Source organism: Lissotriton vulgaris, chromosome 11 (assembly GCF_964263255.1).
Source record: "Lissotriton vulgaris chromosome 11, aLisVul1.2, whole genome shotgun sequence".
Classification (NCBI taxonomy): Eukaryota; Metazoa; Chordata; class Amphibia; order Caudata; family Salamandridae; genus Lissotriton; species Lissotriton vulgaris.
In genome coordinates this window covers 447,958,738-448,030,826 of record NC_141699.1, presented here as the reverse complement: position 1 = coordinate 448,030,826, position 72,089 = coordinate 447,958,738, and positions in this window count along the sequence as shown.

Here is a 72,089-nt window from a genome sequence, read left to right as displayed (position 1 = left end):
ATTGCTTGTGCTCGCACCGCTGAATGTGTTCTGAAGCATCATGTGTCTTTCCTTGCATACACCGCTGAATGTAGGTTCTGCATCATGTGTTTTCTTGTGCTCGCACCTCTGAATGTGTTTGGATACATCATGTGTTCTCTTTCCCTACACCGCTGAATGTTAATGCATCATGTGTAATGTTCCTATGCTTATACCCCTAGATGTTGGTGATTCCTAGGTGGTTGCTTTTCTCCTAGTACAGGTATTGCTAGTTGAGGTCTTTTGTTCCCTGCGCAATAGTTGCCTAAGGTGGTTAGGTTGCGTAGGAGGTTCTTATGCTTTACCAGTAATTACTGGTTATGTGCTAATTTGTGCTACATGTTCTATTTTGGTTCTAAAAGTATTCTATGTGCTAATTGCTATTCCTAAAAAGTGATGATTCCTGACCGTGGTCCAGGTGGCCCTGTCTTGTAAATATCCCCCCTGTAAATTCTGCCCGTGCCTGTTGGCACAGTGTAACCAAATGTATGTTTTATCTAATGTGTTTCTGATATAATACAAAGGCTATTTTTGTATAACCTTGTGTGGAGTTTCCTTTGTGGTGGGCCTTGGGTGTTGTTACTGGGTGCGCGCGCAAACACTTAACCTACATAGCCTCCAAGTTTAGCCTTGACTGCTCGCGCCACGTTACCTAGAGGGCGAGTAGGGGTTATCTTGGTGTGTGACTCCCTTGCCCTGACCCTTAGAAAGGGCGATCCCTGACTGACCTCGACGCGAGTCTTGGCCGGCCAGGGTCCCGTTTCTAACATTGGTGGCAGGCGGTGAGGATCCGGATTTGTGTTTGCGTTGTACTGCAGTGGCAACAGGCCACACTTCAAAGCTCTGCATTTTAGATAATTACATGTTGGGGATTATTGTCCTTTGAAGTTCTAGTATTTCTTTTTCCAAAGAGTGTCCAGTACATTTGTCCCCTGCCCTGCTCCCAGAGTTTGGTACCTGTGTCACGTGTGGTCAGGTTGAGAAATCAGGGGTGGTAAAAACTGCCTTACCGGTCCGAGGGGAGGGTGTGCGAGGATGAATGGTGTGTTGCCTGGACAGATTAGTGTGAGTTCGCTTTAGTAGAGAGCTTGCTGAAATACTTTGAACCGTGTGCTCTTGCTTCAGCTCTGACAGTTAAGTCCCCTGTGTTGCACGTGTCTGTGAGCATCCTGTCAAGATGGAATCTCCTTTTAACCTCTGTGGTCTGTTTAAGTACAGTATGCATGAGTTGGTACGGTTATGTAAGGAGAGAGACATCCCAGTGAGTGAGTCAGACACCCAGTCCAAGCTTAGGGATAACATGATCCTGTGGCAGAAGAGTGACTGGGAGCGTGAGCACAGTGAGAGGGAGAGGGCCTGGACCGCACACCATGAGGGTGGTGGGTCTGAGGGGAGCCCTGAAGAGTCTGATGTGGAGAGTGAGGATGACAGTGGATGGGCGCCAGCAGAGAGCGAGTACCCCCTAGATAGGGAGTCCCTTGCTGGGTCCAGTGTCAGATGTAGCACCCCATCCCTTTCCCTGTCCCCAGAGGAGTGGGTGGATAGGAGAGAAGAGAGGGAGCACCAGTTGGCCATGGAGAAGCTCCGGTTAGAGCATGCCAGAGAGATGGCGCAGCTGGGTGTGAATGAGCGGACTGCAGAGGCTGAGAGGGCCTTGGCCAGGGAGAAGGTAGCCCTAGAGGGTAGGTTATCCCCTGACCGCAGTCATAGTTTTCTGGATTCCCCAGGGAGGGTTGGATCCAGTGGTGGCAGCAAGAGAGAGTTTGGTGCGGGAAGTGCCATGCCCCGTTTCCAAAGAGTGGTACCTTGTTCCCGAGAGGACACATACAGGTTGAAGTTCAGGAGCAGTAGGAGACTGCCTCACCAGGATTGGGCGGATTATGTGGATGATTGTCATGATGCCCTGCTTGATTGGTTAGAGGTTCATGGGGAACCTGATTTTGATGGACTACTCAACCTTGTTATCAGAGAGCAGTTGCTCAATTGTTTTGTGCCAGAGTTGCGCAAACACCTGTCAAGAGGTGACTACGTGTGTCCTTGGGACATTGCAAAGGAAGCAGACCGCTGGGAAGGCGCCAGTGGTTCTGACACGTCATGGGTGAGTGAACCCGAGAGTAGTGGGTTAGGTATCTTCCAGACCAGTGTGGTGGAAGAGGCTCAGAGTAGCCCAGCTAGGTCCCAGTGTAGCGAGAGGGGTGAAGGGGCTCACGTCTTGTCTCCGTGGATTAAGAGTGAGTGGGGGACTGAGTGTTCCCAGGTGCCCGAAACCCAGTCTCAGAACCTGGATGGTTTCTTGAGGGAACACCAGGTTAGGGATCTAGGCTGTCCTGTTAGACCCCTTGAGGGTGATGCCCTAGTGTCTAGAGAACCTGGAGTATCTTTAAATAGTGTTCCAGTGGTTCTAGTGTCCGGCAGTGCCACTCCAGTTGGGGGGGCACGGAAGTCCGAAGTGAGGAGTGATTGGGGGAGTTCCCCAGTGGGAGAACCAGTGGGTCAGGGACTACCCAGTTGGGCGAAGTTCCCGGTAAGTGACCATGGTGACACCATTTCTGTTCTGGGGGATCTTCCCGCACTGTCAGGTGGACAGGAGACGGGAGATCTGCGCCAGACAGACAGTCACACAGCACATGAGTCATGTGTTAGCCTCAGGGGGATGGTGAGTGAGTCCCCAGAAGTCCTGGAGTGCCAGGCAATTATCCCACCTAGAGGTTTAGACCGAAGGTTGGGAGGCCAGGTGCAGGATCGGCCTGACCTGAAGGGTGGGACTTCCGTAAACAGAGTCCTAGCCAGTGCTTCTTCCAGGGGTACCTCTCCAGTTGGGAGGGTGCAGAACTCTGGAAGGGGGAGCAGAGGGTGGGAGAGCCCGCCTCTGACCCCGGTGCAACCTGAGGGGTTAAACCCTGGGTTGGAATGGCGTTCTAGGTGTACACCTCGCAGGAGGTGGAGGAACCCTAGAAGAAGAGGTAAGGGGAGGAGAGCCTTCCCTGAGACTCCTGGTCCACCTAAGGTTGTAGACCCTAGGCTGGAGAACCAGTGGCAGTCTAGCCCTGTCTTGCAGACAGGAAGAGTGGAGAGTGGCTACTATGTGCCAGGGGTTACTACCCCCCACTCGGTGAGTAGGCAGGAACCAGTGGCACCTGGGTGGCCTAGGGCCTGGTCCTGGCCGCGGACAGCTGAGGAGTACCAGTGGGGTAGCCCAGTTGTTCCAGATGGTGGTTTTAGAAGGAATCCCAGGGGTTCACAGTGGCGTGGAACCGGACGGTGTCCCGGCAGTGGCGGGCCTGTGTCCGTGTTCTTTCGCCCAAAGCAGGGAAGCCCATCACGGTGGTGATCGGTCTACCATGCGTTTTGGCTGGAAGGGGGTTGTGTTGGACCCGGGCCTTTATGGCTGGTTCACCCCTGGACTTTTTGCTTTTGATGGCGACCTGGTGTTCATGATTTCTGGCTTGGCGCACTTTTTCCCTGGGTCCCAGAGTGAAAGTGCGTGCGTGTAGTATGGCTGGCCTGCCCTCCCATAGGAATGCATGGGGAATGTGTGTGTCCCTGGTAGTTCCTGATGCGTGGGGAGTGCAGGCTCGAGTTTGGTATGCCTAAACCCGTGAGAGTGAATGCTGCGAGATGGTGTCTGCGGCATGTGTGTGTCTAGTTGGGAAGTGCTACTTCTGGACATTGAGATATGTGTGCAGTGAGGGTGCTGGAGCGTGATTGGCTGGAGCTGGCTGGCATGCCAGACTCCAGGAAGTCTGGATGGGTCTGCCTGGTGGTGAGTGGGAGATTAGCATGAGTGATGTGTGGGAGGAGTGTACCTGTGTCCTGGATGGGCTGGGTTTTCCCCACACAATGCTGGCTCCGCCCCCCTGTGGTGTGTCTAACGACCCTAGCCTCCCCAGTGAATGAAATGGGTGGCTGGGCCATCAGAGTATTCAAGAACCAGCTGCAACTGGTTTCTCCCCCACCCTGCACCTACAGACAAAGGATTTCAGTGTATAAAAATGGGGCTGTGTCCCCACTGAAATTGTTCTCTTCTAGGATCTTGAGGGGGCTGCTACTGCTGCTGCTGGGGCCAGGAGGAACCGCCACTTGGACTGCCTCCCTGCCTGGAGGGCCAGTGAGCTGGCCCCTGGCCAAGCCTTGCCCCCTGCCTACCTAAGAACCAGGCTGAAGGACGTTGCCTGGACTTTGCTGGAACTCTGCCCTGCTGAGGGAACCTGGGAGCGCTGTGCTTGTGCTCCCAGCGCCTGGGAGCACGTTGGACTTTCCCTGGAGCGCCTGGAAGCGCTTTATCTGCCTTTAGCGCTTGAGAGCGCTTTATTGTTGGTCCTAGCGCTGGGGAGCGCTGTTGTGCACAGCCGGTGCCCACCCGGCATTTGGCCGTCTATTTTTGCCGATTTTCGAAGCCCCTGGCGAGTGCCCACCTCGCCAGGGACCTTGCCGATATTTTTATAGTTGAACTCGAGGGAGCCCCCTCCTCGGTCAAGTCTCCCCCAGCCTACGAGTGCCTGAGACGGGCCGCCGCGCTGCCCGCGACGACCCGGAAGTCCCGCCTCCTGACCCCCAGGGCCGCGCTGCCATTGGCGGCCCCAGAGGAAGCCAGGCGGATTGCAGCGGGACGGCGCCAGGCCAAGGAAGCAGGAAGCAGCGGGAGCCGACCCCGTGCTCCTGCGTGAGACCGTCAGCTTGGGAAGGAGAGCCCAGGAGGAGAGGAGCCCCGCCCGCGGCACCAGCGCGACCGAGGCCAGCCCCCACCTCACTCGAGGAAGAGCAGCGGAGTCCCCAGAGCAGCCCGGTGAGTGTGAAGGGCTGGGGAGCTCCATGAGCGCGGGAGGGCTGGAGGCACAGAATCCAGGTCAGAGCGGCCCCGGATGGCAGCGGGCCGCTCCAACGGTGTGTAGAGCCTGAGAATGCTCCCGGGGGCAATTCTTGATCCTGAGTCCCCCGAGCGGGACTCCAACGAGTGGGCCATTCTTGTGTGGAGCCCTGAGAGGGCTCCGGGGGCATTTCCGTTTTCGAGTCTCCCACGAACGCCCGCAGTGGGTAATTTAGAGCCCATGAGAGGTTCTTGAGGGCCCAGTCAGTTGTCCTGAGCCCACGAGGCTCCAACGTTCGCACCCTTGGTATTTACAACTGTCCAGCACTTAGTGGACAGTTGCTACGTTTAGGCTGGGTGTACTTTTGGCTTATTACAGCCTGCCCTGACTTTGGGACACAGGGACTGCCGCAGGTTGTGGCTCATGGGAAGGTTTGCGCAATTGCTTGTGCTCACACCGCTGAATGTGTTCTGAAGCATCATGTGTCTTTCCTTGCATACACCGCTGAATGTAGGTTCTGCATCATGTGTTTTCTTGTGCTCGCACCTCTGAATGTGTTTGGATACATCATGTGTTCTCTTTCCCTACACCGCTGAATGTTAATGCATCATGTGTAATGTTCCTATGCTTATACCCCTAGATGTTGGTGATTCCTAGGTGGTTGCTTTTCTCCTAGTACAGGTGTTGCTAGTTGAGGTCTTTTGTTCCCTGCGCAATAGTTGCCTAAGGTGGTTAGGGTTGCGTAGGAGGTTCTTATTCTTTACCAGTAATTACTGGTTATGTGCTAATTTGTGCTACATGTTCTATTTTGGTTCTAAAAGTATTCTATGTGCTAATTACTATTCCTAAAAAGTGATGATTCCTGACCGTGGTCCAGGTGGCCCTGTCTTGTAAATATCCCCCCTGTAAATTCTGCCCGTGCCTGTTGGCACAGTGTAACCAAATGTATGTTTTATCTAATGTGTTTCTGATATAATACAAAGGCTATTTTTGTATAACCTTGTGTGGAGTTTCCTTTGTGGTGGGCCTTGGGTGTTGTTACTGGGTGCGTGCGCAAACACTTAACCTACATAGCCTCCAAGTTTAGCCTTGACTGCTCGCGCCAAGTTACCTAGAGGGCGAGTAGGGGTTATCTTGGTGTGTGACTCCCTTGCCCTGACCCTTAGAAAGGGCGATCCCTGACTGACCTCGACGCGAGTCTTGGCCGGCCAGGGTCCCGTTTCTAACATACACTATTTCGAACAACGGTTTGTCCTGACTGAGTCCAATCCATACTTTGAGCAGATAAGAACTTGGAAACAATATATCGACGATATATTGGTAGTATGGCGAGGCTCCAGAGCTAGCTGCCAGGACTTCCTAGGATGGTTAAACAGCAGAAACACTTTCTTACGCTTTACCATAGAAATTGGGGACAACAGTCTGGCCTTTCTCGACCTCATGATTAAGGCCACCACCACTGGACTGCAGTCAGAATTGTACAGAAAGCCCATGTCCAGAAACTCCCTCCTGCTGTATGACAGCTACCATCCAAAGTCTCTACGGGATAATCTGCCGTTTGGGCAATTTCTACGGGTACAAAGAAATTGTTCCACTGACACAGCTTTTAAGACACACTCTACTGCACTCAAGAACCAGCTGGTCAATAGAAAATATCCTCCCCGTCTGGTACATCGAGCCATGAAGCGGGCTAGTAACAATAACCGAGCAGCATTATTGGAACCTTCCACTCCGAAAGCACCTCTGGAAAGGCTTACCTTTGTACACACTTTTGGTACACTATCTAATAGTATCAAAAAAGCGGTGAAGAAACGTTGGTCAATCTTGAATTCAGGACCCCACTCTATCCAACAGCCGTTGTTTTCCTTCAAGAGAGGACCCAATTTGAGAGACAGAATGGTTCATACTAGAACACGTGAGGAGACCCCCAGAGCAGTGGGTACCCTTTGGGACTTACCCCCAGTGTTTGGCCACCATCCATGTGGCACATGTCAATCATGTGCTCAAACGTCCAAAACTACAGAGATTGACATCGGGACGTCCAGGCCTTGGAGACAAGTGAGGTTCATGAACTGTAACAGTGACAAATTAATCTATTCGATCATCTGCCCCTGCGGGCTTAGATACGTGGGGATGACCACTCGAAAGATTAAGGTGAGGCTATCTGAACACAGGAGTACCATCAACTGTAAGAGGCAGGCCACCAGGCTCACAACCCACTTTATTACCCTGAACCACTCACCCACGTCATTCAAATGGACGGTCTTGGAGAAACCGTTCATTCCGTCTCACGTTACCAATGTGAGCGACTTCCTGCACAAGAAAGAACAAAAATGGGTTTTGAAACTTGGCACTGACCGAACAGTGCTAAACGATGACATACCCTGGTCCTCGTTCTGACACTATCATCAGACCAACACTCTTTCTGATGAATTATGTGTGAGTGATCAATAAGATCTTTTCAAGACCTTTTTATTGTGGTAAATCCAGCCAACATCCTTTAGTCACCTAGGATAATATGTAAGTTTATAGGCTCTGTCTGAGCTTTGATTCCACATTTACTGTCCAGAAACACAGACAACACTCTATTGCATACTTAAGTGTTCATCGCCAAGGCTAGGGCAGTTAACTTTCTAGTGCATATTGAAGGTCGGCGACTCAACAGTTTATTTACCAAATTTCACCATGACAACGCAGGGGATGCGTGTGATTGGCCGTATCCCTTGTGAGCTTAACCATTCACAGCGTCCGAGACACTGCAGACGCATGACGCAGTAATTTTGCGCGCCAGGTGATTGCCTCTGCCAATCGGAAACAGGATAATAAAAGTGCCGAAAAACAGACCGCCGATACATCCCCAGATGGCACAGATGCCGTGTTGGAGTACCGACGGATAGGTGAGTTTTCTTAATACGCCTCCTATGTTCCCTCTCTCGAAATTATGCGGCTGCAGCGCACAACTCTCCTATACGCATAGACCACGTGGTTGTGCGGAGGGATGAGTTTACGCTGCACCGCTATAGCTGTAAGGCTTGTCTTTGGGCATTATAACAATAACAACAACAGGCTTCAAACTTCGGGCAGTTTAGAGCATTAAGAACGGTATTAACACCTTCCGTGGGCACATGCTCTTTAAAATCAAATAACAACAGTCCCAGACTAAAGGTTCCTCAGAACGGCATCTGTACTTCTCGGGGGCACACGTTCTTTACCGCGCAGTGACAACAGCGGTATTGCAATCATAGATTCAGGTGGGCACATTAATTGATTATAGCTTGTAGCAGATATAACATCATTTATATCGCCGCGCTCGCCATGCTAGAACATTATAAGCTATTGAATTATCGCATGTCTTAGCTACACACTCAAGACAGTACTCTTCGGCAATAAATTGACCTTGTGTTGGCACTTTCGGTGAGTGATTCAAGGGTTTGGATTTATTCACCTTTACAGAGCGGTGCTTCACCTATGTCCTGAGCCGCAGCCAGGTGGGGTGAGGTCTCTACTTCTCACAAATCAGGTAAGAAGTAGTCTGTGAAATTTGAAAAGTTTCTATTTCCATGATAATCGTTAGGCACTAGTACAAACAGTGTGGTTGGTCGTATTCTTTTGATATGGACCTCACCAATGTCGATAATCATAAAAGGTGAAAAAGAAGGTTTATTGTGGACAGGTGGTGGGTGATATGCTCATGCCATTTATTTCTATTTCAGTCTACCATTGACTGTGTGAGAAGATTCGGAACAAGCACACCTAGGAGGTCCAGGTGACACTTATATATCTAAGTTGTTCCAGTAATCTTCTCTTCTATACAAAAAGACACTTCTTCACATTTTAGGGGTTTTTTCTGTTTGCAGTAGCGGTATGTTTAGGTCCTGAAGAAAGCAAGGCCAATGGCCAATAATTGCTGAAACATGTCGACCACGTTCCACCACTAGACAGTTTATAAATATTCTCTGTCTTGGCTATTTTTTAACATTGGTGTTGGGAGCTATACCCTATTAAAATTTCCGTTGCTCCTTAAACCAATTTTATTCACTTTTTTTATAATTTTTGGTATCACTTTGTTCTTTGCACTGCACACACTTTTTTACCCCGTCAGTTACATTACCAGCACATAGATTTCCAACTCCAAACGATTATGCACCAACTAACAGGAAGATCAAGCCTTTCCTGTTAGAGAAAATATCGGGTGCAGTGTTGGTCCTCGGAGCCCCAAATGATGAAGGGCGGTTCCGAGTGGTGACTGATGGGTGCCAGAGACCAGACACTAACCTGACCTGGCTCTTGTAATTTTCAGTTATATGGCTAGTGGTAACAACTCACTATGACTGTCCTCAATAATTACTTGTATATTTCCTGACCCTCTGAAACTTCTTTGTGATAAGTAACAAAACATTCCACCATTGATGCCAAAATTAAACAAGCAATAAATTCAAATTGGCACATTTTAAACAGCAATTGCCCCTCTGAACAGAAACTGGCCAAACCTCTCTTCGCTCATAAGAGAAACAAAAACATAAAATAATATATTGTCCACTCTCGCTTTAATAAAACCACAAATGGAAGAAACTTGATGCAAAGGTCAATTGTGACAAATAATCCAATCAAAGGAACTTTTCCTTGTTCCTCTTGCTCCTCTTGTACCAACATTTTGAGAGGAGAAGACTTTGTACACAATGGACACAAAACATCTGCAAAGGAAATGTCCAATTGCAGATCTTCGAACCTGATCTATTTTATACAATGCCCCTGTTTCCTGGGGTATGTAGGAGAAACCTCCCGTATGATTCAGACACGTTTAAATGAACATCGCTCTGCAATTAGAAGTAGAAAACTTGCTGCCCCTATGGTAAAACACTTTTTAGAAAAAGGGCACAATGCTGAAGACTTCTCTTGGCGAGTCTTAGAAAAAATCCACACCTCTGACACAAATGGAGGATCAGTAATAAGAAAGAAAAGGGAGGTGTTTTGGATTTTTGTCTTTAACACCTTCCGCCAGGGGTTAAATAGCGAAATACCATGGGAACATGCCATATGCTAAGTTACCCTCTGTTTGTTAGGTATATCCGCTGATAATAGAATTTTCCCTTGATGCAAATTATATATTCCATATAGTAGCCATTTCCCTATGTTCCATTCATTTCATTCTTTCTCCCATTAAGAGCTGTATAGTTTAAATTGAGACTAAAGAATATATTATCCTAATAATTGAAAATTATATTCTTATAGGGCCTGTATTTATTTCATTATATTTTTTTCCTTTCCCCCCCTCCCCCCCCTTTTCGAATTCCACCAATAATGAGCCTTTTTAAATCTTACCTCGGCTTACAAACTGCTCAAGCAAGAGTAACTCTGGCCCTCCTTTGAATTTTATCAAAAATGAGTATTTTCCAATTCTTCCTTGCTTTACAAGCTGTTTAAGCAAGAGAACCTCCGGCCCCCCAGTAATCCCAACCCACACCTCACAAGAAATAACCTTATTAGACATCTGCCAGTGGTTATAGTTTCTGTTCCACTGTTAAGCAGAAGAACCCCTTTCCTTTTCCCGTGTTATATTAAATATATCTTGTTCGTAATTGCGCTCCATTGATTTCCATATACCATTGTATATTACTGGGTTTTTTATCCTGTTAAATGCCCATTCCAATATTAGCGAATTACTTTTGAAAATTTCCTTTGTTTTTATTTCAAAAATCTCATCTTTAAATCGCTACTCGATAAAAATGCTGGGACTGAAATATACTTTTTCTGTTCCTTTCCTACCCTGTTAACACATGAAACAGCAATATGGAGTCTGTTCTCAGCGGCAGTAGTCTGCCCTCGACTTCTATCTCTTCAGCGGCTCCAGTTCGCTTTCTACTTCTATGAAAAGCACAAAATTTCCTTTGTTTTTATTTCAAAAATCTCATCTTTAAATCGTTACTCAATAAAATTGCTGGGACTGAAATATACTTTTTCTGTTCCTTTCCTACCCTGTTAACACATGAAACAGCAATATGGAGTCTGTTCTCGGCGGCAGTAGTCTGCCCTCGACTTCTATCTCTTCAGCGGCTCCAGTCCGCTTTCTACTTCTATGTAAAGCACACCTGAGCCACATCTAATCCCCTCCCAACACTATATAAACACCCGCGCAGACACTTTCAGTCACTTTCTGCTTGTGCACGCTTGCACAAATGTCGAGTCCCGCCGCCGGAAGTAGAGAGCCCTGTTGAATCATTTTGGGTAAGTACACCTTTAGATTAAATAGCACAATCCTAACTCTTAAATTTACCTATTAGCTACATCTCCCTTTTCTTTTATTTTCCAGACAGGGAGTTATTTTAACCTTTAATCAATCATCTCAATTGGAAGAAGAACCACCTTATTAGAGGTAAAACAACAAGAGTTCCCATACAATAATATGTATGTATAGTGATATCCTTTCTTAGGAATATTAAAATAACAGAACCTCAATCGCTTTCTTTGCGCCCCCCTCTTTTTAAATAAATTAAAATTACCTTTTTCTAATTATACAGGGGTTTTGCTCTACCAAATATCTCCACATCAGGAGGATCTCGCTATTTTAAATTACCAAGTATATCCTTCACTTGAATGAATAAGAGGTTCCGGTCGGCGGGATCAGTTATTAACCCTTTTTTCATACAGGTAACTCATTGAAATTTTCCTTAGAACAACATATTTAGAACAACACGAATTTCCAAATAGATTAATTATAATGATAGGTTGGTATTTTATCCATACTCTCAAATTGAGATCAATTTATCTAACCGATCATTACACTAACTAAAATAATATGGATTCTATCATTCGCTATCTCGCTTAATTTCCTTAGAATAAGATAAGGGTGATAAATATTAAAAAAAACTCCAATACCTGCATCTCCTGGATTTAAATGAGTTGTAGACTGATCACCTAACAATACTAACCAGCAATGAATCTTTCTTCCTAGGAACCCTTTCATAAAATCACCCTTAAAATACAAAAAGATAACTCAACTATGATGATATGGCTAGAATAAGATAACAAACCTGGCCTTTTTTCTAAATATCATTTTTATCCCTTGTGATTTTACAGCGTGATATTTTCTCGTTTGGAATCCATCCATCTAGGAAATAAAATACTAATGTCCTATCTTGACTAGACGTCGCCATTGAGCTTTACACGCTATATCTACATATCATGTAAGTGTCTTATAATTGCTAAAATATATATATATATATATATATATATACATATATATATATATATATATATATATATATCAATGTCGCATAAAGCTAGGATTAATATAGAAAATAAATTTTTCTTTAGACTCTTGTTACCAGACAGCTAGAACCGCTCTCTAAAGAAACTAAGAAAGAAAAGTATTTTCCTTACATCATTACAACAATTTTTTGTAAGTATAGATTATCATTCTAATCTTTTTCTGCCAGTTTTGTTAAAAGGCCATCAATATCTACATGGTCTTAAAGAGGGTTCATTGCCCCTATCTATTCTCTACCACAGGGTCTATTCAAGTAAATTTGTATTACTTTTCCATATTAGTCAGTATTGCAAGGAAATGAAATTTTTTTTGATAAGATTTGTAACTAATTTGTGACTATCTTAAATAGGAAGGTTCAATTTTTAAGCTACTGTAAAATCTGTAAACTGTTCTCTTGTTGTAAAGTCATTTACCTATGTGTGTAATCATTATTTCTGTCTATATTTATTTATTTTTTTAGAAACTTTTTGTGGCTACTCCAGAAGAAGGCGCTGGCCGCCGAAACGCGCGTAGAGTACCAATCTGCCACTTCCAGTGTTTTTTAACTTTATATATGTTCTCATTTGCATTGTGATTCATTCCATGTGATTTATAGATTGTTGTTTTAAGTCTAGTTTGTTTAAGCTACACTCTTTTAACGTACATATTAAATCTGTGAATGTGATATTGTTCTTTTTAACTCTTAATAAATTGTTTTCTTTACAAACATTTTGTAGCTTAATTCCCTTCCATTTATTAAAACTTCTTTGATTGTCTCTTATGGTTGCCTAGATTGTTAAATATCAAATGGTTACTTTTCCCTGGTCTAGGAATCTATTTTCTATGAACTCAGGGGGTCCTTGTTAAATACACGCTAAAATGCCAATGGGTAAGAACATGTGAATGAGGTAGGGTGCTACTTCCACACAAATGTTAATTTCCCTGTCCTTAAGAGCATCTCTCTAATGCAAATGAACAGCCTGGAAAACAGTGAGAGATACTTCACCTCAGTCACATCATAGTGGAGGTAGTGTGCAGACAATGGGGGATATTCACAAGAACGTGTGATAAACATCGCAAATTTAGCTTAACACAACTATGCACATCGCAGTCTATTGCGACAAAATAACAACATTTTAACATTCTATTCCCAACCCAGCGGCACCATGCGATAGTAGCAGGTTAACGTGCCAAATGACTGCGTAACAATCAATGCAACGCCGAAAAAATGGAAAACACAAACGCCCAAAAATCGCGATACAAAAATCAGTGACTACCAGCGACAGGCCTGCAATTCCCATGCGTCATACTGGAAAATGCACTATAAAATCAACAAAAAAATACACCAAAACTGAAGCAACCTGCACAGCACCATGGATGCACCCGGACCGAGTGCAGAGGACAACCCGAACCCCACAAGCAAAACGGAGGACCAACCAGGACCGCCGTGTTTGGGGAAGGGGAAGGAGAAAAGGAAGAGAGGGTGTAGTCCCATTAAGACTGGATCATCGTTACAGAGGTGATAGAACACTTCCAACAACTGTTCATCCCCTCCACTGTATCATTGGCAACACAAATGGAAATATGGCAGTCCATTGTCAACAACGTTCATGCAGTCGGAGTGTTGAGGCGGTCAATGGAGGAGGTCAAGAGGCGCTGGCATGATGTGCAAAGCCAGACCAAATGGAAACTCGCCGCCAACAGAAAGGCAGCAAAGGCGACTGGAGGTGGGAGTCCTGCACCACAGGAGGAGCTGGATGAGCTGGAGGAAATGGTAGCAACAGTCTTCAGTGTGGAGAAAGTGCAAGGAGTTGGGGGTCTGGACACAACTCGATATGACCTGACCAAACAGCAACAGGGTAATGACCAGGGACTGGGGGGAGGGGAGATGGGCACAATGGCACACATGCACAATCATGGATAGCACATTGCACACGCACAATGATAGTGGAACATGTCCCTGTTACTCATGGCACACGCAAAACACACATGGAAACACCAAGTAGGGCCCGTCCACAATATGCACAAATGGCCCCCTCCATATCACCAATGCCACAACGTACCCATGCACATGTGCAGAATCCAGGAAAGCAGTTGCCCTGTGAGCCACACTGGCAATGCAAGTAACACTGCATGACCGATAGCATGGATGCAGTCAAAATAATTGACATGGTGCACAATTCGACATTGAGGTGGCCCAGTGTGGATCACATCCGTAAAGGAGCAGGTCACACTCTGACACATCCACGTGCACCTACAACCCATGACGTCAATAACACATCAGCAGACAAACAATGTACAAGACCATAAAATATGTACAAGAGCACAAATGACCCAAGTCGCAAACATCCCAGCCCCCTAAAAGCACACAAGTCAAAGGCACACCGCCTCAAAGGGATAAGAGTCCGCTAAATCAGAGCTGCAGGGGCGACTCTTCCGCAATGCAGCACACACACATAGCAATCACAGCACATCAACATTGACGACAATGTGGTACAAAGTGAAACACTTACACCACAGGACAGAGGACACAACTGGTACCGCTTGTTCGTATTAACTGGCCTCTCACATCTGGCATTGCATGACACTGTGAGATGATAATTTACGAGTACAACTACACATCCACACATCCATCATGTAGTCGAAATGTCCACTGTCTGCCATCAAATAGTCAGCTCCACCAAAACAGTCACAATGTACAATGTCATGCAGTTCGTATGTAAACATCTACAAAGCATCAACATACGTGGGACACTGTTAACCTGCTTCTCCCCTTTACATTGCAGAGAGACAATCAACACCTCCTGCAGAGCAGACCACAAATGTCATCAGTGATTGAAGAGGGCAACCTGCACATATGCTCAGACACCCTCCAACGGCAAATGAACAGCCTTCGAACCCCAACCCAAGGAGCAGGGCAGCCCATCTGCCTCAAGGTGACCCCTCCCTCTGCACAGACCCCAGAGCAGGAAGCACACACCACCACAGCTGTCTACCAGGACACCCCCGACCAACTTATGGAATTCCAACGCCGTCTGTTGGGTTGCCAGGAGGAGCTGGCTAATCAGTAGCGGGTGGGTTTCGAGCTTGTGGCAGCCAAACTCGATGCCATACGTGGGTGTCTGAGTCCCATCAGGGACCACTTACAGTCCCTTATGGACACCCACTGTCAGCACCATGCTCTCCGACAATCCTTGGCTGACATTACTGGGGCCATTACTCGGATACAAGAACTGTCTGGTCAGATAGGCTCCAGCAATGACAGCACAGAGTTGGCACAGATGCGCAGGACAATGGGGACTATGGAGCCGATGACGGCTGGAAGTATGGCTGCCACGGCTGAACACCAGCGAGATGTAGCTGGGATCTTCCATGCCTTGCGGTTACTCATCTTGCCATTGTTGCCACTGAGCCTGTACCAGATAAGTGCTGCGGGAACTTTGACACATACATCTCTAACCCCTGATGTGCCAGTAGCACACAGTGATGCAGCCTTATCACCTTCGCACCCTGATGCAACAGTGGCACACAGTGATGCAGCCATAACACCACCACACACACCTGACACACCGAGCACAGAAGATATAGCAGAGGTGTACAATGTGGATAGTAATAACGGTGTGAGGAAGGAGGTAGTAGCATCCAACCCCGCCATACGGCCTGTCTCTGCCTGCTTCAACTCTATGCATCATGCTCTGGGACAACACCTCCCACTGTCCCCCGAAACACTCTGTGACATTCACCTGGATCCGGACATGGACTGCCATATCTGATCTGGTTACCAATGACACAGCAATCCGGCTGCAGACTGAACTCTTCCTCTTCCGATTAATTTTTCATTCCCACGGGACTCTGGTTGGCCTACCACTGGGCTACCATTTAATGTGGGCTTGACAGGGCCATGTACTGCTCCAGCTCTGGCATTCACCAGAATGTGAATAAAACATTCAAAATCACACAGATGTGTCATGTCTATGTTCACTCAAGTATAAAAGTATGGATGGATGTAGGGACATTGATTGCACAAGAAGGTACACCCTGGTAAATGACATCAGTGTGCATGTTTGACCCTGAGCCTCCTGGCCAATAAGATGACTGTGGGTGTGAACTAGCTGTGGCCTCATTGCACATGAACAACAATCTCGCAACCCCCCACGTAGGCACACATCCATGTATTAAATAGGGCTGTGTGTAGAAATTACAAAATCGGTAGCAGGCCAGAAGTGGTGTCCACCGTCATATGTGACAACAGAATGTCTCTTCGCATACCTACACACACACAGTCTGTTTTGATCTATAACGTTGCTCTACATGGCCAGAAGTTGGACACCATACTCGCATTGCTAAAGACACGTAAGTGCACAACAACTATCCCAAACACAGTGTCTGGCTCACAGAGGTGGAGCTGTCAAAAGGGACCCACCCCCATTGTACAGGCATCAGTCAGTTCCTCCCTGTTTACAGACAATGCTCATTGAAGCACACGATTTGTCATTCTAATCAACACTCATCACAGTTGAACACTTGTGAAGTTGCGTAGACTTTATTAGCATGTGCGCGTCAGTACGGGCACAGCAAGTGCCACAACATGCAGAGAAATGCTTAAGACACTTACACGCAGCATGGGAACATGTTGAGGTGCAAGAAATGGGTAGAAAAAAATGAAAACAAATCATTATGGATGGCAACACTCTCAGCCCACCTTGCCCTGCTGGATGAGTCATATGATATGTGGCGTATGCTCATTGCCCCGTTTCAGGGGACACGACTCATCCCATGGGATCGGCATAGTGCTGTACCAATGGACTGCGCCAACTGTTCTGCTGACAGTTAGCAGGTGAAAGGGTCCTACAAAGTCACATGTCGTACTGCATTGTCATGTGTGTTCTCTCCCGCAGCAGTATGTCCGATTGGGGAATATTGCCAAACGTAGCTGTGCAGCTCCGCCCATGGGACTACATTACCTTGCACAGGTGTGTGTACACATACGTAGTTTCACGCACATGCATTGTGAGTCCAGGCGAAGGCAGACATGTCCACTGTTGTGGTGGCATATGTGAGCATTCCCCAAGATGCAACAAAGTGTAGTGACCTGTGCTGTGTGTGACAATCAGATGTGGCTGCAGGAACGTAGTTACTCGTCCATGAATGTGAGCCCAGCTTCATGGACAATCTGTTCCAAGAGTACGTCGTTGTCGAGTTCAAGGAACACGCGGGAGAGCCAATCCATTAACTGGTCCGGGCAGGCAGATGTGCTCCATCCATGCCTTTGCACCATTCCGCAACACAGACCAATAGGGGAGTGCCTCAATGTGGTCAATGCACACAGGTAGTTGTGCAATCTCTTGTGCACAACTGCCAGTACATATGCCAAAGATCGAAGAATCCCATGCACGGGTATCCCGGTGACACTCCTGTTCTTGAACCAACAGGGGGCGCTGTTAGACCTGACATCTTTTGGCGTGATTACCCCTATCTTTTTGCCTCTGCCTCCTGTTTTTTTTGATGCTGTGCTGGATTCGTTTTTGCTGGTTTAGATGCTTTGGACACTCTGCCGCTGCTGACCAGTGCCAGAGTGTAAGTGCTCCCTATGTAAATTGTTATTCTGATTGGATATACATGTTTGGCATATTTGTATCACCGTGAAGTCCCTAGTAAAGTGTACTGGGTGTGCCAGGGCTGGTGATGACAAATGCTACTAGTGGGCCTGCAGCACTGATTGTGCCACCCACAGGAGTAGCTCTAAAATGGTGTCTCGGGCCTGCCACTGCAGCGCCTCCGGGCAGTTTAGAACTGCCATGTCCTCCTGGTCCGCGTCCCCGCTGACCAGGCCTAACCCTTCCCTTTTCGTGCACATCAGTCATCCCTATGGAAGGCCCAAGGTACCCCCCTGGGCAGGGTGCAGTGTATGTGAAAGGTAGAGCATGTACTAGTGCAGGTACCATGCTCTGGTAGTGAATTACAGCCATTTTCGTTTTTCACTATTGTAAGGCTATCTTGCTCCATAGGTTAACATGGGGGATGCTGGCTACAGTGGTTAACGGCATTTCTTCCCATAGGAACAAGATAGGACATAAGTATCTAGTATCCCTGAACTCAGAATTTAATAACGCATCTTTTAGGAAAGGTGGATTTTGGATCCTGTGTTTGAGGACAGCACTTTTAGAAAGTTGCTGTTCTCTTGTCTGACCCTTCTGTGTGCCTGAGACTGTTTGTATATTGACTGTCTGGTTTGTGAGTGACAGGGGCTGGGGAATCCCCCCAGAGGCTGGATGAGTCAGCACTAGGCTGAGTGGAGCAATTGCTACCTGAGTGGTGGGAGGAGTTAGCACCTGGGCTGAATAGGGCTGTGCCTGCCTGCCACAATGCTGGCTCCACCTCCTGCTGGGCGGCTGAGGACTCTGCCCCTCACTCTGAAAGGAAAGATGCAGCCAGCAAAACAAAGTGCTCAGGATCCACCCAGAACTGGTTCAGACCGGGCTCAGGGCCCACATGCACAGAGAGAACAAAGACTTTAGGGGTATAAGTACAGGACCCCTGACAACAGAAAATTAGATCATCCTGGAAATCAAGAAGGAACCTCTGCCAAGGAGAAAGCTGACTCTGAAGAAGGAAGACTGTCCTGCTGTTGCTCTGCTGGACTGACCTGCTGTTGCTTTGCTGCCAAGGAGAGGGGAAGGACTTTGCTGTGAGCTGTGTCCCCTGTCTTGAAGGAATCTCCAAGGGCCTGAGAAGAGCTGGCTCCCTGTTTCCGAAGTCCCAGGAACAAAAGGACTTCACCCCCAGTCTCCCTGAACTCTGCTGAGAGAGTTCTGTCCTTCGTAGAGTGCTTGATCCAGTTGTGGGGCCTCTAGAAGTTGAACCTGAGCTGGGAAGCTTAAGACTAAGCTGAGAAACTTGTGAAGCTGAAAAGTGTCGCATCGCTCGCTTGCGGAGCGCATCCCCGACAGTGCGAGAAGTTTCCCGCCGCTACGAAGGTCGAGATCGGGGCAGCGCCTGACATCGCTGCCGGAGCCGTCGCACCCTTCGTTTGCGGGACGCACCAGCCCGGTGCGGGAGAATCGAACATCGCTGCGAGTGTCGTCGCAGAGCCTGTCGTCTGGGTGAGAACGCCGCGCCGCTTGCTTGCGGACCGCATCACGTCGCTGCAGACATCGCTGCAGAAACATCACATCGAGGAGCTGCGAGAGAGAGGGTCACCGCTGGACCGCGCATCGTCGCCCCGGAGATCGTCGCAGCCCCTCCGAGATCATCGCATCGTGCCTTTGTGAGAACAGACTTCCCACGGAACCTACGCACCGGAATCTACGCAAGCTGCCTTCCTCCCCATACAGATCGGATTCATCGCCACACGCCCGCTGCTGCAGCGGGGCTGTCGCATCGCCTCCCCAGGGTCTCAGGAGTAAAGCATCGCTTGTTTCCACCGCACCAGCTTCCTGCTTGTGGAACTTTGTTGCATCTAAAAGGTACTGTGAGTAAACGTGACGCAACTGTGAACTTTTCACGCATCTGTGGATTATTTTAACGCAACTTAAAGAACTTTGATTACAACCTGAAGAACTCTTTTGAAACCATATCCTTGAACTGTGTATGTTGGATTTTTGCCGTTTTGGTCTTGTGTAGTTTAGAATAAATATCTTTATTTTCCTAAACTGTTGTGGAATCAGTTTGTGGTGTTTTCACTGTGTTACTGTGAGTGTTGGTACAAATACTTAACGCATTGCCTCTGGTTAGCCTAGACTGCTCAGGCCAAGCTACCTTGAGGGCGAGCAGGGGTTATCTGAGAGGGTTATCTCCTTGTCCTGACTAGAAGCAAGGGTCCCTATTTGGACAGTGGTACCTACCCCTGCCAACTAGAGACCCCCAGTTCTAACATTGGTGGTCAGGCGGTGGGATTTGAACTTGTATTTGTACTTGACCCACAGTAATTGGTGTACATCACTAGTGAGTGCAGACCATTACGCCACCGCATACTATTGGTTTTTGAGTTTTTTGAATTCTATTTTTGAGTAACTCTTCGAAAAGCATCATGTCTCAGAATGGGAAGGCACCCAGTGAGAGGGCAGAAGCAGAATTAGAGTTTTGCATTGAAGATTTGTGTTCATACAGAGTTGAGCAACTGAGGAAATTCTGCCTTGAGTTTGAGTGCCCCATAAAAAGCGCCTACAGAAAGGAGGAGCTGCAGAGAATCTTGAGAGCCCATTGGGAGGCACAAGAGGAAGATGATGTGGATGTAGAAAATGGTTTTCAAAGCAAAGATATGCCAGTGGGCAGAGTAGGCTCAGGAGCTGGCAGCAACCACTCCGGTAGGGGCCTCACCCCAGAAGAGTTACAGGAAAATCAAAGAATAAGAGAATATGACTTGGAAGTCATGAAAATTAAACTGAGGCAATTGGAGTTGGAGAAAGAAAGGGCAGCGGAAGACAAGAGAGAGGCCCGCGCCTTAGAGGAAAAGAAATTGCTTTTGGATCATGAATTGAGAATAAAAGAGCTGGATCTGAAAAACAAGGAGGTGGATGCCAGTTCTAATGGTGGCAGCGCGCAGCCAGTGCATGGGGGTAAAGTATATATTCCCAAGGACCTGGTACAGAATTACCATAGGAGTGAGGATATTTATGCCTGGTTCACTTCGTATGAAATTGCATTGAAGATGAATGATGTGCCTGACAAGTATTGGGGGGCGGGCCTGTGGAAACATTTTGAATCGTCTGGGAGGAGTGCTCTAGAGCCTTTAGAGTTGACAGGTGCCATGACCTACCCCAATATGAAGGAGGCCTTATGTCTCAGGTATGGCCTTACTCCAGAGCAGTACAGACTGCAGTTTAGAAACTCCAAGAAGAAAGAGTCTGAGACTTGGATGGAGTGTGTGAATGGGTACTCGCGTGCACTGGAAGGTTGGATGAAGGGCAGTAAAGTAACTGATTTGAAGGGGTTGTTGCATTTAATCAGTTGGGAGCACTTGAGTAGTCTTTGTGTTCCAGAGCTGCGCCAGCATCTTTTAGACAGCAAGCTGACAGACCCCATTGAGCTTGCTAAGGAGGCGGACCGCTGGTCCAGTACCAGGGTCCACAAAGGAATTGTGGGTACCACAGCCAAAGGTGGGCAGGGTCCCCAGCAAAAGAGTGGGGGGGACAAGGGTAACCAAAAGGAGTTCTCGCAAGGGCCCCAAAGTAGTTCCCAGGAAAAGGATTCCCAACCCCCCAAGCCTAAACAGCCATGGCCCTCTAAGGGTAGGCGGGACAAGAGAAATAACCAGGGTCCCCCTACCTGCTATCACTGCAACGAGGTGGGCCATATTGCTCCGAAATGTCCCAAGAAGAAGCCCGCACCCACTGGTGCTCCCGCCCCAGCATTAGCTAGTGTAGCTTTGGGTGGGGATTTGGTTTCTAGTGATTGGGGAGAGCTAGCAGTTATGACCCTTGTCTCGCTAGGAGACCGAGAGATGGTCCCGGAAACCTTACTGCCCTCTAACACTAAGAAATATGGGCAGAAGGTGACCATCAATGGGAGGGAGGTTGAGGCTCTGAGAGACACCGGAGCCAGTGTGACATCCGTGAGGTGTCAGTGGGTGTCTGACGAGCAAATCATTCCTGGTGTACTCCGCCCTGTAGTGGCCGCTGACAGCTCAGTGCGCCTCTGCAAGATAGCGAAGGTTTCCTTTGAATGGGGAGGAGTCTCTGGTCTTTTGGAGGTAGTTGTCAGTGATGCCTTGCCTGTGGACTGTCTGTTAGGCAACGACCTGGAGAGTTCTCCATGGAAAGACATAGAACACCGAACTCACTTGGAGATGTTGGGTCTGCCTGCGTGGATCTGCGTGACCACGCGTGCTATGGCAGCCAGTAAGGGTGAATCAGCAGAACTGGAGCCTGAAACAGTGGCCCAGAGACCTGCCAGGAGAGGAAGAGGCAGAGGGCGCGGGAAACCAGCCCCAGCCGTTCCCACGGTCCAGGAGGAAGCAGAACCTGAGGGGGATGCCCTGGAGCCTACAGGGGAACAGGTGGCCGAACTGGGAGACCTACCTGAGCTGACCCATTGGCAGCAAGAAGGTGGTCCCTCCAGGGAGGAGTTCTGCCAGGCGCAGAAGGAATGCCCTTCCCTCATTGGTCTGCGGCAACAGGCTGTAGATCAGGCAGCAGGTGGAGCAGTCAAAGATCACTATGTTTACTGGGAAGGTGACCTACTTTATAGCGAGCCTAAGTTTGCTGAGCCCGGTGCAGCCCGTGTGCTGGTGGTACCCGAGCGCTTCAGAAACTTCCTAATGGGTCTGGCTCATGACGTGCCTCTTGCAGGACATCTGGGGCAAGACAAGACCCTAAACCGGCTTGTCACCCACTTCCACTGGCCCCAGATGAGAAAGCACGTTGGTTCCTTTTGCAGATCTTGCCAAACCTGTCAAGCTAGTGGCAAGACTGGAATGAAGTTGAAGGCCCCCCTTCAACCCTTCCCAGTGGTGAGCACCCCTTTCGAGCGGGTGGGCATAGATATCGTAGGGCCCCTGGACCCCAAGACAGCCTTAGGCAACAGGTTCATCCTGGTCTTGGTGGACCATGCCACCCGGTACCCGGAAGCAGTCCCTCTCAGGACAATCACAGCCCCCGTGGTGGGCCGTGCATTGATGGGGATCTTTTCCCGTGTGGGGTTCCCCAGAGAGGTGGTCTCCGACCGGGGTACCAACTTCATCTCTAGGTACATGAAGTCTCTGTGGGAGGAGTGTGGGGTAACTTATAAGTTCACCACTCCTTACCATCCTCAAGGAAACGGGTTGGTTGAAAGGTTCAACCGGACCCTGAAAGGTATGATTATGGGCCTAGCGGAGCCCATGAGACGTAAGTGGGACGTCTTGTTGCCATGCCTTTTGTTTGCCTACAGGGAGGTGCCTCAGAAGTCCTTAGGGTTCAGTCCCTTCGAACTCCTGTATGGCCACCCTGTCAGAGGACCTCTCTCGCTGGTGAAGGAGGGTTGGGAAAAGTCCCGTGGGAAAACCCCCCAGGATGTGTTCAGCTATGTGCTGGCCATCCGCAACCAGACACAACGCTTCAGGAAACTCGCTCAGGCGAACCTGGAAGCAAGCCAGGAAGAAATGAAAAGATGGTACGACCAGAATACCACTCTGGTCGAATTTCAACCTGGGCAGAAAGTGTGGGTGATGGCGCCAGTGGAGCCTTGCGCGCTCCAGGACAAGTGGTCTGGGCCATACGAGGTGGTGGAAAGGAAGAGTGAGGTAACCTACCTGGTTAACCTGAAGACTCCCAGGCAGCCCCTGAGAGTTTTGCACGTGAACCGCCTCAAACCACACTTTGAGAGGTCTGAAGTAACCATGCTCATGGCTACAGATGCAGGAATGGAAGAGGATAGTGATCCTCTCCCTGACCTCCTGGCAGTTAACGAGCACGATGGGTCAGTGGATGGTGTGGTCCTCTCGCCCACCCTGACCCCAGAACAGCAGAGCGACTGTCGCCAAGTGTTGGGTCAGTTCTCCTCTCTGTTCTCCCTGACCCCAGGAGTCACCAACTGGTGCGTCCATGACGTGGACACTGGAGACAGTCTGCCTGTGAAGCAAAAATTTTACAGGGTAGCTGACAAGGTCAGGGCCAGCATCAAGGAAGAGGTTTCCAAGATGTTGGCGCTAGGGGTGATTGAGCCCTCCAGCAGCCCCTGGGCTAGCCCAGTGGTCTTGGTCCCCAAGAAAGATGCTACCCCCGGTGGCCCGCCAGAACTCCGGTTTTGCGTGGACTACCGTGGGCTCAATGCGGTCACGAAGACTGACGCACACCCTATCCCCAGAGCTGATGAGCTCGTGGATCGGTTGGGAGCTGCCAAGTACCTCAGTACGTTCGATTTGACTTCGGGGTACTGGCAGATTGCCTTAACTGATGGGGCCAAAGAGAGGTCAGCATTTTCAACGCCAGAGGGGCACTTCCAGTTCCGTGTCATGCCCTTTGGGTTGAAGAATGCCCCTGCCACGTTCCAGAGACTGGTTAACCAGGTACTGTCCGGGCTGGAGGAATTCAGCGCCGCATACCTGGATGACATTGCTGTGTTCAGCTCCACGTGGGAGGAACACTTGCAACACCTCTGCGAAGTGTTGAAGGCTCTGCAAAAGGCAGGCCTCACTATCAAGGCCAGCAAGTGCCAGATAGGGCAGGGATCTGTGGTGTATTTGGGACACCAGGTGGGGAGCGGCCAGGTGGCGCCCCTACAGGCTAACATTGATACCATTCTGGCTTGGGAGCCCCCCAAGACCCAGACAGAGGTGAGAGCCTTTTTAGGACTCACCGGGTATTACAGACGGTTTGTCAAGGGATATGACACCATTGTCGCCCCCTTGACAGAACTCACTTCCAAGAAGTTGCCCAAAAGAGTTGACTGGACTGACGCCTGCCAAACTGCTTTTGAGGCCCTGAAGACTGCGATGTGCACAGCACCGGTGCTCAAGGCACCTGACTTTTCCAGTGAGTTCATAGTTCAGACGGACGCTTCAGAGCATGGTGTGGGAGCAGTACTCTCACAAGCCACTGAGGAAAATGGAGACCAGCCAGTAGCTTTCATTAGTCGGAGGCTACTCCCCAGGGAACAGAAGTGGAGTGCGATTGAAAGGGAGGCTTTTGCTGTGGTCTGGGCTCTGAAAAAGTTGAGGCCCTACCTGTTTGGGACTCACTTTCGTGTTCAGACCGACCACAGGCCCCTCAGGTGGTTAATGCACATGAGGGGTGAAAATCCAAAACTGTTGAGGTGGTCCATCTCCCTACAGGGAATGGACTTTACGGTGGAACACCGCCCCGGTACAGAACACGCCAACGCTGATGGTCTGTCCAGGTTTTTCCGCCTTAGTGAAGAGAACTCCCAAGAGGGTGGGTAGTCCTCCCCACTTTCAGCTGGAGGGGACACGTGTTAGACCTGACATCTTTTGGCGTGATTACCCCTATCTTTTTGCCTCTGCCTCCTGTTTTTTTTGATGCTGTGCTGGATTCGTTTTTGCTGGTTTAGATGCTTTGGACACTCTGCCGCTGCTGACCAGTGCCAGAGTGTAAGTGCTCCCTATGTAAATTGTTATTCTGATTGGATATACATGTTTGGCATATTTGTATCACCGTGAAGTCCCTAGTAAAGTGTACTGGGTGTGCCAGGGCTGGTGATGACAAATGCTACTAGTGGGCCTGCAGCACTGATTGTGCCACCCACAGGAGTAGCTCTAAAATGGTGTCTCGGGCCTGCCACTGCAGCGCCTCCGGGCAGTTTAGAACTGCCATGTCCTCCTGGTCCGCGTCCCCGCTGACCAGGCCTAACCCTTCCCTTTTCGTGCACATCAGTCATCCCTATGGAAGGCCCAAGGTACCCCCCTGGGCAGGGTGCAGTGTATGTGAAAGGTAGAGCATGTACTAGTGCAGGTACCATGCTCTGGTAGTGAATTACAGCCATTTTCGTTTTTCACTATTGTAAGGCTATCTTGCTCCATAGGTTAACATGGGGGATGCTGGCTACAGTGGTTAACGGCATTTCTTCCCATAGGAACAAGATAGGACATAAGTATCTAGTATCCCTGAACTCAGAATTTAATAACGCATCTTTTAGGAAAGGTGGTTTTTGGATCCTGTGTTTGAGGACAGCACTTTTAAAAAGTTGCTGTTCTCTTGTCTGACCCTTCTGTGTGCCTGAGACTGTTTGTATATTGACTGTCTGGTTTGTGAGTGACAGGGGCTGGGGAATCCCCCCAGAGGCTTGATGAGTCAGCACTAGGCTGAGTGGAGCAATTGCTACCTGAGTGGTGGGAGGAGTTAGCACCTGGGCTGAATAGGGCTGTGCCTGCCTGCCACAATGCTGGCTCCACCTCCTGCTGGGCGGCTGAGGACTCTGCCCCTCACTCTGAAAGGAAAGATGCAGCCAGCAAAACAAAGTGCTCAGGATCCACCCAGAACTGGTTCAGACCGGGCTCAGGGCCCACATGCACAGAGAGAACAAAGACTTTAGGGGTATAAGTACAGGACCCCTGACAACAGAAAATTAGATCATCCTGGAAATCAAGAAGGAACCTCTGCCAAGGAGAAAGCTGACTCTGAAGAAGGAAGACTGTCCTGCTGTTGCTCTGCTGGACTGACCTGCTGTTGTTTTGCTGCCAAGGAGAGGGGAAGGACTTTGCTGTGAGCTGTGTCCCCTGTCTTGAAGGAATCTCCAAGGGCCTGAGAAGAGCTGGCTCCCTGTTTCCGAAGTACCAGGAACAAAAGGACTTCACCCCCAGTCTCCCTGAACTCTGCTGAGAGAGTTCTGTCCTTCGTAGAGTGCTTGATCCAGTTGTGGGGCCTCTAGAAGTTGAACCTGAGCTGGGAAGCTTAAGACTAAGCTGAGAAACTTGTGAAGCTGAAAAGTGTCGCATCGCTCGCTTGCGGAGCGCATCCCCGACAGTGCGAGAAGTTTCCCGCCGCTACGAAGGTCGAGATCGGCGCAGCGCCTGACATCGCTGCCGGAGCCGTCGCACCCTTCGTTTGCGGGACGCACCAGCCCGGTGCGGGAGAATCGAACATCGCTGCGAGTGTCGTCGCAGAGCCTGTCGTCTGGGTGAGAACGCCGCGCCGCTTGCTTGCGGACCGCATCACGTCGCTGCAGACATCGCTGCAGAAACATCACATCGAGGAGCTGCGAGAGAGAGGGTCACCGCTGGACCGCGCATCGTCGCCCCGGAGATCGTCGCAGCCCCTCCGAGATCATCGCATCGTGCCTTTGTGAGAACAGACTTCCCACGGAACCTACGCACCGGAATCTACGCAAGCTGCCTTCCTCCCCATACAGATCGGATTCGTCGCCACACGCCCGCTGCTGCAGCGGGGCTGTCGCATCGCCTCCCCAGGGTCTCAGGAGTAAAGCATCGCTTGTTTCCACCGCACCAACTTCCTGCTTGTGGAACTTTGTTGCATCTAAAAGGTACTGTGAGTAAACGTGACGCAACTGTGAACTTTTCACGCATCTGTGGATTATTTTAACGCAACTTAAAGAACTTTGATTACAACCTGAAGAACTCTTTTGAAACCATATCCTTGAACTGTGTATGTTGGATTTTTGCCGTTTTGGTCTTGTGTAGTTTAGAATAAATATCTTTATTTTCCTAAACTGTTGTGGAATCAGTTTGTGGTGTTTTCACTGTGTTACTGTGAGTGTTGGTACAAATACTTAACGCATTGCCTCTGGTTAGCCTAGACTGCTCAGGCCAAGCTACCTTGAGGGCGAGCAGGGGTTATCTGAGAGGGTTATCTCCTTGTCCAGACTAGAAGCAAGGGTCCCTATTTGGACAGTGGTACCTACCCCTGCCAACTAGAGACCCCCAGTTCTAACAGGCGCACTGTCAAGTCATAATCCAATTCAGCTACCATTGTGGTGGATAGGCAGACCTCCATGGGCCACTTGAATGTGCATGATCGACAGTGAACCAGGGCTGGATGCAGGAGACGTAGGCAAGATGTAAACTCAGACGGAAACTGATTCGCAACACTGCCATTGGCAATGATCCCAACAGATGCAGCATTCATGCACGGTACAGTTCCACTTGGCAGGGGTTGTGCATGTGCCCAGGATTGCTTGCCATTGTGTTTGTTGGTCTCGTAGCACCGGCAATCCTCAGACCAGTGGCTGTTCGGTGGACGATATGCACCCGCTCTGGGCAATGAGTCGTATGTGCGTGCAATGTTTGGACATATGGGTTGTTTTTTACTATGTGTCAAGGGCATCCCTAGCAGGAGTAGCCTGAGCAGGGACAAGTGTGTGTGGGGTGTGGACACGTTGGTCTTTCATTAGCGCAGTTCATGGTGAGGGATTCGTCGGAGTCTGGTATGGTATCTCACGCATGGTGTGTCTGCTGCATTCAGGACCAAGGTCGGAGGTTCGGTTGTCCTTCCGCCTTGTGTATTGAGAAAAAGGAGCTTTCATACCTAATTTTAGTCTGACTACTGCTTGCATTTGTTAAATGTGATGTGGCCTTTGTGCTGACTTTGATGCCAGGCCTTAGAATTGGGGTGCACTGATTGCAAAACACACGTAGCAGTTGGCATGCATGAATGAGCCAAGGACCGATTGGCCTTGCCCTCCTTGTTCAGCCTCTCTCTCTTTCTCTCTCTCTCTCTCTCTCTCTCTCTCTCTCTCTCTCTCTCTCTCTCTCTCTCTCTCTCTCTCTCTCTCTCTCTCTCTCTCTCTCTCTCTCTCTCTCTCTCTCTCTCTCTCTCTCTCTCTCTTATCTCTTTCCCTGTCCTTTGCTGTGGGCCTAACACACCTTCTTATCTTTGATATTGTCTTGCAGGCTGTGACTCACAGATTGTCCAGGGATGCCCCCCATGACTCTTCAAAATAGTTGTTTGGAGACAAATTTGATTGTAATATTTTGTTTAGACTTTCAAGGGTGAATGAATGAATCAGATTAACTGTTCTCACATGTATGTTGAATGTTGTAAAGGTTGTAAATTTTGTTGTAAATAGCTTTGGTGAAACACATGTTTTAGGATAAGGACACGGTTAGGTGACACTACTATACAATTTCCTCCATAGAAATCCTACTTCTTAATTGACATGGAGGGCTAATGTTTCCGGTTGTTACAGGTTGTATCGTAATTAACTGCTTTTGTTAAATTATCTCACTTTGGTGTTGGTGGTGTTTCTTTTGTTTTTGAATCACTTCAAGTGCAACTATTGAAAGAACAGAGGCCCTGATGAAAGCCATGGGGCAGATTGCCCATTAGGCAGAAACATGTTGGCCCATTACTAGACAGATATTTGTTGACTGTCTCTCTTGCACTTTTCTCAGTTTTTAATTAGGAGGTGTTTTTCGGCCGCAGAATTAAATTTATATAAGGAGGACACGTCATCCTATTTTAAATTCACTATATTGTTTTTGTTGCAATATAATTCACTTAACCATCAAAGATCAGCCATCATATAATGGGTTATTTGTGTTGGTGGACCAAATCCTAAACCAGCAACAAATGGTGTGGCTTTTTAGGTCCCAATGATCATGGGACTAGCCTTACTCACACCTGGGTATGGCCAGATGATAGGACTGATCACCAAGTCAATTTGATGGTAACCCATTGCTAAACGGTTTGGATTTTGTAAACCATTTTTTGAATGCCCTATATAGTGTCTGTGTTTCCTATAAACAAAGTGTTCACCTTTGTTTTAATAGGCTGTCTTTATGTGATTTAGACACTCCGAGATCTTGGTAATTTGGATTGGCAGCCCAGCCACATAATTTGGCTGTTAGACCCCCTGTATTCTTGTGTTGTATATGTAGAAGTAGCTGGGGATAATAACCAGGTAATGGTCTCTGAACTTTATATCCCTCGGACCCTCTCCTAACGGTTTGTTTTTGATGATGTTGTAAAGGTGCGACATCAGACCAATGCTTTTGTTCATGATTTTGTGACATTGATGTGCAATATCTTGGTCCGGGGGTGGTGGGGGGGTTCCCGGGGTAGGGCCCAGAGCGGGGGTGGGGGCGGTCCTGGGGGTGGTGGCAGTGGGTGTTGTGGCCCTCTTGGGTGTCGACGCTGCATGATCAGTGGCTCCATGGCACCTGTTGTTCTTCAAGTGTGGGTCTGGGCTAGGTTCCCTTTTCTGGTGCAGGTTGTAGTTCGACTTTACATCAGGTGTGAGGAGGAGTTAATTTCCTGCTGCTAACATGCCTTATTGCCTGTTTTGTGATCTTATCGCCGATCTGGCTGGTCTTTGAGAATGTTTTGCATGGGAACGCCTACTCTGTATCTCATTAGCGATAGTTGACAGGGTCATCATGTTTTTTGCGGCTCCTATCGCAAGTAAACTCGTGATATGGGCTGTTAGCACCAGCTTGTGAATGGAGAGGTACATTTATCACGACATTGGCTGAGATAAAGTGCGAATAACTTGTCAATAGATCCTTGAGAATATGCCCCACTATTTAGTCTCTTTTTGTCTGGTTTATTCTATTAAAGACATTTTTTGTCCCTGTTGAGTAGTGAACTCGGGCGAATCTGAGAAGGCAGCAAATAATTTGACAATTAATATGTGAATAGACCTTGAAAGTGTCAACCCTTCTGAGGCTCTGAAGGGGCATCCTAGCTTGACAAAATACTGTCACTAGGAGAAGCATGAGAATGGTTTCCCATAAAGATGCCACCCACCAACACATGTGCTGACAAGTGCAAAAGTCAAGTTCTGCTAGTACAAGTGATGTGTTTGAATGAGGTTTAACAGACTTTAGGTAACGTGACAACAGGAGAAGTTAGCTAGACACACTAAGGTTGAAGTAACCCATAAATAAAAGAATAAACAATTTCATCAGCAATGATGTCGGACTGAATCCAAAAGTAACTGTCAAAATAAATACATAATCCTAAAACATTTTGAAGCCTGTTTGAATGTCATCAAATTTTAGTTTAAAACGGGCTTTGCAAAAATGACGTAATCTGCTTTATATCAGTTCTTGAAACCTAATGCAGGAGAAATTAATTTAAGTCTTTTAGTGAATCATAAAATAAACGTTCATTTGCCATCTCGTATATTACACTCAGACAGTGTGCTTTAAAAACACGCCCTCCTACTAAATCGTTGAAAAGTAATACAGTTGCTGAAAACGTTATATTTACCATCAAATATAAATTTAAATATAAAATGAAATATGTACAAGGCAAAACTATCATTCCTGTAAGATTTTTCATATTTGCTTACCTTTTATAAATAGCTAATTTTTAACCCTAGTTCAGGCGGGAGGATATTTATGGTGTGCTTATTCATGAATCTAGCTTCTCGTCAGAGATTAAGCGATGTGTAACTTACAAACTGATTACTGCCTGTAAATAAAAAAAAAAAAAAAAGCGTTATTCGAGCCAAATACAAGTATATTTATGTTCTTCTGCCAAATGTTGTTGTCATTTGGACAAGCAACGGGGTTCATTCAAATAGTTTGAACAACGTAGAAAGGGCTGGGTTTAATAAAAAAGGATGCTAAAGCAACTGTTTAAGAAGTTTAAAACTTTTTGCTTATGTGCACTTTTTGGAAAGGGGCGACCACTCGGTCCCCCCGAACGTATGGTAGGGGGCCCGGATCCCCCCGGGAAACCATTTTGGGCGGGGGGCTTGTCACGGCTGGTATGCCCAACAGGGTTTTCCGGCGCTGACAGCGGAACAAGCAAGGAGAGATTCAATTGGCTTTAGACTTGGTTGAAAAGAAATGTCTTGAACTTTTTGCGGAAGGCCAAGAATGATTGACAGTTCCTGAGTTCTAGCAGGAGAGAGTTCCACAATTTAGGTCCCAGGAAGGAAAACGACTGTCCACCCATACGGGCCAGTCGTACTCTAGGAACTGAGAAAAGGGAAAGATTGGCAGATCGAAGATTGCGAGAAGGTCGATAGGGCTTGACAAGATTGAGTATATATGCAGGGGCCAGGCCGTGCAAAGCTCTGAACATGTAGCAGAGAGCCTTAAATTCTTTACGCTTGCCAACCCTAAGCCAATTGAGTTGAAAAAGCAAAGGAGAGACAGAGGCATGGTGAGGCAACCTAAAAAGCAGATGGGCAACTGCATTCTGGATGAGCTGGAGACGACGACCAAAGGTCTTATCCGCACCCAGATACAATACGTTACCGTAATCGAGTCTGGAGATCACCAAAGCCTGCAGGACAGTCCTCTGAGCAGCTGGTGCAATTAGCGAGAGAATTTTCTTTAACCACTTGAGGAATGCAAAGCAGACCGATATGACTCCAGAGACCTGAGCAGCGAAAGAAAGCTTCTTATCGATGGAAAATCCCAGGTTCTTTACCTTAGGAACCGGGGTGGGTAAAGGTCCCAGAGATACAGGCCTGTGGTTGGCTCCCCAGAGTTCCAGATTGTTCCCCAGAATGAGCACCTCCGGTTTAGAGCCATTCAACCTTAAACCTTTGCTGAAAGTCCACAAGAAGATGTTACGCAAGCCAAGTTTAAATACGGAAGGATCAAGGTGTTGAGCAGATGATAAAGAAAATATAATCTGCGTATCATCCACGTATGAGAAAATAGTCAACCTGGTTTTTTCAGCAATGTCTGCCAAAGAGCGATTGTAAAGGTAAAAGAGCAGAGGGCTCAAGATCTAACCCTGCTCAACACCATATGTCAAGGCAACGGGGTTCGATTTCTCGGGATGGGAGACGACCTGAAAGGAGCGGTCCTCCAAGAAAGAGATCAGCCACTGCAAGGCAACACTTGCAATGCCAGAGCTCATAAGACGCACCACCAAAATAGAATGGCAGACCGTATCAAAAGCAGCGCTCAAATCCAAAACAATGAGTGCTGCTGTGCCTCCACACAGTAACCACCAGCAGAGCTGATTCGGTACTGTGACCGGGCCGAAAGCCAGACTGAGACGGTTGAAATAGGTTATGTTTTGTCACATGTACAGAAAGTTGAAAATGAATGAGCTTTTTCAATATTTTAGAAATGGTGGAGAGAAGAGATGTAGGCCTGTAATTAAACCAGAGTGTATCTAAACCAGTCTTTCTCAACAGTGGAAGCACCAGAGTGTGCTTCCAACGGTGCGGTAGATGGTCCATATTTAGGGAGGAATTGAGAAGTTGCATAATCACCTTAAGGGCAGGCTCATCCAGGCATCTAAGCTTGGAAGGAGGGAGAGGATCAAGTGGGGAGCCGGACTTGATGTTTCCAAGGAGATTTCATAAAGACATTAAATTAATTGGGAGCCAGGCCGAAACTTGACAGGATTCATCCATTGCAAAATCAAGGGGAACAGTCAGAACCAAGTCAGAAAGTAGAGTAGTGGGATAGAGAAAGTTGTCAAGAGAAGAGGAATCCAATTCAAGCTCACGATGAATGGACACAACTTTATTGTGAAAGAACTGCACAACTTTAAATAGGGTTTTCTGACAATTTTGTGCAGACATAATTTTCTCCCTGAAGAAGGAGACAGGGACAGATCTGCAAAGAGCATGGTATTTTTGTGTGCCTCCAGATAAATGGCTTTAGCCTTTGGCACGTAGTGCTTTCTCCACAGTCTCTCCAAAGCTTTACATAGTTTTTTTTCCAGCAGATATTTGGGAATTGCAGGTCTGGGACAGAGAGCCTGGCACCTACGCTCTACAAAGCCAAAAAGTAAGGACATTGGAGGAATTCCCCTAATTTCAGAGGAAAATATCCTGTACACAAAGATGTAGCTACATGATTCTAACGTATCGGAAACACATTTTATTCCTATGGCTGCATTAAATTCACTTATAGATCGCACCCGCTTATAATACTTTATTGTATTAATAGAGAGAGTAGGATTGTGAAGCGTCTTAAAATGGAATGTGATATATTTTAGGCAATCAAAAAAAAATCAACATAGAAAGTAAATGTAACTAGCATAAGACATTAACATAAAGAACTTGTTTGTGCAACGGACAATTATTCATGTACTAAATGTGTTTATTAATCGCGTTACTTTATATGTAGGTAAAAATGATAATTGAAAGCATCTTATATTGCATGAAAATGAGTAAATCTCACACAATGTTTCCTTATGTTACCTGAATTTTGTGCGTCTGAAATGTAGTTCCCTGGAAACACCCTACTTTAGAATTATTACTCACATTTCATGTTTGCTGTGAAATCGTTCTTTCGGACGCTTTGTGATGCGGCGGAAAGAAGCATTCTTGTTTGCTAGACTAATGTCTTTGTTTTACTAGTCAGGCAAGGAGAGAAGAAGTTACAACAGAAGAATTTACAATCGTGTGGCTTTAGTTTATAAAGGAAGGTCATTGTGCTTCACACATGAGAAGGCTTGAGAACAAAGGATAAATTGTAACAAGGAGAGAACACCGTTGTCCTGTGAAAAAACACCTTCAGGATCATACCCAGAGCAGATGGCGTAACTCGAAATGAATTCTGGGAATGTCTCCTACGAATAATATGTTGTTGAGAATAGGGAGAAAGCCCACTTCTTCTCTTTTGCCTTCAGAGAGAGAGCACCTTAGACCAAAGCTATATCTCAGTAGCTTTATGCTACATGACCCATTGATTGTGGCAAGACTCCACATGCTGACACCTTTTTTTCCCTTTCCAAAAGATGCTTAAGTAATGATGTCCCTTTAGCATTAGAGTAGGGATAGAATTAATGCGTTTCACTCACCAATGCTTGATGCAGGGAAGCTTGGACTCATGCTTCCAGATCTTTTGCATCCTGCTTTTTGAATTAATTGTATTACTTTTGTTGCATTGTCTAAATGGGATATACAGGTTTGGCTTCATGCTAACTCAAATGTATTTCTATACCCTTGTTCTCAGGTGTCTTTATGCTCATTTTATGTTCAGTTATTGTTGGCTTTAAATAAATCAACTAACCTTACTTAGTTGTCTGTAGTTACTATGTTTCCAAGATGATTATCAATTAATTGACTGATTGCTTATCAACTTTTCTCCCCATTACCCTTTCATACTGCAAAAAAGAAAAATTGAAAAGTGACTCTAGAATAGATCTTGAGCATATGGGTTCAGCCTTCTCAATTCCTAGAGGAGTATGGCCTTGCTATTGATACATCTATGAGGCAATAAGGTGTTTGGATAACATTTTACCAAATAAATGGTTACCTGCACAGATTATAGTTGGTATGGATGGATATTGTAGTTATTGGGAGTGAATCTTGTACACTGCTTTTTTGAAATACAAACCAAAAGTGTGGCCTTAATATGCTTCAGGTTAGATTTACATTTGGATACATTTATATGATACCTGCTTCGAATTTGAAATTGTGTTACTCATGTAATGCTTGTTGTGTGGGTTGCCAGTGTGCTAGGGCAGTGGCGTGCATGTCCTGGCATAGGTTTTACTGCCATATTAATAGCTTCCCACCCATTTGGGGCATGGAAGACTCTGTAATTTCAGACTATGTACTGGTGCAGGGGATGTACTAGAATCTCCTAAAGCAGGAGTTTAATTGGCAAATGAAGGCAATTGTGTATTTCCTCACCCTGTGTCCACTATGTTACTCACATGGTCAACCCAGACAAAGTAAACAAGAAGTAATACCTCCACACTAAATAGGTCATAACTGCCATTACTTTAATCTGGTGGTCCTGTGATGGATGGGTTGACAAGGAAAGTGTTTCAGATGCTGCAGTCAGCTGAGACTCTACCACCTGTGCTGTTCTCAAAGCTAATGCGGGGGCACCATGAGTTTGGCAATATGAGAGTCCCTGCAATTTATGGCAGAGAGCCCTCTCCACTACGACTCTAAACGTAGCCTTATCACTTCTGCGCTGACAGTGTGTGTTAAAAGTGTAGTTTTGAATGGTTAGATTTGACAGATATTTAGTAATACCAACATAACAATAGACGATTTAACTCACATTACTTTGAATAATCTTTGTGAATTCAGCATCCCACCTTGCTATCTGTAAAAAAGAAAATTGAAGATGCTAACTGCCTGAAACATAAGAGAATTAGACATTTTATGACCGTTAATGATGCCATTAGCAATTATATTGCTGGGCCTGTTGAGCAATGTGGCAATATAGTGAAATGCAGTATGAATTTTTGGCATGCCCATGTATTATCTAATATTAGTAGTAGTAGGAGGTAGTAGTAGTAGTAATAGTATTAGAAGCAGCAGAAGTACTATTACTAATAGTTTTAATAGTTGCAGTATTAATACTAGTAGTAATAGTAGTAGTAGTTATATTAACAGTAGTATCAATAAGAGTACTTTTGTCACTACTATTTCTGCTGCTTCTCCAACCACTGCTACTGCCAATTATAATACAAATATTGATAATAATCATCATATTGATAATAATAATAATAATAATAATAATAATAATAATAATAATAATAATAATAATAATAATAATAATAATAATAATAATAATAATAATGATAATAATATTATGATTTGTATATAGTGTTTACTACCACCATTTTAACATTTCTAATCACTCTAAGTGATTGGTTATGATATTAGCTATGTAGCCTGCTAGCTAAAGAGTACAAGGGAACGCAGTTTCTTTTATTTCCTGGCACAAAAATCTTTTTTTTATGTTTTGCCATATTGAATTTCATCCCTAACTCATTCAAAATTACCATTCATTCCTTCCAGGTCAGGCAGGGAGAGTTGAAAGAATATCTTGTTGGTTGAGACAGACTGAGAGAGGAGAGAGGTGAAAGAGTAGGTTATAGGTTAAAGGTTAGCATGCAGTTGATAGGAGAGAGAGAAGGTCTGCAAGTGAGATGGGAGAGAAGAGATGCACTTGAAGAAGTCTTATATACAGGTATAGAGCAGGCATGCAGGGAGAGGAGAGAGGGAAGACAGAAAAAGAACAGCATACCGAAAGGTGGGATGGCATACATGTAGGAAGAAGGGACTAAGCAGCCACGAAGAAAGAGGAAAATGTGAGGCATGCCGGGAGAAACCTAAAAAGCCATGGGCAAAATTCAAAACAAGAGAAGCAGAAGGAACATCCCTCAGTGAATTAGACATGGAGACAGCAAAGAGCATCAAAGGTGAGAGGTGCCCCAAGATAGCTGTGAGAACATGCTGCTTGGTACTGTGATAGGGAGTGCACACAGAGCTTTTAGTCATAGGATTCAGGATTACAGACGCCTAGCCAGATCCAGGCTGCCAAATGTTATGGTGATATTCCCGAGACTGTGCTCTGTGTGTTTGATAAGTTGGCCAACTCAACAGTAGCACCTTTGAGTCCATTATAATATCCAGTTCCTGCCTAGACAGCATTGTCTAACTGTAAACATTTCACAATGAACGGTTTAAGGCCTGATTCACAAAGGTAAATCTACCTGTGTAAATCTCTACATACATGGATTTCCACCTGCTCATAAGCAGAGATTTTCATCTGGAAGGTATCAACCAATGTGGGTAGAAATCTCCTCCTAGCAGGATTTAAGAGTCTCAGACTCTTTACATGAGAGGAAGAGATTCTTACAAACAAATTAGCAACTGTAAAGTTACTATTTAATACAGTCAGATTTGTGTTCTCTGTCTACAGGCTGAGATCTCCTGAGCAGAGACAGACATGTCTGCCTGTATTATGGAAAGCTCTGCATGAAAAGCATGAGGAAATGAGACCAAAATCACATAAACCTGACTCACATGAACAAGGTAAACCCATACATTCAGTCCATACCCTGGGATCTGCCTTCTTCCCTTCGGCTACATGACCTTGCAGTCACTGGGATTCAGATTGAGCCTCCATAATGAAGACCACCACACTCAAGAAGCTATACTTTATGGCTTACTTTGTTTTAAATCATCTCAAGGAACTATATGGCTAGCCTTCATACACCCTCAGAAGGGGCTGTGTGAGAGGAACGGGCGGACTCTGTCAATCAATCAATGTATCAATTTAAGGATTATTCGGTTTAAATTAAAACCATAAAAGACATCATCAAGTCTACATATAGAAACATTGCAATGCATTTAATTAACTAAAATCCCTAAAAGACAGATACATTATTAATATTTCATCAATTGGTGATAAATAAGGATAAACTACATAATATCCAAAAACATACAGTTAATCAATGTTCTACTATAGTCCTTCTAATTTTCTTGGCCCTGCTCAATATAACTGGCAACAGCTAGACAGCCTACAAAAGTACATAGCTGCTATAAAAAGATAAAGGCTGGTCCACACTATGTAAAATGTACATTTATAAGAAGTGGCATAATATGGCTCAATATAACAGGCTTTCAAAACCCTATATTGTTGGAAATTACTATCTTTTGCACGGTATTCTTCCAGATTTTGTGCCTTCACTACAATATTTTTGCTGAACCCGTATTGTTGGCCATATTACTCTGTGCACTTTACTCCTGCTAATCAGTGGTACACTACTAATGCTCTCCCTTTTAAACATGATTAAATCGGCATCTACCTAATTGTCACAGTTAATTTACTTATAAGTCCCAAGTATAGGGTGTTTTAGGTACTTACACTGAGTAATTTAAATGCTACTAGTGGGCTGCAGCACTGATTGTGCAACCCACTAACGTAGAGCTGAAAACATGTCTTAGGCCTGCCATTGCAGCTTATAGTGCAGTTTTAAACAGTCATACTTATAAGTCACCACTGGGGTATGCCCTAAATGCTCAAACAGTAGGGCGCATGGTATTTAGAATGAAGGACAACGTTCACTTAACTTTAATATGTCCTGGCAGTGAGAACCTTCCAAATTCGTTTTCCAGTGTAGCAAGGCTGGCTTTCTCTGTCTGCAGCCCAAAGGAAGACTGACCTTCTTGTTTTGAAATCAGGTTACCCAGTGGTGACTCCAAGGGTCAGCTGACTGACCTCCTGTATGATACAAGAAGTTCCAGGGTCCTTTCCTGCTTCCCTGTTGACCGGACCCAACTGGACCGGACCTGATTCCCCATGGGGGCCTCTGTGAGAGTGACTCAAGGTCCCTAAGTGCTGTCCTCAAGGTCATGTATCCATGGATGGTGTCAGAGTGCATTTCTTTCTGGCTAACTGAATGATTTATCAGATATGATGTACCGTCCCAGAGAGCAGTGCAGCACCTAAGTGAAGGCTTTGCCAGTGCTGACGCTCAGCGATGCATAGACCCACAGGGGAACACCACGCAACTCCTGACCATAGGCTTCGCCAATCTTGACCAGAGCAACACAGAGCACCACAGAGCCATGCCACACCATCCTGACATCAAAGTCAGAAGGTAAAACTGCTAGCGGGATCAACCTGGTCCTGTATTTGGCTCACTCTCCATCCTAGTTGAGCTGAACTTGAAAATGATGTTTTGCACCTTTTGGGACTATTTTTTACCAAAAACTTAAAAACTCATAACTCCATTTCTATTAATTGCATTTTATCTTTTGGGTGTCATTTTAATTATTAACATTTACTCTATTTTTGTAAACAGGTTTGGGATATGCCTAGTGTTGGTTTTTTACCTTTTTTCAATTGGAGTGATAGAGAAAGACTTGACACTAAGTTAAGCCTGACTGCTTTTGTGCCACGTTAAGCACAGGTTTATTTAGTGACATTTGTGGTTCACAGTGACAAGTACTGTGATTCTTTTTTGAAGTGGGTTCTCACCTCATTGAACCAATAATCCAATTTCTTACATATATTATTTACAAAAAACATAAAATGTAAATTTCACTGAGCAGAATACTGATCACAAGGATATCTGGGAAGATAGTTTGGACATACTGCAACCAGAAAATGGACCATATTAGGTCAAAACTGAGTCAACACAAACCTGTTCTCCACATTCATCAGCTTGTCAGTATACAGTTGAATACTGTCCATGATTCATAAAAGGTGATGAGTAGTTAATTTCAGACCCTTTTTTATATCTCTTCTTTCTTCATAAAATCTGGCCCTCTCTAGACATTTCCTTAATAGATTCAGGGGCCTAATAGAATTCAGGTATTCTAAGACTGTCACACAATTTCTAGATATGACTTAGCCAGGGAGGATAGAGATCAAAATCCAAAGGTAGACAGCCTGATACAATCACTGTATTAAAGAATGCATCTAGTTTAGACCAAATTAAATGCCATTTGGATGGAGTTTGATAAGATCTTCCAGATAGGGCAGACCCAGTTCGTATGAGAACTGAGAATCAAACAACTCTTTGGTACAATCATCATCTTTATAAGACAAACATTTTCACACCTTTGTTCAGTGCCTACATTGATATTTACCCAGATACCTGCTCTACGTGTAGCTACTGAAACACATTTACTCCAGTACACCGTGCCCATCTACCTTAGACATTTAGGGCCTGATATAGTGTTTGGTAAACAGAGGTAAAATCATTGGTGTGAAGCAGTACTTTACTTCCACTTTACCAAGGGTCCACCACCTCTCAAGTTTAGAGATGTCAGCTGGCCCAGTAAGCTTAACATTGGGATAAACCGCAGTCATGGCAGTCTTGTCAATATATTATAAGTTTGAAGGACAAATCTGGCAACATGATATTACCATCCATCAAACATTTAACATGTGTTTGTAATTTTTTTTTATCGCAAAACGTAATTTTGGTTTTGAAAATGCAAAATATAATGACCCCACATCATGGCAGGTGTCTCCCACGGGGAGGGGGTTATTTTGCAGTTTTCACTGCCCCTCATCAATAGGTATTACCTGGCGGTGATGGACAGTGGAAACTGGCCATTTGACTATTCACTCTAAATTGGGCCGCCTGTCAAATGGCCAACCCTCCAACTGCTCTTACTCCACCTAGCCATTAGAAGAGTATGTCAGAAATAGAGATGGGGTATATCAGGCAGTTGGACCTTCAATTTAGAGGCGAAAGTACTCTGTCGCCGTTGTGATGATGTAACCCTCACTGCCAAACTCTAAATCAGCCGCTATGTAGTAAATATGAAACCAGTCACAATAGATGTGTCACATTGTGGCTTCCTAATGTTCAGCTAATTTCGCCAGTTCCCCAGGGATGCAAAATGCAAACCCTGGTATACAAATATATCCACTTTACTTATTTCTGCACCATTTGCCATATGTACACAAGATCTAGCTGTTCCACGACAACAAACCTTAGTAAACTTCTTGCTAAGATTAATTTTAAGGTATAAATGCATCTATAAAAAAAGCAAAATCATCCAATCATTTCTGTAGACCATTGCCTGTACACACCGTCAACACAGGGTCAGCCACATTCAGCAAAACTGGAATGGGGTTTGGGCCAATCTGATGCACTGTACCATTATCTGCTAAAACGGGAAAAATCAATTACAACGCAGTCATTACTACGACCTACCTTTACAAAGCAACTGTCACAAAGCAACTGCCTTTACATCGCATGCCATTAAAATGCATGCCATTACAACGCATGTCACTACAACACATGCCATTATAGTGCATACCATTACAACGCATGCCATTACAATGTATTATAAGGTAAGTAATGGGGATTTTTTTGTATCAGGATGGGTATGGGTTTTAGGGTACATGGAAATAGTAATTTTTACCCCTACTCTATCAAACACTTTCCCTACTGTTGCACTCACTGTAGTGGGAATAGTAATTTATACCCCTACGCTATCTAACACTTTGTAATTTTTACCCCTACACTATCTAACACTTACCCTACTGTTGCACTCACTGGAGTGGGAATAGTAATTTTTACACCTACAGTATCCAACATTTACTCTACTGTTGATCTAAAAGTATTATGCATTGTAATGGTATGCGTTGTAATGGTATGCATGGTAATGGAATGCTTTTTAATGCTAGTTTTTAAAAATGCATTGTAATGGCATGCATTGTAAAAATGATGCAATGTAATGGTAGTTGCGATGTAAAGACAGTGTTGTAAAAGCATGCATTGTAATTGCATGCGTTGTTACGTCATATATTAGCTAAAAACCATTCAGAATAATTTATGCATAATGTAAAAAGAAATGGGTCAAAGATTCAACCCTGCCTCATGCCTCTGCTAAATGCAACACTCCCCATTTACTACATAGCAGACTTTTACCTGTAATGCCTGCATATAATTTCCTAAGAAATTGAACTATGGGTTTGTTCACTCACATAGCCCTCGTAATAGACTACAACTTTGAGTGGTCAGCACAATTCAAGTCACTAGAGAGATCCATAAATGCCATGTGCATAGTATTCTTTTTGACTGGTGTATGCTTACAAAAGACTTACATTTAGGCATTGTCCAATGGTGCATACTATTTTCCAGAACCCATACTGTAGATCTCACTCAATCGAGTGCATGGCTAATCACCTATGAGAGTATCCAAGCATTAAAAAAAACACACATGATCTTCCACTCAGTTTTTCAGCCTTGCCAGCAATATCTACCCACCAACCTTAGGGGGTCATTAGGATTGCGGTTTTTCCGCATCCTCCGGGCCGGCGGAAGTGTCCGCCGGCCCGGAGGATGCGGAAAAATCACTGCGGAGCCTTCAAAGACCCCCCGCCATATTATTATGGCTGGGGGGTCAGGAAGACCGCCCGCCACTTTTCCTCCGCGGTGGCCTTACGACCGTGGCGGAAAAGCTCTTATATGGGGGGAGGGGGGGTCTAATAGACATCGCCAGCCATATTAGGATGGGGCAGAACGAATGCCTTTCCGCGGTGGCTTTTCTGCCGTGAAAAGGCATACAGTGTTTTCTTTGGGGGCCCCCAGGGTGACAGGTGGTGGGGGGTGCACATGGGGGGTACGGTACCCCCCTGTATTTGCATGCACAAAGCGGCAGGCACCACACGGTGCCTGCCGCTTTGTGCATGCAAATGCGAAGCATGCATATTTAACCTTGCGGCAAGTGCTGCTTCAAGCAGCACCGGCCAAAATGTTAAATATTGAGGATGTGACCGCCAGGGTGTGGGTCACATCCTAATTGCACTGGAGGGAAGGCTGCAGCCCCTGCGGACATTCCCTCCACCTCGGGGGTCGCGGACGGACGCAGGTCCGTCCGCGATCCTAATCGGCCCCTATTTTAGCAAATCTGGTAAGGCGTGGTAGCACTATGGGTCCTCTCTGTCCCCTTTTTAAATCTATAAATAAGTAATGAATGCTGCCTCATGGGTAAGTTACCACTTTTAGCTACTTCCCTCCTGCCCTACAAAATGTACGTTTAGGGTAATGGAAGATGATTGTGTTATGGTCAATGAATGACTCAGGAATTGCCTGCTTCTTACACCCATAAAAATTCATACTTGTACACATCAAAACACACTATCATTTGTTGAAAAATCATCAATTAAACAAAATTATGTACATATATTTAGATGTACATAGATAGGTAAATATGTAAAGCAATATGTCTGCTTGTAAATATACTTTTAATTAATTGTACATACAATACCTGTGTTGTTTAAGACTGCATTAAGAAAATATTACTGTATGTGAATACTGTATATGGTCATAGCATGCAATGTATGAATAAAAGACTGGGGGAGTGATTTATCAGTTGATGCATATTACAATGAAACTTCATTATGACGTCATATTGTTTAATAATTACTGTTTCAGGATGATATATTTGGATGGTGCAGTAGTTCCCTGTTCTTAAATTACTGTGATTCTACTGCAAAACTAGAAGTTCAGCTGACACTAGTTTGTCAAACACCGGCAGACGTAAACTCCGTTTTGTGTCCTACCCTGAAAACCTTGATAATTCTACAGTTTAGTTATAAGATCAATACATAAACCCTGTTGCGTGGCAATGTTGTGCAGTATGCAACACGCCACTATAATCTTGCTCATGACTTGTGGGATATACTGGAGGACCCCTTATATATAACGTACATGCATTAGTTAAACTTATCTGAAGGAAATTAATTGATCTGGTATGAGAGCTCAGTTAGTTAATGTGATCACTTCATATGTGTGAGTGTCTAATCAGAGAAACATTGATTTGTGTCTTGGTGGGTGAACTAGGGAATAGGTACATGTATATGTTGATATTCCAGCCTTTGACAGAAAGGGCAACAAGTATGTAAGAAAATAGTTACAAATAAAAAGTACAACATAAAAAGTATTTTAAAAACTGCATTATGCACAATATAAGATAGACTGCCATAGATTAAAAATGAATTAGACACACTATAAGAATAGGTCGGAATTTATAAGATATGCTGTCACACACCATGCAAAAAGAGCTGTCAAATTGTATATATTAATATTAGCAATCAGACTTCAAAATGTGCTCTTTCTCTTATATGTTTCTGGTAATAAGAGGCATTCCATAACAGGTACAACCTTACAGTGTGTTTCCAAAGAATAACTCATTGTTACCATTAAGTTTAAAATGATGCCCTCAATTGAAGTCTACACTGGCTCAAAAGCAGCATCTAGATTTGCTGATTAACCAATTATGAGCACTTACATTTGTTTCACAATGTAGATACCTTGGAGGCAAAATGTATTTCTACTTTAGTTGTCTAGCCATCCTCTTTCTTCTCAGTACAGAAAACCCCTCCTTCTCTTTCAGTCTAAGTCAACTCAAGATCTATATTGACAAAATGTAGGGGAACTGTTATGGTACCAAAAAAAAGCTTGGGAAAGTAGTTCCTTGTAGGTCACACCCACTTCGACCTGTACTTTTGTATTCCATAAATCTGAAGTGCAACTTACATACCCAAGAAGTGTGCTCAATGATATCTTGCATACCCGTGTGTACCCTGTTGTACCCCATTTACGGCTGTGTGCTTAAACATCAGCAGGAGGCAAGGAGAAGGGACATATGAATCATCTGCAACAAAGATGTGTGATACTTTAAAAAATATATATTGTTAATTAGAAAATCTGAAGACAATCCCTACATGCATGCTTACAACGTTAATCACAGGAATGTGCACTGTGATGGGTTAAGTTATGAGTAACTATATTGAGGATGCCCTTCGCTAAATATACATGCACTCCAAGTCCAAGTGGTTTATTCTTACCTAGTAGTCAAGTGCCACAGAACTTATGAGCAAACAACTGATGTGAAAAAGATTACTGTTAAAAATGTAGCTACAGTGTGTTCTCCGCAAAAGACAGCATGTGCATTGGTGAAGGAAAGCAGCCCTTAGCATCGAAAACAGCTTGCACAATCCTGAAGTTCCAGCATTGTGACAATGGTGTTCTCTTTGTCAGAGTAAATGAAACGTCATTTGTGCGCAGTTGTGGGCATCGGATACCTAGGAAGGAAGTGGGCAATGAAATAGAATTCCATGGTAACCTGTTGCCTTTTCACCAGTGACTGTCGCATTGTGATAAATGAGTGTACTTGGCTGGTGATGTATCTCAGTACCAGTCACATGCGCCATGATTGGCAACCTGCTAGATATCCATTGAATCTTCAATGAGCCTATGGAGAGACTCAGGGGCGAGCAACGGGAGTGCAACCAGTATTTTGCCATTGGGAGTGACGACCCTAGAATGGCCTGGAGGTAACATGAGTTCCTTCTCCCAGTCAGCATCCATGTCAAGGATTACATCTGATAAGAAGTGGTATTTAGCTATGACTGCTCCTTTGGATGACCTGTAAATCATCTTGCCTCTCACACAATTGAACCTCAAAATGAGAGTAAATTCAAAAATATTTCACACACATGGTGAAAAAATTTGCCTGTATCTTTGTTTCTTATGTGGGTAGCCTGTGCATAATTGGTTGATGTTATGTTCACTTAATTCTCTGCTTGTGGCAGTAAGCGTGTTGCTATCATTTAATCAGCATGGGTTGTATACTATTTGTAGCTAAACTTAATATTAAAAAAATAAAAACTATTGAACATTTCAAATATTTTTCTTTTCCTGTTTTTCCCTATATTTTATGAGTGGTGTTCCTGCCTCCATTGTGTTTCATACTATTTGTAGTTAAACATAATATTATAAAATCAAAAAATATTGAACATTTAAAATATTTTTCTGTTTTCCCTATGTTTTATTAGTCTTTTCCCCTGCCTCCATGGATTTCCAGGATAATTCCTTGCTGCGCCAGTGAATGGGCATGTGTGATGGCTGATTTACTTCAAGGTTTGGCTAGATAGATTGGAGCCTGAATTGTCGTAGTTCTACTGTAATAGATTAAAATGTCATGTTTGTGAATTGCAATTGCCTTTAACTTTGTGGACGTGTTCTAGTGTTTGAATATGCCTCTCTAATCCTTCTTTATTATTCCTTTACCCCACTGTTTTTATCATAGCTATTCCGCATTTTCCAACCACTACCCTTGACACCAACATTCATACAAAAAATGTACAGGTCCTTAGGCAAAAATTACCACAATTATAGTGGAGAACTCCATACTTAGGAAAAGGGGCAGGGGTAGGCAGAGATCTCAAACTGGAGACTAATGAATAGCATTTGCGAGTAGGATTACTAATTTATGTACTCAAAAATGTTTTATGAATACGCCCCATAATTATTTCTCTGCATTAAAGCTCCCTCTAGGCTGTTTCATATCATAGTGATTATGAACAAAAAGAATGTAGCCTACAACTATATCTTCAATGCAAACCTCAATATTGTCTTAGGGCAAATCAAAAGCATAGCATTTAGTCAAAACTGGCAACCAATCACTAATGTGTCCTACTGAGGTCCTTGTTGCACATGCCCCCATATCTTCAGCCTGCAATGCCCTGACAGACTGTTAATTCATAAGGAATCTTCTTAATTAGCAAATCTTCTCTTAAAGACTTTGGCATCCAAATGTTTTAACTTCGGCACTGAATGAGAGTTTGGCTCATGGGTACTCCTTCACAACAGCGCCAGATTAGAGCCAGCAATGCAGTATGTCAGTTACAGACACTACTCTGTCTTGCCACTCACATACTCTACAATGGAGTTAGGGCTGTCGGAGATAAGGTTATTTAAATGCCCACCGGATTTAGAGTGGGTGGTCAATCCACCAGTTGCATTGTCTGTCACTACAGTATAAACCTGTCGGTAAGGGGCAGTAAAAACTGTCCCATGGGAGACAAGTTCATTAGTTTTTCGACTTTCAAAAACAAAATCCTGCTTTGGGATTTTGGTTTTTGAAAATAAAAATACAGGTTAAAATTCTGATGGATGGTACAATCATGTTGATGGAGCTGTCCATCAAACTCTTAATACATTGACAGGTACCACTGCGGCTGCACTTCCTGACAACTTAAGAGATGTCCACTAGGCCAGGAGACATCCCTAGATACTCCGTCAGGGCGATTTTATTTCATCTTCCATGGCCTAAATCAGTTGCTTAGCCACTGGACTGCAATATCATATTGCCCCCACTCATCACACATTCATTTCTGTGGTGAAGTTTAGGAGATGAGCACATTTTCCAAAGTGTGTAGTGTAGTGTGAAAGTGATCATGTATGTGAACAACAAAGTTTTTGACAGAGTATCCTGAGAAACAACAACAATATTTACTTTTCTGTGTTTTAATTATCTATATTTTTTACTATATCTACATTAACTATATGTTTTCATCAGATTAATGTACCTGACTTGATCACATTAATGACCAATGTCCTTTATGATATATTGTTTGGTGCACATGAAAAGGAATTGTGGGATGAAATTAAATCTATTGAGCTATTTTGGGGATGGACCCAGGACAGCCAAGATGGGGAACGCTCATTTCTGAGTTTCTGCCCAGAGCTGGGGATATTGTGCTTCATCCACATGATGCTGTGCCATGCCTCGGTTCCTTTGGGCAGCACTCATGCATCAACACATCCAAGACATGGACCATGTGTCACGAATGGCCAATCGGATGGCCCTGCTGTGCAATGAGTGGCCTTGGAGTGCAGCCAGAAGCTGTGTGCTCACTCCCGACTTCACAGAGGCAGAGTTGCATCTTGCTGTTACAGGAGCAGTTGGAGGTGGTAGGTGTCACGTACAGACGGGCATGGGACAGCCCCCACCCTTTGCTATCTCCAGCTCCCAGCTATTAGATCAGTAGGCCAGCCTGATGGGCCTGGGCAATGCCTGGGAGGGTGAGAACTAGAGGCAGCCCTTCTGCAAAGCCCTCAGGGCTTGTACAAAGAGAAATCGCTGTGCCACCTTGGTGAGACCTGAGGGTGGACTGCCGCAACCGACATATTCATTCTCTTGTCTCCTACAAACAGACTCTGCTTATCTCCTCTCCTCCACTGCTCAGTACTGGGGTGAGTGACAATGCGACTGGCAATGCCATTGCTGTGGTGGGGGTCCCCTTTCTTCCCTCCCCCTTGCATCACTGACCCTTAAGTGAGTATACAGACTTGCACAGATGCACAGGTATGGGAGGAATGATATCCTGATTGACTGCCTCGGGGGACACCTTTCTTAAGTGCCCTGACTTGGAAGACCCAGGTGTACCCTTGGGCAGGTTCTGCCATCAGAGAGGTCCACCAGCACATGCTACCCGTAGTTGGTTCATCCCTGTGGTGGTGAGTCGTGTCCTTCATAGTGTGAGACAAGAGCTGGAGTTTCTAGATCTGTTGAAAGCTTAAGGGGAGGTGTCCCCTGAGATCCAGAGGCAGAAAATAGGATGTGATAAAGCACCAGCATCTCAAGACTAAACTAAGATCGACAAGCCCCAGCCTTTGGTCAGAGGGGGCCCCTGGAGAAAAACCCAAAGGGAGGAGGTGACTCCTCAGTAATTCTGCAAGCTACACAAAACTTGCAATAAACTCTCGAATCCAAGCTGGGGGTGATACAGTTTGATGTGGCCCTCTTGTGGCAGGACCTCCTTAACATGATGGCCACAGTCTCCAAGGAGGTGGGGAGTGTCTCTGAGCTGGAACAAAAAATATGAGACCTTAAAGCGGAGGCATCCTGTGACTGCTACATATAAGACTATTATTGACAGGCAGAAGATGCAGAAGATAGAGCCTGTAGAAGCAACCTTCGCTTTATTGGGTTCCCTGAAGGGACAGAAGGATCGACACCCAAAGTGTTCCTAGAGTTGTGGATCAAGTCATGGATATATGCTGATTGACTGTTCCCATCCTGTATTATTGTACGAGCACACAGGTTGCTGTCAAGGAAGTCCCCACCAGGGTCTTCACCCTATCCCCTCATCACTAAAGTGCGAATTACCAGGATAGAGATGCCATTCTACTGGGGGCAAAGGGTAGAGGATAATTCTTGCTTCAATCCAGAAGCATTGTGATTTTCCTGGACTTCACCTGCCACCTACAACAACAGTGAAAATCATACAAACGCAAAGCAAAAACTCAGAGCCAGGATATGCAATATATGCTCCTGTTCCCAGTGAAGCTCAGGGTGTTTCACCTGGGCAGATCACACTTCTTTGAGACTCTGTGGGCAGCTTGAAAGTGGCTTATGGAGCAACAGCGGCTTCAGATGAACCAACTACTGCCACAGCCTTAGCTTTCCGGGCCAAGGGGGGGTAGGTTTAACGGGGAGGGCCCGCCGATCTCAAATGGTGGAGAAAATAACAGATGGGCTGCCAGGGAGGCAAGGTGGCCCCACCTTTATGGGACTTAGAAAAAGAGGACGAGGGACCCAGTGACCAAGCAGAACACAGAGATTTGGTATAGAGTGCACTCCCAGAGACACAGAGCCCTGACTGAAAAAGGAGGGTATGATCTGTTTGACTTTGTTACCTGTAGCCCACCAGCACCAATTTATGCAGCTCTTTGATTCCAGGGTAGACCAGGGGAAGGGTTGGTGGAAGGTTATTGAAAGCACCTAGTTTGGGAGTTGGCGGTGACAGATGCTTGTACAAGGGAGGAGTTTTAAGGCGAGGAAGTTGCGGTAGGGGGAATCTTCAGGGTTATTACATTAGTTTGGTTCTTTTTACTTAACACATCACACAGCAACACTTGATTCTGCAATGAGAACCTGGAATACGGTGGTCCCACCACGAGTGCCAGGGTCCCACCATGACTGGGGTCCTATCCCACGAATGCTGAGGCCCTTTGTGAATCAGGCCATTAGACTTTCTGCACTTCCAATACCCTGGCCCACCTAGAACGCTTTCAAGATTACCTGATTGGCACTCTGTGGAACCTGGGGAGTCCATATTACTCCTTTTACCCTATAGTACAACATCCTACCTAAGTCCCCTTGTGCTCTTTCACAATTATTACATGAATGTTCATGGTTTCTTGTATTGCATCAAATGCGGGTCTGTTATGCATTTCCTACACCTTCATGCCCCAAAGACAGTGATGCAAAACGAAACTAGACCTGGGCGGAACTCATTGAGTTTTGCTCAGAGGAATTCCGCAGAGTTATGAACAAATTCTCTGAGACTCCTCTGAACTCCATGAACAGATGGAAAAATCTTCATCCAGCTCTTCGACCCGTTTTTCATGCACATGGCACTTTTTGCACTTAAACTCATGTGAACGGCACCACGCTGTGCGCATGGTTGCAACGTTTTTTTTACCTGCTTTCTGTTTTCTGTACATGCTGTTGGGCCTATTTAATAATGTGTGCCAATCCTCTTCTGATCCCACTCGTCTACCCCTCATGCACTTTTTCAGTGTGTGTCTTTATGTGTGTGCATTTTATGTCCTTTTAGGTTGAGCCTAGCATTGCAGCGCATGTGCTGCACTCTTTTCGAGGCATGCAGTATTCAGTATAGTGTGGAAGATTCGTGGAAGCTCCGCTCACCTTTTACATTGGCTTAGGTCCTAAATGCTGCCTTCCGATTGATTTTAGGCTTGTTAGTCCCTCCTCATGATGACTATTTTGTCCTTTGTATCCTTCCAAGGCTATTGGCCCCTTTACTTCGAGTGTTGCCCAGTAACTCTTTTTTTAACTTTTTCATGACTTTTTGAACTTTTTTTGTATTCCCTTTCCTTATGTTCCACTTCCTTCATTTCTTCCTGTCTGCTTTTCTAATGTGTTGTAATTATTTTCTTTCACACAGCCCCATAGCAGAAGCAGGCATCAGTGGCGGCATTAGTGGCACATGCGCACCCTGACAGTGCCATCTCCGTGCAGGGGTGCAGCCCGCCCTACATTTACTGAGGTGGAGGTGGCAGTGCTGTTTTTTTTTATCCAGCGCCACCTCCCTCTCATGCTGGCAAAAGGCCTGAAAAAGGGAACACCCAGCAGGAGCATAGACTGCTGTGGGGGAGATTGCATCGGTAAATGCGCCACAGCACAGGGGTGCAGCGTACCCCACAACAGCTGAAGCACCTCTGGGCAGATATTGTTGATAGGGAAAAGGACCTGCTCTACTTGCTGGGTTGTATTGTTGATGGGCTCGGTGACCAACTAAGAATTATTTTATGATGTCTAAAAATTGTATTATTTTTTTTTTAATCGCTTGCTGCTCACACTCAAAGGTAAGTTAAATTTTTGTTACGAATAATACCCAATCCAGCTTAAGCTACTCAGGTGCTCAGTCCTACCATACTCAGAGCTCGCTCTGGCTGATTATTTAAGAAGTGATGCAGACTCCTCTGCCCATTCACTAAGATAGTAGCATATCAGGTAGTTAGCATTCTCTGTGCCTTTCTTTATGCAGCTCATACAGTCCCAATCTCCAAGTGACTTATAGTATGCATTAAAAAGGGAGCCTGAGTTGACCCATCAAAGGGAGTGGAGGAGCAAAGACCATTTGTTGCAATGCATTCATAGTTCAAGATGTATTTTAGGTTTAGGAAATTAGGAACAGACAATAGCGTATGTGTTTTAGAAAAGGCCCATGCTATTCCATCTGCATGTGAAAATATTGTTTTAGAGATTAACTGTGCCACTAATTCTTTTTGTTCTTTATTTCTTATATCAGCTCCCAAGGGCAAAAGGGCTCAAAGGGGCTGCCACCACCAGCGCTGTGGAAGGCACATCCACCACCAAAACCAGCACCGCTGCCATGGCAGACGGTTCTGTTGGCCCCAGTAATTCCTTTTACTTTTAATTCCCTACCTTTTAACTGTCCCCACTAGTAAAATAATATTGCTTTCTGTATTTTTATATTGTCTCCTTTTTTCAACTCCTCTAATGTATGTTAAATTCTTGTTCTTCCTGCATTATCCTACTTTTCTAAATTTCCTGTTTCAGTAGCTGACTTTCTACTGTCCCTCTCCCCTCTATGTCTTGTGGTACTGTAAGACTAAGAGAACAGATGTTTTGGTACAGTGAAGATTGCAGGCTCAAATAAGCTACTATTCACCGCACATGTTTGTGGAGAAGGCTTTCTTGCTCAGTCTCAAAAAGTCAAAATGAGTCAGTGGCCAAGGTCATGAACCCCTAATGTTGTGCTTTTATTCATGTATACAGTATGCGAGTAGTTTCCATGACAGTTCAGCATGGCAGGAAATTATGAGATCTCATTGAATTTGTCAACCAATACCATATATCCTTCAGTGACCATTCCACTCCTTCATGACTTCAATGACTCAACATAGCCCTGTCCCTCCATTACGAGAAAAGAGAGTTTTTAGTTAGCTTTACTGCCTGGCTTTTCTAACATGTCAACCAACAAACCTCCCCAAGTGACAGTTTCATGACATGAGAAAATACTGCTAACCGAACTGTTATGAGTTGTTGCTATTGTACTGTCTTCAAAATATTAATAAATTCTTGGGAGGCAGATCTGGCATCGACATTTTTTTTATGGTCGCATAGACCAGCAATTCCATAGCCAGCAGCAGAGCCATTGAAATGGAGGAGGCTGAGGAGGTTGGAGGGAGAGATGTCCCAGTGGTGACAGGAACGAGTGGTGGTAAGTCACATTGTTTACTTATTGAAAAATTAAGTATACTGCATTTGTTAAGCAAAGGAGATATCCCACCCATCACCATCACCTCCCTGCCCATGCCATTTTGCCACCCATGACCTAACTGTAGCATGGTTTAATTTGGCAGTGGGCACTGCAGTTTTGGCTGTGCAATGTACGTCTGCTTCAGTTAATGAAGCAATAATCCATTATTCTTACTTAAGTTCTGTCCCAGCCTATCAAAAATTAGAAAAATCCATTCTTGCCATGTGCCACCTTTTTCTGGGCAAGTGTTTTATGTATATATACATTTCATGGATCCATGATGGATTTATTCCTGTTCAAATATTTCCCTTTCGTCATTCGTCAACTACAGTGACTGACTAAGCAAAAGCTTAGCACATTATGATCAGTGTTGCTCCACTATTTTATTGCAAAACCTCTACGTAGCTTAATCCCTCTAATTTACCTTACAGTAGAGAGACAGTCCTTACTGCCAAGTGAAGATATTTGTTGAAAATAATGTGTGGGGAGGGTGAGGCTAGGGAGTAAAGTGGGTCTAAGTTTCTGATTTATTGTGCAGATGGGTTACTATGTGACAGACATTAGAATAAAATCTATATCCCGTTCCCTTCTCTGTACTGCAGTGCATTGTTTTATTTTTTTCCACTGTCTACTTATGGTAGGCAGGATATCCATATTATATGTGACGTGTGTGATGCAGTATTATTATTATTCATCTGCCTCTTTGAAGGCAGGTTAGAGTTGATAGGCAGACGGAGAAGAGCAGGGCCATTGGAAATAAAGTAAATTCATAAATTGTCCATTACAGCTGTCCCTAAAATATGCAGCAGCCTGCAGAGATTAGCAAACCTGACACTGTCATACCTCTATTTTTGTTGCACAACAAGTATACTATTCATTGTACTGTATATATACCTTACTCGTCAGTGAGAGGTGATTTTATTTTTTAAACAAAAAGAGTCTGTATAGTTTTTACTGTTAAATCCTTTAAACAAAGAAAAAGTTTATTCTGGTGGTATTCTGGCTTAATTCCTTGCAGTCAGTGCTATTATTTATGTGATACATGTGTGGGGAAAACATTGCCCCTTGATTAGGACTTTGGGCTAGTTACTTTGGACACCGGGGTGATTTATTTATTTATTTGGGATTTTGGATGGGCCTGTGTGTGTAGGGATGGTGGGTTTTATTTACAAAAAAATAAATGAGAAGTTTGTGTAATCACACGACAGGAAAACAGAAAACCTGCTTTTTGCACTGCCTGTTTTAGTCACTTACTGTATATCGACTTCTCCCCCTAGACTTTCCCTAACTGATTGTAAAGTCCTGCGCCATATAATTATTTGATAGGTTACTTAGTTTACTTATTCCCAAAAAAAACCCGGCTTCCTCAGTGGGAACAACACAGGCTTATTGCTTGAGGATGTTAACTTTTGCAGCATCCAGCCACTTATCAAAGTGTATACGTGTTAGCTGTATCCTTATCCTACAACCTCTGTAACTATGTTGACCAATATGGAGTATGTCTATTGACTACAACATCCAAAAAAAGTAATCTTGAGTAGAAGTTATCAACTAAACTAGTTCACTTTAGTTCATTTCTTAGTTTTCTTACCTGAATAGATAAATCAGCGGTTGCTTCCTCTCTCAAACTTCCAAAACCTTATTACAGAGTTTCTCACTGTGCCTTCTTAATGGTGGTGGTAGAAGTAGCAGGCTAATCAGGTAACAGGGAAGACATCACAAGCAAGGTCTCACTCTCACCTAGGTAAACTCACACTGTAGCATCTTTCAGAAGGATTATCCATCACAGGCAAATAAATTGAAAAAAACACAGAGTTAGTGGGTTATGTGTATCAACAACTGACCCGCTACCTCGAGGAGAACAGCATCCTGGACCCTTCCCAGTACGGGTTCCGCAGCAAACACAGCAGTGTAACTGCCCTCATCGCCCCCACCGATGACATCAGGACCCTGCTAGACAATGGAGAAACAGCGGCCCTCATCCTCCTGGACCTGTCAGCCGCCTTTGACACGGTCTGCCACCACACACTTCAAACACTCCTCCAGGATGCCGGGATCCAATAGAAGGCCCTGGACTGGATCACCTCCTTCCTCTCCGACAGAACAAAGAGTGTCCGCCTCCCCCTCCCGCTCTGAAGCCACCGTGATCATCTGTGGCGTACCCCAGGGCTCATCCCTCAGCCCAATGCTGAATAACATCTACATGGTGCCTCTCACCCATGTCGCCCGACTGCACAACCTCAACATCATCTCCTATGCCGATGACACCCAGCAGATCCTCTCCCTTACCAATGACCCCCACACCACCAAAACTAACCTCCATGAAGGAATGAAGGCCGTCGCCGAATGGATGAGAAACAGCCCACTGAAGCTGAACTCAGACAAGACAGAGGTCCTCATTCTCGGATCCACCCCCTCGGCCTGGGATGAATCCTGGTGGCCGACTGCACTGGGAACAGCTCCAACACCCACCGACCACGCACAAAACCTAGGGGACATCTTCGACTCCACCCTCTCCATGACTTAGCAGGCCAACTCTGTCTCTTCCTCCTGTGTCTTCACTCTCCGGATGCTCTGTGGGATTTACAAGTGGATCCCCACCGAAATGAGAAGAACGGTCACCCAGGTCAGCAGCAGCAGGCTGGACTATAGTAACGCCCTCTACGCAGGAGCCTCGGCCAAGCTCCTGAGACGGCTGCAACGTATCCAGAACACCTCTGCACATGTGATCCTCGACATCCCTCGCCACAGCCACATCACACCCCACCTGAGAAACCTGCACTGGCTCCCGTTCAACAAGAGGATAACCTTCAAGCCCCTCACCCACGCACACAATGCGCTCCACAACACCGGACCAGCGTACCTCAACAGTCGACTCAGCTTCTACACCCCCACCCGCCAGCTCTGCTCCACCAGCCTTGACCTTGCCACAGTCCCCTGCATTCGAAGAGTGACCTCCGGCGGCAAAACTTTCACCCACCTGACCCGCAAGTCCTGGAACAGCCTCCTCACCCACCTATGGCAGACCCAAGACCTGCTGACCTTCAGAAGACTCCTCAAGACCTGGCTTATCGAGCAGTAGCAGCACTCCCCAACCCCAGCGCCTTGAGACCCTCGCGGGTAAGTAGTGCACTTTACAAATGATATGATTGATTGATTGATTGAAATGCATTGCACACAGTTGCAGCCCCCAAGATCTAAGTTATTTTATATCGAAATGTTCTGTTATCTAGGATTGAAAAATACAAAATATGGAGGATTGAACCCACACAGTTCTAAAAATTATGATTGTTAAAAGAACAATGATACTGTGTGTAAATGCCAAATTGGACAGTGAATCAACATTCTTCTAAACATTTCTGTCTTGGGTCCCTGGCTGAACCTGTCCAGTAAGGTAAGCAGGAGTGTTATGAAGCTTTTGCTTTTCATGAAGGAGAAGAGAAGGCCTGTGGATTGTAAAACAGTAACGTCAGATGAATAATGTTAATAACACTCCTTTGACAAAAAAGGGAGGTTGTACAGCGTTAATATTTTAGCCAGCTTCCAGTTGTATAAATATGCAGCTGGGTGGTTGAATTGAAAGGGTCCCCCCTGCCTAAATATGACCATAATAGTAGCTTGAATTTTTTTTCTTTTGTGGGCCCATTGACACAGACAACTTCCAGAGAAAGCAAGGAGGTAGAAGACTCAATATGCATCTTGGGAAGTAGCTGTATGCTGTGGTTTATCCAACTGAGTATTGTGCTGATGCACTGCCATGGACAAGGCTGCTTTTTTGAAGCTATCAACTTCTTCTTCCTCATCACCTCTCATTGTGATCAGAACTGATGTGGACACAAGAGAGGGGAGGGTTTCTTAGATGTGGTAGGAAATGGCACCGTTTAAGTGTGCGAAAAGTATGTCATAAGTCGGAAAAGTTGTGCAACAGGTGAGGGAGAACCCTTAAGCTCTCTAAAAAAGAGACCCAAAGGTCAGCATATGATTATGGCAAGCCTGTGCACACTCTACAGTATACAGTACTTGTTTAGATATAATATACAATCTTTGTATAGATACAGTGCATATATATCATACAAATAACATTCAAGAGCAATGTGGTCGTAATTGTAATGCCTTCTGTAATCCTCAAAAGTTGCCCAGCGAACACGTGTTTTGTCTGGGGAAGTATTCCACGACTTCTTCAGGGCAGAAAAACTGTACAATAGGACATAATGTATCCTGACACAGCACAGAATGATATGTGACCGCATACCAACTTATCAAAAAAGGAGAAAGAGAACCCAAAGTGAAAAACGTGCATTTACATCATAGTGTCTAAAGACTTCATGGAAGCATAATCTAGTGAATATTGTTAACACACTAAACATTGTGGGGTCCATAGACAGTTTACAAGATCCTCTTTGTTTACCACATATGAAATTCCATGAACACATTTAGTGGGTGTGAATAAGATTGCAAGGTCATTAAACTGGTACAGAGAGAAAAGGGAGAATATTAGAGACCTGGAAGAGATAGAATTCTCACTTCTAGTTTGCAGAACATGTGAAGAAAAACTGATGCTATGGTGTAAATAGTGGTCAAAACGAAGCCTCATAATTATCATGATTACAGAGATGAGGAAAATGGTCCTCATGTATAGTGATAAAGTGCATGCAAATGAGTGAACATGCATCAGAACAACAGGAGAGTGTTCCCTAGAAGGTAAATGGTTAATCAGAAGTGGTTCTAACTGGGTATGCAGGAGTTAAACCTTATATGACAGAAAAGTGCTGAGAGAGTGTCCCGAGTAACTATGAACTTCAGGCAGAGCGAGATCTGATAGTGGTATCTACTGTTCCTGCTTCAGGAAGATAAATAGCTGGCTGCAGCTACTGTTGTCAACTTTGCTCAGTTTCCTAAGATGATCAGGTACTAGTTTGCATCTGAGACATATCCAGTTCAGAATCATTGCTCGTTACCATGATTGCAGTGGCTGCTTCCCTTAGAGAAAAGGTTTTGGGCTTAGGTTGGGGTGGCGCGGTGGTTGATGCAGTAGTGCTGCTCCCATCTTGCTGACCTGAGGACGGTGTGGCAGGCACACAAAGGTTCCTGAGAAAGGAGGATGGTGGCAAGCCAGTGGTGGCAATCTGCTTCTTTTTCTACTCCTTGCTGGCCACTTTCTTGGCAGCACCTTTCCTTGGGGCCTTCTTCAAGCTCTGTCAGTTGCCACTTAGCTTCACAAGCGGAAGCAGAAGAGGACTCACATGCTGTGGCCACTTCACTTCGAGATTCATTCTGTCTGGCAGTACTGTGGATGATGTCTCTTGTGCACCTAAAAGTAACAAGCAAGAAAAACATTTAGTGAAACGTGCCATTTTTGAAGCTTGAATTATTCATAGTACATAGCAATTCTTTTATTGCGTGATTAATAAACATCTTTGCAATTGGTATAAAAGGTGCTTGTCTTGAGCACTTTTGCAAGATACGCAAAATAGAGAAGGATAAAAAGAATACATTTCATTACAATCACATTCATAGTACAGACAATATAATTCCAAACCCGCCCATAACATAATATCAGGATAACAACATACAGGTGTAACTCTTTGCTTTAAACGAAACACCTGTGGCAGGCAGGAGGGGCACAAATAAAATTGGAATAATTCTTAAAAAAATAATGCTGATGTGTGCCTATGGTAGGCAGGGGGTGCAGGGGAAAATGTAATAATCCTTAAATACTGAAAGCTGCTGTGCACCTATGGCAGGCAGGGGATCCAGGGGAATATAAGTATTGAAAATCCTTAAAATATGTATTCTGGTGTGCACCAGGCACCTAGGGCAGGCAAGGGGTGCAAGGAAAAATGAATGACATAAACCTTAAAAAAATTAATGCTTGAGTGTGGCTGTGCCAGGTGTTTATGGCAGGCAGGAGGTGGAGGGAAAATGTTGTTAAAAAAGTACTTGCTGGTGTACTAGAGACTATGGGAAATCCATTGGGATGCATATGAACAATTCTAAAAATGCATATAATATTAACAATGTACAGTTGTTGTTGTTTACTTAATGTGCATATAAGGGAAGGATACCTGTGGCAGGCAGAGGGGTGCAGGGAAAAATTTAATAAGCCTTTAAAAAGGAATGCTGGTGTGTGCCTACAGCGGGCAGGGGCAGCAGGGAAAATGGTATAATCCTTAAAAAATGTATCCTATTGTGCAGCAAAAACAAGCAAGGAGGCATGGAAAAATGAACTCATGCAGGCCTATGGCAAAATCACACTAACTGGCTGGCTCTACAAAATGACAGCCCGCCACATGGTCAAACAACAACACACAAGGAGGCATGGTCACACCACAGAACACATGCAGGCCTATGGCAAATCACACTGACTGGCTACACAAATGACCACTGGCCACATGGTCAGACAATAACAACAAGCAAAGAGGCATGCACAACAAAGAAAACATGCAGTCCTATGGCAAAAGAAAACTGACTGGCTAAACAAAAAGACCATGGCCACATGGTAAAATAACAACAACAAGCAAGGAGGTATAGACAACAAAGAACACATGCAGGCATATGGACACAGTTTACACAATATGGCTGGCAGCCAGACAGTATGGAGAACAAAGACAAAATGGTGGCCTATGGTAAACACATTCACAACCTGGCTAGACAAAGCAGCCACGGTCAACAATGAAGAAAACACAACTCTTAATTCAGCAATGCCGGAAACAAAAAATAAGTGAACTATAAAAACACACATCCTCTCAAGGTAGCAAACATTACACCACCAAAATACACTTTTTTCATAAAGAAAATGTGAAATACAAAACAACAATGCAATCCTTGGCCTAAATGAAGTATTAAAACAACATATAACACAGAAACAGTTGTTTCAATGACTAGTACTGACTAGAAGGGCCGACCCAAAGCAGACTAGGCAACATGGTAAAATAAATGAAAAGTGCAAATTTAAAAAACATGGTGAAAATTTACTGAACTGAGTAACCCTTTTCCCTTTTCCCTTACAGAAGAAAAATATTAAATGCAAATAAATTACCCTTCCCCTACTGCAACTCCAGGCCACCTACCACAACCACAATCAAATAAAAACATTGAATAAAAGAACAAAGAAATACTGGTGCATGCCCTCTATCAAACAAACAACACCCTTATACAAAGGTTTTTGAGCTTATTTGTGATATACTTGTAATCCAATTGTATATATATATATATATATATATATATATATATATATATATATACACACACACACAGCAGGAATTACAGACAAAGAGAGTAATTCTTTCACCTTCAAATCCGAATGAACAGTGACCAGGAGATGGATTAAGCACTAGCAGGGGCCGTTTAAACAAATGCTTTTCGCACTAAAAAATAACCTGAATAGTCCCTTTGAGTAGAATATTCACTCAAAAAATGTATTTTCTATTTGACTTAGTGGCTTCTTGAGTAGAGAATCTACTCAAGAAGCAGCCACTCATGCTTCCAAGTATCACAAAAATTGCTCTGTAAGGCTCCATGGTGACCAAACGCCGTGCTCACAGCTGCACATCTCACTCACTAGTGGCTGGAAAATCTCGCTTGCAGGCCAAGGTGCATATACACGGGACTCGTGTGCACCAATGGGATTTTAATTCTGCCACATGCTGGATGGTGGAATTTCAGGACTTCTGCATAACACGCATAGCATAGAGTTAACCAAATTCTGCCAAATTCACAAGCTGAATTGCAATTCTGCCCGGGCCAACAAGAAACACACTTCATGAGGGTCAACTGTACTTTTCTGGGCAGACATAGCTACAACAGAGTACACCAGGCAGGATTCACTTGTGGCTCTAGAGGAGTGGAAGTCCTGCTTCACAATTCTGTACCATTGGTGGTCTCCCGGATCCCCTGTGACACCCTAGGGAGATATGTTATCCTAGAGGGTTGGGTAGAGAGGATTCAGTATAACCTGCTCAGTGTATTTGTCCCTCCACTGATGAGCTCACCCACACTGATGATGTTCAGGGACCACATTTAGCTTCTAACCACAGGCAGGATGGTCATAGGAAGGGTCTTCGTGCCATCCTGGACTCATTGGAATGACTTCGGGCCCACTGGGCTGGCCATAGGAAAGGGAAGGGTCTAGCTAACTATGGGCCAGATGCACATAGCTTTTTTCAGAGGACAAATGTTCTGATTAACAGCATTGAGTCATTTGCAACCAGAAAAAAACATTTTTATATGTATAATAGCAAAATGAGTTTGCGATTCGGCTCCCCTTCTTGATAGTAATTCTCAGTGGTATGTGTGAATGTTTTGTGACCCAAAAGTGGTTCCAAAACAATTGCACTTTCCTGGCTACTTCAAGTAGGTGGTACCTCATTCGCAAACAGAAAAGGGTCCCCAATGGAAGTCTTCCCCTTTGTGAATATAGGACCACTACCAGCTCTTTAAAAACTGCAATGCATCCCGTTTTCCTTCAAGAAAAACTGGCTGCATTTAAAAGAAAAGAACATTGCTTTATTTAAAAGTAATTACAGACATGGTGTTCTGCTGACCCCAGCAGGCCACCATCCCTGTCATTTTAGTGATTTCCAATAGGTCAAAAACCGAAGCCTATCTCATGAATATTAATAAGGTAGTTCTATTTGATGCCCCATGGGAATCAAGAGAGTTGAGTCGAGAGATAATTTATTTCGGCCTGACAAGGCCATAAAAGCACAGATAAAAAACAAATAAACTACAATACAATCAGTGCAACTTATCCAACATTAAAAGACATACACAATAAAATATTTGATCAGTAATTCATAGGAATTATGGGCCAAATGTAGGTGGCCAAATACCGGTCAGTAACGGCCGATTTCGGCCGTTACCGACCAGTATTTGGAGTTTGAGATGTAGGGGGCCTAAATATTACTGATTCGGTAAATTTACCGATTCTGTAAAATACTGAATCGGTAAATTTACAGAATCGGTAAATCTAGATGTAGGTGGCACTGAAAACAGTGCCACAGGCCCTTAAGAATTCGTTATTTAACACAAAATAATATTTAGTGGTAAATAACGAATTCCAGTGTACATGCACATCTGTGCATGTACACCTGTGCCATGTGGCACACATACATGCCCTAAGGGCATGTATGTGTGCCACATGGCATACAAGCCAGAATCAGGGGTGCAACAGGGTGTCAAAGTGACACCCAGTCCTCCTTGACAATTCGGTAATTTTACTTAATCGGTATTTACCGATTCGGTAATTGCCATTGATTCCTATGGGCCTCAAGGCCCATAGGAATCAATGGCAATTACCGAATCGGTAAATACCGATTCGGTAATTACCGAATCGTTAAGATTCGGTAATTACCGAATCGGTATTTATTGATTGTTACCGAATATTTACCTACATGGCATTTACTGATTTGTAAATACCGAATGGATAAAATTTGGTATTTACAAATCAGTAAATGCCATTTACCTACATCTGGCCCTATATCATACAATAAATATTCTAAAAAAGTGCAGGTATCCTAACCATAAGGAAAAAAGGGCCAGATGTAGAGGGTGTCAAAGTGACACCCCCTGCACCCTTGCTGGAATCAGTATTTACCGAATCGGTAAATACCGATTCGGTAATGCCCATTGATGCCTATGGGCTTCAATGCCCATAGGAATCAATGGGCATTACCGAATCGGTATTTACCGATTCGGTAAATACTGATTTTTACAGAATCGGTATTTCAATTACCGATTTTCCCTACATCTCCCCCCTTCTATTTTACCGATTCATAAATACTGAATCAGTAAAATTCGGTATTTATGAATCGGTAAAATATACTTACCTACATCTGGCCCAAAATCTTTTTTTTTTTTTAACCTCGAGTCACAGTTGAGAAGTAGGGTCATTTGGTTGGGGTTGCCCTTTCTTTAACATTACTCGTCATGCGCACCACATTAAGAACAGATAGCAGGATACTGAATACGCAGTGGGCATACTGCTATCATATTTAAGGATACTAAAGGCCTGTGAACAGTGGGAGGTTCCAAGATTCCTACACAGCTGTCGTAGCCAGTGATGTCATGCTACCTTATATGCCGGGCAAAATAACAGTACATGTAGATCGGTCTCTATACAATTATTACATGTCGGACAGTCTTTGCTGGAGTCACTCCCCCACTTATGTGTGATAGCACGCACGGGGAAGTGTGCCATGCCTGAACTGCATGTATAGTTTCTTAGCAAGAGACGGATGTATGCCGTCTATGACAAGTTCTAGACGATATTGCAGTTTAACTTCTAGAAAGGATGTTGTCAAGGTACCAATCCTGGAACTGCCCAGCAGAAGGGTAAGAATATACTCCTTATACTTTGTTTTCAGAACCTTCCTAGGTATTAGCGGGGAGCTGTCTTCGAGACCAGCCCATGCATCTCCCATTCCCATGTATATTAAAGAATTATTGATATGAGCAAGCCAAGATATTTAGCGTGCTCCATTTAAATTTGCCACCTCCCTCAATTCCTCTCTAAACTTAAATAAGTCTGGGGTGCTCCGTAGGCAGCGCCAATATGACAAAGGTATAAGGGCAACCTCCAATGCAATGTGGCTAACTCCAAGATCCATTCGGAGCGGGGTGAGCAGTTTACTTTTGGGAAGTCACAGAAGATGTCTAAAGAAGGAGTTCTCAATCTTGGCAAGTTGTTCAGATGGTGGATAGCCCCAAACTTCCACCCCATACAGGGCAGCTCCTCTGGTTGGTGCCTTGTATATTTCCATCACCGGCCCCATCTTTTTGTGTGTGCACTTCCTCTGCAACTTCGCTAGCCCCCGATGTTTGAGACAATTTTAAACAAGCCTTTTTGATTTGAACACCCCATTTCATTTGCTCATTTAGGGACATTTCCAGGTATTCGCATACAGGGACCTTCTCTAGAGATTCCCCATCTAGTTGGGGATTAGGGCATTTTGAGTGCCCTACATTAAAAGCCATATATTTGGTTTTCTGGGTGTTGCTCTCCAGGCCCCTGTTCTTACAAAATGAGTGAAAAATATCCAAAGCCCTCTGTATACCCATAGGGGACCTTGACAGCAGGAGGGTATCATCTGCTAACATTAAAGCAGGTACCTTGCGGCCGCCAACTTAGGAGCATCTATGTCCCCTCCCACTGTCAAGGCCCCCACTAGGCCATTAATAAAGATGCAAAAAAGAGTCGGGCCAAAACACACCCTTGCCATATACCTCTCTCTATAGGTATGTGGTCAGTAAGCTCCCCGTTCTTCCCATAGCTGATTTTGTGTTCGTGTAGTCTTTTCAGAATGTAGCATAAATACGGAGGGGCTCCCAGATCTAATAGGATAGCCCATAATTTCTCCCTGGGAACTAAATCAAATGCTGATTTTAAGTCCACAAAGATCATGTAGAGGCTGCCACCCTCCAAGATCACTGTTTTCCAGTGCAATAATTGCAACCTGAAATCTTGGTTGATTGTGGACATTTTTGCTCTAAAACCAGCCTGATAGGGACTACGAATGGGGAGGTCCTCCATCCAGTTCTGTAAAGGGTCCTGGAGCACTCTGGCCAACATTTTCTGCATGACATCAATAAGACTAATGGGCCGATAATTCACAGGATGGAGTGGAGATTCCTTTTTATGAATTGGGATAATTTCCGCCCCTAGTCATGTTGTGGGGATCTCCATTCCCTGGAGAATAGAATTGAATACGGTCCATAGGTACGGGGCCCAAATGTGCGGTAGAGGTCACCAGGGATCTTATCTTGGCCCGGAGCCTTTGCAGGGATTACTCGGCCAATAGCAGCCATTATCTCTTTTAGAGAAATTTCGGTGGAACCCAAAAAAACAGGCTGTGGCTAGGGACAATGAGTTATGGCTTTCACTGAGTCACCCTCCACCTTGGTATAAAGGGACTGAAAGGGGGCCTTCCAGATTTCTGCCCCCAATGGGAATTACAAAATGTGTGGAACACACATTTGTATAGAGCTGTTTGTGATTACCGAATAGCGAATTGCAAAAATTTGCTATTAGGTAATGGCAAACACAGAGCTTTGAAAATATGGCCATATGTCCTGGGTCTAGGTTTGTGAGATGCCTGGAGGGTCTAGAATCCTGGCACCAGAGAGTGTACGCATGCATCATCTATCCACAAGTCGATACACCACATTGACTTTTTGTACTCCCAACTTCTGAACTGCATATGCTTTTTTCAACTTCCGAATATGCGACATCGCAGTCAACGCTCCTATCATAGTTGACATCGGGGATTGGAGGGTGGGGGAGAAACTAATGTGGCATCTGAACACTTGTTTACTGTCAAATGCACAATTGACCCTCATCTTATCTAATCAATTCAAGGCTTTCTCAGAAACCAACCATGGGACAATTGACCCACCCAGGACCCTAGGGCCACCATGAGGGAACTGGCCCAATCCTATATCAGAGGCAGATCCCACAAGACATATGCCCACAATGCAAAACTGAAGACAAACATTTTAAATTAAAGAAAACTAACCAGGACATTGATTCTAACCAGACAAATGACCTGCTACCTAGTGGTAAACAGGGCCTCCTTGCACCAAATGTGCCTGGATTAGGAATGGTGGTGTTGGGAGGCCTCGGCCAGATGGGCATAATAATAGGGCAACAAAATGAGTAAGCTCCGCAACTACCTGACTACTAAAGAATTAGAATCCAAATTGGTGCCTTGTATTACCACAGGTGCTGGAGTGAAAGCAAAAACTGTCTCTGAAATAGTCTGCACCTAAGAGTTTTCTCTCCTTGAGATTTAAAAAACCCCATAAATGTATAGGAATATATTCTAAACCATATGTTAGGATAGGGGTAATCTTTGCTTGATAAACTTCCAGGAGGGCTGAAAATGTCGCCTCTCAGTAGATAAATAAAACATTTTTAAAGCAGTAGCGTGGGATAGTGTTTTTAATTCAGTCCGTTAAAAGTGCGAAGCAGTACCAGTGGACTGAGAGAAAACTCTCCTTAAATAAATGTCAATGGATGCTATTTCTATTGTAGTTCCTCCTTGCTCCAGGTAAAATGTATAGCTTTTTCCTGCCCCTAAATGGTACTTCTTTTATTTTTGAAATATGTATTCTATAAAAAAAAATCCTCCGTGCAATTAAAAAGAGCCTCCATATTACGCTGCAGCCCAATTGGGATTAAATCAAATGAAACAACGTCATCAGCATACATTAAAAAATTGATTTTTTGTGACGCTAATTAAGGTGGGAAATTATTCACCTCCTGGAAACAGTCTGGCAAATCACTATATAATAGTGAAAAGAGGAGGGAGTAAGTAAACATCCCTGCTTGAGGCCGTTTTTGCATGGAAATCTCTTGAGTTAAGCCCTTCTCTCCTCTCATTTGTATCTTACACCATGTAGTTGTATGAAGCGCTACTATTATTCTTACCAAAATTATTGGAACGCCTAACTTCAGTAGTTTCCTCCATAGGGAAGGCCTATCCACCTTGTCAAAAGCCGTACAGAAATCCACAAATAAACTATAGACGACCTGAGCTCTACTAACTACATATTTATTGATAATAGTTTGCAGGATAGCGATAGTATCAATCACGGAGTGATTTTGACAAAAGCCTGCATACACCATAGGAATTACCCCCTTAGCTATAGCCCAGTCATTCGGGTGATCAAAAATCTGGCCGTAAATGTTTTTGCACCATAGGATGCACCAAGGTATCCATAGGGTTCACTAAGTGAGGGCCCGATTGTAAACTCATGTAATTTTCCACTGCACTTACACTACTGGTCTTTGAAAATCATTTTATTTCTTAGATTGGGCCTTCCTAAATGAAGTGCTAATTAAATTGGAATTTGGTTCTCGGTTTCAATTCTACATATGTGTCCTATATGCAATGCCACAAACCCAAGTGCAGGTGAATGGGGCACTCTGCTCTAGACTCAAATTCTGGCAGGGAACCTGGCTGGGGTGCCCCGTTTCTCCCTCCTCTTTGCCTTGACAGTGGAGCCTCTGGCAGCCTGTGTGTGTTGTGACCCCCAAGTCTTGGTGTTCAATTGGACAGGATGTCCCTCTATGATGATAATGTCCTCCCATTCATGGCCCACCCAGATGTGAGGGGAACGTACTTGATCCATGTATTAGGAGCATTTGCCTGTGAGTGAACTGGTCTAAGTCCCTCCTGGATCCCTTGAAATGATATAGAGGGGATACAACCTAGCAACAGAACCTGTCTCTTTGTCGTCAAAGCTTTCCATGCCTAGGGATTCATATGACAGGGGAGAACGAGCTGGTTTGGAGTCTGAACCTCCTACCACTCACTCAAGTTTACATGGGCTACCAAGCCTCCCAGAGCAGCATTTGGCAAATGTGTAATGTCTACATAGGACGGCAGGCTCACCACAGGTGACATATGTCTTCATTGCTGAGCGGCACACACTCTGGTAGTGAATAAATGGCTATAAGGTGGCTGGGACGATCTGGCCTTCAGGATGGAGGTGTTGTTTATTGGCCTGGATAATGTTTTGAGTATTCTATATGGACACATATTTCCCAGGTACTCCATGAACTCACCGGATTGTTGATCCAAACCTGAAGGGCAGCACTGCAATAGACCGGGTGTGACCACTGGGTAATGCTTGAAATTCCTCTCTGGACAGGTATATGGGTGGACCAGGTTGCACAATTTGGAGGGCTTCTGTAGATTGGACTAGATAGGTAAATTGTGGTTGGAAGACGTGCAGGAGGGCAGCTCCTGTACGTCCTATGAAATTATCCAGGCTCTCCAGACTGAATTCTTAACACACAAATCCTAATTTTACAGTTATCTTCAGCTCAGATGTGCCCTATTGGTCTACCAGGACAAACTGTTTAGGATCGCCAAATAAAACCCACTGGAGATGTGACTGTTCACCGGTCCCAATGAAAAAGGAGGAATTTCTCTGATCTATAGGGCTGGTTATTCATTTCTGTTAGAAATGGGGGTCTCTAGTTGGCAGAGGTAGGTACCTTTGTCCAAATAGGGACCCTTTCTTTTAGTCAGGCTAAGGGGAATACATACTTTAGAGAACCCCTTCTCACCCCCTGGGCACGAGCAGACAGACTTATCCCAAAGGTAATGTGTAAAGTATTTGTACTCAAAACACACAGTAATACAGTGATAACACCACAAATGGACACAATACCACTTTAGAAAAATAAAGTATCTTTATCGAAACTCAACAAGACCAAAAGGACAAAATTCCAACATACATGCAATAAGATATGACTTTAGAACAGTCATGGCAAAGGAATAAGCTTGTAGAAAGCCAGTAACTCCACCTGGGGCTATTGTGACATTGTGCAAGCAACAAATCCAAAGAACGGCGCCGACCGCAAAGAGCGCAAAGTTGGACACGGAGTCACACGCCCCCCCAAACAAACTGTACCTTGGAAACGAAGTCTATGACAATGCACAATGGAGGTGAAACATCAGTATAGAAAAAAAGGAGAGGGACCCCTTGTAGCCCAGGGGAATGGGGTACTTGTAAACAGTAAAGTGAACAGTTTCCCTTGGTTGAGTAACTGAGTAAGGATGCCCAAATATTGGTCTTGGACACAAAGCTTCACTGAGCAAAAGCATAAACAAAAACAATTTTGTATATAAAATGTAGAAATTTTATTCAGACGCACAATAAAAACATATTAAAAAGCATTATTCTTACATAAAAAAGACCCTTTGCATCAGTTAAAAAAAACTCATTCACAGTTTATATACGTAAACAAATACTTGTACTGAAATCTAACAAAGGATTAAAAAACTTTCTATATATCTAAGAGAAAAACGAGAAGAGAGATACACACAAAGACATCAACAATTTGTCATTCGAAAATGCACATCATGACCCTCATTAAAACTCAATTCAAGACTTGGCTTTTTCTCTTATTCTTGGGGTGAGTTGGGTGGTTGGATTATGCAACAGTGAGCGTCGACGCGTTTCGAGGGCTTTTATTTATTCGTGTGCCATCTTTTTCAAGACTTTTAGATTTTTTGTCTCTCTTATAGTGGCACTGGATGGTTGCCTATACAGATGAATCCTTATTCCATATTCAATTATTTGGACAGAGGGTTGGTTTCTATTTTCTGGTTTTGCATTATTTCACCATAACCTTTCATTAAAATCTGTTTTCTTGTACTCCGGTGGTTGTTGTTTCACTGTAGTCCAATAAGAATTAAGGAAATGTACCTCCCTTGTCATTGGCTGCGGTGTTGCCGTAGATATTAGTTTTCGGCTCAACATTCAATCATTGGGTTTTCAAGGAATGATGTTGTTCCTCTCTATTCTGTTACTAAAATTACGGTAAAGTTCGTCCTGGGGTCGGGTGCACGGAAAGGATACCGCGTTTCCAGGTGTAAAGTCACAGGCGTAATCTTGCACTGTATCCCTCAAGGAAGGAGAGGCGCCTTGTTATTAGGACTCTGTATAGCTGGAGTTTCCTTGAGCTCTGTTCCTCTTTGTTAAACACCCGACTCCCTTCTTCTCGCTCTCGTCTATGGTTCCGAAACTGCTAATGAAACATCAGTGCCAAGGTCGAGGCCGGGTTCCCTGGCTACCATGGGGGAGGCAAGGCATTGTGTCCACAAGGAGGCAAAGTGTCAAATTCAGGACAGGGGAGGACAGTTGCGTCAGCTGTGAGGAGTAGGTTCCTGTGACGATGCAAAGTCGGCGAGCTTATGGAGTCACCCTCGGCGGTTATTGGTGCTGTGATAACAGGATGCAGGTGCTGACGATGGTTGAATGGGTGCAAACACTGGCGTTGGGCACAGCCGGTAACTGCAGGCATCGGCGGGCGTCGAATGGCATCGGAGCAGCGGTGCGTAGTTCACTTCACAAGCGCTGCCCCGGGCCTCGGTGCAGATTTAGGCGTCACATCGGTTTAGCTGACGGCATCGGAAATAGGTTTTCTTGCTACTTTTAGGGTTCTTTCAGCTCCCAACAGCAGGAAAAACCTCCAGAGGCTAAACAAAGGAATAGGCACCTCCTGGCAGATCAGAATTCTCAGCAAGAGGGTTCAGGGGAGCTTGGGTAAAGTCTTTGTGTCCCTGAGACTTCAGAACAGAAGGCCAACACACTTCAGGCCCTTGGAGATCATCTTCAAGCAGGTTCAAAGCAAAGGTCCAGTCTTTGTTCTCTGTGTTGTCGAAACGGCAACTGCAGGCCAACCCCTATATGGCACACAGCAAAGCAGCATTACTCCTCCTCACAGCTCTTCAGCTTTTCTCCTTGGCAAAGGTACCTCTTAAGTCTAGAAGTGATCTAAACTTCTGGGTTTTTAGGTCTACCTATGCCCCAAAATGTATTTGTTCTGTTTGTGCAAGGGTCTCTGATCTCAGTCCAAACCAGTTCTGTCCTCACTGGTGCAATATGACCACAGGAAGTGGAGACAGTATTGTGCAAGGGTGAAAAGACCTATTCAGGTGAAAGGAAATCTCCTCTCACTACTCTAAATGCAGCCAAGACCCATTCAGCTCAGCTCTACGTCATATAGGAAAGGCCAGGCACACCTCAATCCTTCCCCAGTGGCTGTCAACAGTGAATGCACATTCCCAGTCCCTGTCACTCCAAAACCAGACAGTCAATACACAAACAGGCAGAGGCACACAGAATGGTTATACAAGAAAATGCCTACTTTCTATAAGTGGCATTTTAAAACACACAATTTAAAAACCATCTTTACCAATGTAGTGTAGTTCCTATATTCCCAATAGGCTCTGTGCGTTGGAATAAAATATCCTATTGATTTGACGTAGGACTTATATCTACTAGGTCTCTATCGAATATATTAGACTTAATTGTGAGTGCCAGCTAGCTCAGAGGTCACTAGAAACTTTCTCGAATTCACAAGAAGGGATTAGTTTCTGACAACTGCATAAACATGACAACTTTGTTTCCCCAAGATAAAACTGATCTACAGAGTCGTGGAAACAATATATATATATTTTACTCAGTCATTCGTGCATGCTTTGTTTTGCTAGAGGTGCAGAGAAATAAAGAGACGGGCGTTTTCAATAAAAGTATTTATTGAACAGTCTTCCTTCTCATGCAGAAGAAATTCACTGCTTCAATCGTAACACTGGCTGTAAAGTATAATGCGTACAGCAATGAGAGTATTATAAAATAATACTGTAAAAGCATGGTATGGTTTCTAAGCCATAAAATACATACATGAATAAATAAAGACAAAAAGTACTCAACTTGTGATTCTAAAAAACGCCTACCCAGAGTGTGGTGTAGCATAAGTTTAGTATTCTTTTGCGAAGAATCCATCCAAGATTTCTCTTAGGGTCTTATCAGCTCCGTACCTTGGTTTAGAATGAAGGAGGTCTGGTATCTCTCTGTCTCAGGACTCCATTTTCCAACACCCCGCAATGGGAGCTTGGAAACACTGGAGCTGGATTTCTCGGCAGGATAAAAGACAGCGTCTCTTTCAGTGCGTCTGCTGGAGAGTCAGCTTCCTTCGGCACTTGCTGTAGCAGGATGCATCGGGCAAGTAGATAGTCGAACTGCTCCAAACCACAGTGTGTTTGCTAGGGCGAGTGTGGGCATATTTATACCTTGAAGGCGCCGAGTTTGATGTAAAGTTGGACATAATAACGTCATCAAACAGACTCAGTTCTTTGAAAACTCCATGAGATCTTGTACAAATCAATATTCAAGCAAGGGGAAGTCCCTAACTGCTGAAGCTGAGTTTCCCAGGAAATCGTTGTGGATTTTTGGAACTAGTGGAAATAGCCATGCCATATTTGGACTGCATGAGCTATGTCTAAATATGGTTATGATTTCTATGCCTATATAAGGATATGGTTATTTATACCTATATAAGGGCATGAATTACACTAGGGTCCTAAAATGCTATACAACACCATCTCCACTTTATTATGTTCGACATTACTAAAATTAAGCACTAAAACATATCTACAGCCTGTGTTTACGCTCCCACACAAAAATACATAAAATGCATTTGAAATGGTTGTACACGAAAAATTAGCATTTGTACAGTACGCATTTAAAGGCAATGATTTCATTGTAAGCATATATGACATATGAAATGCTATCAGAATGAATTATGAAATTACATTTATGAAATGGCTCTTAGTAACAGAAGAAAAAAAGTCAAAACCATCCCATAGCAGAATATATAAACTCTTTTGGTGTGTGGATAAGTTCAATATTGTTTCTAGGAAGTATTCAAAGAATTCTTGTTCTCTATGAATAGTTCTACTTTAACCCCTTAGCTGCAGCGGCTATTCCACCACAGCGCTAGGGGGTAGGGGGGCCGCGCAGCGCTCCCATACTCGTGTCGGAAATGCTCCGTCACGAGCCTTGGGTGGGCTGTGCTTGTGACGGAACGGTTCCTTCACGGCCCCACCCGCTTAATAGAACGCGTTGCACAGGCGCGAAATTAGCGCCACGCAGGTGCGGTGAGCTGGCCGTGACAGAACCGTTCCGTCATCAGCACAGCCCACCCGAGGCTCGTGACGGAGCGGTTCCATCACGAGCACGGAACGGGTTAAGCAGATTACTTTGTGACAAAAAGAAAAAATTAAATTTTGGAAAAAAGTCAAATCAAATAGTAGAAAAAAAGAGTTCCAAAGTTAGAGGTTTTGTTTTGAAATAGTTCATAGAGCGCTGTGGGCTAATTAAAAATATAATTCTCGGTGTCAGGAGAAAACATTAAATCTGCTAAGCTGGCAAAGAAATCATCTACCACAGTAGGTGAAAGTTGAACAACTTCATTAGGTAGATCAATCGTAGACAGATGAGAAGCATCCCCGTCAGCGTCAGTCGCATTAGCAATGTTCGCAGTAGATGGTACCTGTGTGCCTTTTGGTCCGCGTATCTC